General features: G+C 54.9%; 3 protein-coding genes across 5 annotated transcripts; all 3 read left to right on the forward strand.

Annotated features, from left to right (window-relative positions):
- The first annotated feature begins 19,103 nt into the window (after positions 1 to 19,103).
- On the forward strand, positions 19,104 to 21,882 carry C1QA (complement C1q A chain). Of its 2 annotated transcripts, none has more exons than XM_058552045.1 (3): positions 19,104 to 19,150; positions 20,062 to 20,231; positions 21,289 to 21,882. In XM_058552045.1, the coding sequence occupies exons 2-3, from the start codon at positions 20,069 to 20,071 to the stop codon at positions 21,861 to 21,863; spliced, it is 738 nt and encodes a 245-aa protein (XP_058408028.1). In that variant the 5' UTR covers positions 19,104 to 19,150; positions 20,062 to 20,068; the 3' UTR covers positions 21,864 to 21,882. The 2 variants fall into 2 exon arrangements, with proteins under 2 accessions (XP_058408028.1, XP_058408029.1); XM_058552046.1 differs by lacking the exon at positions 19,104 to 19,150 and adding an exon at positions 19,222 to 19,308.
- A 3,594-nt stretch (positions 21,883 to 25,476) lies between these two features.
- C1QC (complement C1q C chain) lies at positions 25,477 to 30,031 on the forward strand. 2 transcript variants are annotated; one of them, XM_058552048.1, is made up of 3 exons: positions 25,477 to 25,608; positions 25,888 to 26,081; positions 29,182 to 30,031. In XM_058552048.1, the coding sequence occupies exons 2-3, from the start codon at positions 25,901 to 25,903 to the stop codon at positions 29,736 to 29,738; spliced, it is 738 nt and encodes a 245-aa protein (XP_058408031.1). In that variant the 5' UTR covers positions 25,477 to 25,608; positions 25,888 to 25,900; the 3' UTR covers positions 29,739 to 30,031. The 2 variants fall into 2 exon arrangements, with proteins under 2 accessions (XP_058408031.1, XP_058408030.1); XM_058552047.1 differs by having other exon boundaries at positions 25,500 to 25,585.
- A 3,982-nt stretch (positions 30,032 to 34,013) lies between these two features.
- C1QB (complement C1q B chain) lies at positions 34,014 to 40,520 on the forward strand. The gene is made up of 3 exons (XM_058552050.1): positions 34,014 to 34,129; positions 38,423 to 38,632; positions 39,807 to 40,520. The coding sequence occupies exons 2-3, from the start codon at positions 38,446 to 38,448 to the stop codon at positions 40,379 to 40,381; spliced, it is 762 nt and encodes a 253-aa protein (XP_058408033.1). The 5' UTR covers positions 34,014 to 34,129; positions 38,423 to 38,445; the 3' UTR covers positions 40,382 to 40,520.
- The last annotated feature ends 11,405 nt before the right edge of the window (positions 40,521 to 51,925 follow it).

The following is a 51,925-nucleotide window of genomic DNA, read 5'->3' on the forward strand; positions in this document are numbered from 1 at the left end:
GGGAAGCCTGCGGCCCAGGGGAGCACCCCGCACGCCAGTCTCCCTCACGCGAGGGGCTTGACACGCGATGTGAAGGCATCCACCGGGCCTCCTCCTCCCGCTCCCTCCCCTCCAGCACATCTAGGGAGGGTCGCAACCCCGGCCTCTGCCCCAGCTCTGCCTTCTCTCCCTGCTGCCCATCAGTCCATCCATCCATCTGTCCTCTCAATGGGCAGACTGGCTGCCTGCCTCTCCCTCGACCTGCTTCCTGGACTGTCACTGTGCCCGTGTGTCCGCCTGTGATTCTGTCAGTCTGCCTGTTGGTTGTCAGGCTTCTTGTGGCTCAGACTGGCTGTCCATCTGCCTGTGAGTCTGTCTATCTGTTGGTCTTCCTCTCTGTTTTCCCATTAAGTCTGTCTCTCCTCCCAATGGTCAGACTGGCCTCCTGTCTCTCAGTCCACCCGTAGTCCGTCATCATGACTGTCTGTCTGTCTGTCTGTCTGTTAACTATCCTCTTATTGGCCAGCCAGCCCAGGAGGCCCCTCCAACCCCCCAGGCCAGTTTGACCTCCAGCCTCCACAGCAGAGCCTCTCCCTGCCCTCAGCCCCCACCCTCCTCTCTCCAGCCCTGGAGCGTTATAGAAAGATTTAGTGAAAGGGGGAAACTAGGTTCAAATTAATGGTGAAAATAAGGTTTTACGATTCCATTTTAGTTTTATTCCTCGACTGATTTTCTCCATTACCGCAGAGCACCAGTTGAGCACGGCTCTTCCCTCAGTATTTATGGTAATGCAGGTTAATGTCTGAGTTCGAGGAGCTCAATTAGCAAATTCACGGACAAGGGGGTCTGTGCGTGCTTCTCTTGTGAGGCCCAGTGATTCATTAGCCACAGGGAGACACTGGGTTTCACGCCCGCATACAAAACACTGGCCGCTGTTCTCCCGGGCATGCTGGGCCCGGCTCAGAGATGGTGCTGAGGGAGCCCGGGGGTCTTTGTTCCCTGTACCCATCAGAGTGCTTGGCACAGAGTAGGGCCTTAATATTTGTTTGGCACTCAGCACAGGGCACATGGCAGGTGATTCTAAACATTGAATAAATCAATTTATCACTTTATCCCCAGTGCCAGGCACAGAGCCCAGAACAGCAGAGGTGCTTAATATTTGCTAAACAAACTGACGCACCCCTGATCATGGGGTTGCCGCATAGTAAATGCTGGATGAATGTTTGTTGACTGACCAGCTGATTGATAATGAATGAATGAACGTCAGCGGACTTCTCCAGCAGCAAGGCTGCCTAGATCCCCAGAATCCCACCCCGGGGTTGACTAGAAGAAACAGGATTTTAAGGAGGGAGTCCTAGTCTGGAGGGTTTAGGGCTGGAGGAGGCGTGAAGAGCCCTTGCCCCCACCTTAGGGACAGACTTCAAAAGGTAGAGGAACCGTTTGTAGGTTTGTAGCTTCGGGCCTCCAGGCTGAGAAAAGTGCTGCAGGGGGCACCCGCCTGTCCTCTGCTGGCTGCTTGGCCCGGGTTCTCAGGGCAGGGAAGCTGTGCAGGGAGAGGAGCCTCACTCTCCTAGTGCCCTCCCAAGTCTGCCCTCATTGGAGACTCATCTCTTGCTAATGCAAGGCTGGGTAATTACTCCCGTTTTGCAAATGTAGAAACTAAAGCCCTGAGAGGGGAAGTGCTCTGTCCAAGGTCACACAGCAAGTTAGTGGCTGGTCAGGATTTGCACACAGGTCTTCTGTGTTCTTTTGTCTACTTCCTACTGCTGCCCAGCCCCACCCATCCTTTGTCCTCTCTGGGCATCTGATTTCCCACACCCTCTCCTACTAGAATATCAACTCCGCGAAGGCAGGGATCTTTTCTGTGTTCACAATATCTCCCCAGTGCCTGGAACTGGGCTAGCAAATTATAGCAGGTGTGTGATAAAGCCTTATTGAATAACGAATGAATGAATGAATGAACGAATCCCATGCCTGCCCATGAGGGCAAGAGCAGGACAATATTCACCGCATCCCCCACTTACCGTGTTCCCACTCTGTGTGCCGGGCACTGGCATTGTCCCAGTCTTCCCAGCAGCCCTGTGGGGGAGAGCACTAACCCTGGCCCCGTTTTCAGCTGAAGAACCTGAGTAGAGAGGCAGCTTGACGTGCCCCAGATCGCACAGCTGGTGAGTGGTGGAGTCAGGGTCAGGATCCCAACCCGGTTCGTTCCAAGCCCAGGGCCCATGCCCCCCGGGCACCTGCCCTCTGTACCCCTTGCTTGAAGCTGAGCCCACCCAGAGGCCCACCCACCAGCTGCATTTAAGGCCGGCCCCCAGACTGACGGCTCCCCAGCCCCAGGCAACCTTCGGGGTCACCTCCCGGGGCTGGAGGTAGAGCTGTGACAGGGAGACCAAGGAAGGCCGGGCCCCGGGGGAGCGAGGCCAGGCCCTGGGCTGCTGCCCGCCCCCTCCGCCCGGCAGGGGTCTTGTCAGTGTCAGCAGAGGCCTCTCGCGAGATGAGGTTGACGTTTCCTGCACAGCTGGCCGGGGGCGGTCTGTCTTGCGCAGGAAGGGGCTCTGGGGGTGGGGGGGTTGTGAAAGGCAGATGTGACAGCCAGGCCCCGGAGACGGGCCCTGCGTGTCCTCCTTCTCCAAGGGCTTGATGCAGAAAACAGACACAGCTCCAGCCCCGCTAAAGGCTCCCGGGAGTGGCGGCTAGCCTTCAGGGAGGGCCCACATGCCACGCAGCGCACTGGTCACTTCCGTGCATCCTATCCTCGGCCCTCACAGCTACGCGTGAAGGGGGCATGAGGAATAGCCCCATTTCACAGTTAGGGAAACTGAGGCTCAGAGACAGGAAATCGGCTGCCCAAGGTCACCCGAACAGTGTGGCGGCTGCAGGATCAAATTCTGTTTGACCCCAGAGCCTTCAACTCCACTCTCAAGAGCTCAGTTGAAAAGTGTAAGTCACATCAATATGGCCCCTGATCTCGGAGACCTTTCTCCTGCAGCTTAATGAGGCAGGAGCAACAACCAGGCTGGGGAGCTGTAAGACACAGATTCAATCCGGCTTCTAGTGGACGCCCTCGCTGTGTGACCTTGGACAAGTCACTTAACCCCTCTGATCTGTAGCTGTCACATCCTCAAAACGGAGATTTGGTGCACCCATGTCTGAGAGGGATCATCCTGCTTACTGATCCCTGAGGCCCCTGCACCTCTCTCTCTGATCTCCTGGGCTGGGGAAGCCTTTCACAGGGAGAAGGAGAGGTGGCCTGTGGCAGTGAGTCTCGGGGGAAACAAACCACACAGTCTGTGAGAAGGTCCCAGAATATAGAACGGGGCAGAACTGGTCAAACCCTTATCAGAGATCTGAGGAACAGAGAGAAGCGACTTGCCCAAGGTCACACGGCGCATTAGCATCCACGAAAGGATTCCCGGTCCAGCACCTTCCCCCACGCAGCTGCCACAGCAGTAAAAACGATCAAAGAAATTTAAAAGGTTTACCTTTGGCCCTTGTTTTATTTTTTTTTTCCCTTAAATCTTTATTCCTTTTTCTTTGAAAAGAATAGCACATTGGGGTTCTTGGAAACTCTTTTTTTTTTGGTCCTTTTAAACAAAAAATAAGCAAACTCAGTTTAGAAGACCCTGAAGACAGAAGTGGCATCTTGACTGCCTCGCGCTACCCCCCCGGAGACGGCTGGCACCGTCGTGGAGAGCCCCGGCGGGGGGACTCGCTGGACCAGCTGCTGCATAAACAGCGAGCGACTTCAGACAGACTGGAAAATCAGGCGCCATTTCAAAGGCTCCACGACAGGCGGCAGCGGCAGTGGGAGCATGGAGGTGGCCTCCCCTGACGACCAGCCGTGAGTGGAAGGCCGGACTGGCTGCTGTGTTCTCAGCAGAAACAGCTGACAGAAGGACGGGCACACCTCTCCCTGCCAGCAAGGATGCTCTTACAATATTTGTCAACCTCTGAGCTTTGGGGGAGCGGGGAAGCCCGCGGTGGGTGGGGGAGAAAGAGGCATTGGCCCAGGGGGCCAGGACATGGGGGCCTGACCTCCCGAGGCCACTCTCGCCTGCAGAGCCGAGTGTCTCGGGCAGAGGGCTGGGTGGCTGAGGGCCCCGCCTGCCCCCGCCCGGCTGAGGTGGAGGAGGAGGAAGGGCCCAGCCCACTCCCGAGTCCCCTCTGTGCCGGGCAGTGCGCAGGCCACAGCAACGTTGGGGCCACACGGTTACTCTGCCCCTTTACAGACGAGAAGAAGCTGGACTCGCTGGCCCCAGAGAGGCAGCAGGAAGCCCCGCTAGAAAGGCTGAAGGGAAGCAAAAGCATTGGTGTGCGTGCACGTGTGTGCGTGCACATGTGTATGCAGGTATGTGTGTGCGTACGCGTGAGTGCAGGTGTATGCATGCCTGTGTGCATGCACGTGTGTGTGCATATGAGTACGTGCCTGTGTGTGTGCACATGTGTGGGTGCATATGTGTGCGTGCACCCACGTGTGTGTCTTAACACCACCACTTCCGTACTCACAGCTTGCGAGGGGCATTCCCTGATTGGATCCTCCACCTCAGGCCCCTGCCCCCTCCGTTTTCTCGGTCCTCCCTCCCCTCCTCCCCGTCTCCCCCTCAGAGAGACTTCGGAATGAGACAACCCAGGTTCCAGACCCAGCCCATCACTCCCAGGCCATGTGACCTCAGACATGGGACGCCGCCTCTCGGAGCCTCAGTTTCCCTGTCCATAAATGGGGTGGTGGCTCTGCCTTCATGGAGGGATGTGAAGCACGGAGCTCATGCCTGGTGCTCACAAGCCCCGGATGTGCACAGGTCCTTCCCCTCTCCCACCTTCCTCCTCTCTCCTCTCCTCTCCTCAGTTCCTTCCCAACCCCTCTCTGTGCCTCTGTTTCCCCACCTGTGAAACGGGGACATGCTACCTGTCTCCAGGGCTGGTGGAGAAGATTAGGAAAGATGTGTTCAAGCAGAGCCTGCGGTTTCATCCCTCACTGGCCGTGTTCCTGGTCACCCTGATATCTCAATGTCTGGCACATAAACGTGAGTTGTTATGCTGGATGAGGGAGGGGCACTGGTCTGTGTGTGTGTGTGACTGTTTGCACTAATCTTAAGTTACAGCAAGATGGGTTATTCTATAGGTATTCACTCATGAAACCACTACCCGAATAAAAATGTAGAGCCTTCCCAGCATCCCAGCACGTTCTCACTCCCAGTCGATACCTCCCCCCACCACCAGAGGTCACCACTACTCTGGATACAGCCAAAGTTTTAGCCTAGAAAGCTCTGGGGTTAGACCACAGGGAGAAGAAGGGATGGGGCAGGGCGGGGGGATGAGAGCAGGAGTATCTGGGCAGAGATATAGCAGAGATTGCATTGGGGTGGGGTGGCAGGAAGATGCTGGCTGTCAGAGAAGGCCCCTGAGCCTGGGGTCTCAGGGGACCCCTTCTCTAGGAGCTTCCCGCTGCCCGAGGGAGAGGCAGGAAGCGCGCACGGTGGCTCGCGGTCACGTGCATCTGGGGGCTCTGGGCTGGGCCGACCCCGCAGAGCCAGGAACGTGGGCAGCTGCCGCCCCGTGTCCTTTGATGTGCCAGAGATGGAGGCACACACACGCCCAACAATTAATTAATTGTGACTTTCATCGTGCAGCGGCTGCTTCCTATTGATCTCCGCCCCTCTGGAGTGAGAGAGACAATTAGGAGGGAGCGCAGCGGCGGCAGCTAATTACCCACAGAATGCAAAGCCTGCCTTTCAATTTATTAAACTTTTATCACAAAAATAACCTGGCCACCCCCTCCTGCTGAGACGCAAAGGGGGTGCTCTGGAGTGGCACCCCCAGTTAGCCCTTCACAGATGCGGAAAGCCCTAGGAAGGCACGACCACCGCATTGCCAAGAAAGACCCCGCACACACCCGGCTCTGGGAAATAAAGCTGGGAGAGGAGCAGCTGATCATCAAAACAGCCCCGGCCCGAGGCTGGGTCTGGGTAAAATCAGGCAGCGGACCAAAAGAACTCAGGCAGAGGCCTTCCAGGAATCCAGAGGCTCAGAGGAAGACTTGGGAATGTCCAAGCCCGCGGCAAAGGCTCTTGGAGACCATCCGGTCCCACCCCTGGGTGACGGAGGCAGCCTGTGTGCAAGCAGGGCCAAGGGATCCTGCAGCTCTGCCCGGTTCAAACCTCCGCCAGGCCTCTAGGATTTTCACTGCCTGCCGTTAGTTAGCACCTGCATAGGAGAGGCTGCCACCCCATTTTACAGACGTGGAAACGAAGCTCAGAGAGGCAAAGGCGCTCACTTGAGGCCACACAGCTGTACATGCGAAAGCTCCGCCTGAAGGCCCGCTCTCTTAGGCTCTCAGTGCATGGCCTGGGGCAGGTGACATCACCTCTCAGAGCCCCAGTGTCTCATCTGTAAACTGGGGATGATATACCTACCAGGCAGGGAAGTTGTGAACATTTACAGATAATTAAAAAATAGAAACCTGCCCGCCCTGCAGCGCGGCTAACTGCCATTGCCAATTGCCATCTCGATGGGAAACCGAGGCTGCAAGATGGTGTCAGCGACCCGAGGCCAGCACGCGGGCTGCGGGGGAGCAGAGGAGGCCCAGCCAGCCCTCTTTCCGCTCGTAAACGTCTCTGAGTTCAGACCCTGTTCTGCCTCTTGCTGCCTGTCTGCGGGCTCCTGAGCGGGTCTCCCACTAGCGGGACGTTGGTGGCCTTAGATCTGCCCGGCTTTGGGGACGCTCCTTCATGAACAGCGTCCCGTGGAGTCTGCCCACAGCCCCACGAGGCAGGCGGGACAGTGCATGTTAGAGATGAGGACACCGACGCCCTGACATGGAAAGGAGGGGCAGAGGCAGCACAGACGGAGCCGGGCCGAGCCCCCGGGCTCCAGGCCCCCACGCCGGGGCCCTCTCCGGGCCCCTGGGCAGAGCTAGTGCCCCGGCCTGGCTCTAACAGCAGCTCGGGACGCTCACCCCAGGCTGGCCCCCAAGGCCAACCATGAGCTTTTGCTTCCTCCCCTCCCCGCCAGGGCAAGCCGGCCTCCGGAAAGCCCCCTGCAGCCTTGGTTCCTGCAGGAGACAGTGGGAACGAAGGGAGGGATGCTCGTCCCGCCAGCCCCTACCCCAGTATGTGCTGGCTCCCACCAGGGCCTCCCAGCCACTGCCTGTCTGCCTGGAGCCAAGAGGCTGGAGAAATCGAGTGGCCCCAGAGAGGGCTGCTAGGAAGTTCCTTTCCCAGGGGAGGAAATCGCTGAGCCAGGGGCCGTTGGCCCTGTTTCCCCCTGTGCCTTCACCCTGAGCCCCCCATCAAGGCCCACGACAGCCTTGCAGCGTAGGCAGCGGGCATCTTGTTACTCATGTCGTAGAGGAGACCAGGAGACTCCCGGAGGCTGAGCAGCCCTCTCCAGGCAACCCCGGACACCTGCTGACCTGAACCCAAGCTCCTTCTTCAGGCTCATCCTTCCCATTAACTTAGCCAAGGTTCCCTCAGCAAGCACTATATATTTCTTGAATAAATAACATCTGGTATTTTGTAAGCACTTGCTATACACTTGGCGTGGTTCTAAAGACACTACCGTGTTGACTCCATTCATCTTCCCACAGTCATGTGAGGTGGCTTCCATTACTCTCCCCATTTTACAGATGGACACACAGAGGTGCAGAGGAGCGAGAAATGAAGTAACTGGCCTGGTATCAGGGAGGGGCAGGGTCGAGATTTGAACCCACGTCGTCTAGGATGCTTCTCGGGCAAGCGAGTGGGGGTTGGGAGGGTGAGAGGGAGGAAATGGTAGAGGAGGTGACATTTCCGTGCCAGGCACTGTGTCAAGCTGGGAAAAGGTGACTCTGACCTGTCCCTGCCCTCCAGGACTCACAGTCTGCTGGGGCTTCAATGTGGCTAGAGGAATTCAATGTCCATGGTGACCCTGCTTGACCTGCCTTGGGGTCCAGTCACAGGGACCCTCCACTCCAGCCCTCGCAGAAAGGACAAGAGGCCGCTTACCTGGGGATCGGAGGCCACACGGGGGAAAGGGAGTCCGTGGCCCCCGCCCCTCAGCCTGCCCTCCCCCGTTTTCCCTCTCGGGGAGGACATAGCTAGCAGGCCTCCTGGGTGGGGGCGCTTGCTGCGCCTGGGCCCGGCTTTCAACTTTGTGTTCTCATGCAGAAGCTCCTGGGGTCCAGCCAGACCTCGAATCCCCATCCAATAAAGCGAGATGAGGCCACAGGCGCTCAGCCCTCTTGCAACGATCTCTCTCACCTACCTTTTCCTCCCACCCACCTCCCTTCATTCTGGCCTTCGAGCTGGGCCAGCTCCCCGTTCGGCCAGTCACGAAAGAACAAATATTATATGATTCCACTTATATGAGATGCCTAGAGTAGACAGACTCATAGAGACAGAAAATAAAATAGCAGTTGCCAAGGAGGGGAGTCAGGGGAACAGAGAGCTAGTGTTTAATGGGTACAGAGTTTCGGTTTGGGAAGATGAAAACAGTTCTGGAGATGGATGGTGGTGATGGTTGCCCAACAATGTAAATGTACTTAATGCCACTGAACTGTACACTTAAAAATTGTTAAAATGGTAAAATTTTTATGTGTATTTTGCCACCATAAAAAAATAGTGGGATCTCAAAGGTCGGGCATGGGCAGAGTGGGAGGTGTGGTCAGGCCAGAGGAGGCAGGGAGGCTCAAAGTCCGAGGACACAAATCCTAACCCCAAACAGGCTCTGGTGACAGGCGGGCCCAGCTTCCAGTCCAAGCTCAGCCGCTTGTTAGCTGTGTGTGTTTAGGCAAGTCACTTGCCCTATCTGTGTCTCCGTTTTCTCATCTGTAAGCATAGATAGTACTAGTAATTTCTGTTCTCTTGCAAGGTTGCTGCAGAGCCAAATGAGGTCACGATAACATCTGTTTATTGAGCGATTACTACACGCCAGGCACTGAGTAAAGGACTTCACACAGATTAACTTGTTGAATCTCACAACAACCCTATGAAGATGTACTTTTATTATCTCCATTTTACAGATGAGAAAACCAAGGCTTTAGGAGAGAAATCGCCTGCTCTGCGTTATACGGTGGGAAGTAGAGGAGCTGGGACTCAGACCTGAGTCTTGAGGCGAGCCTATAAACACCAAGAAGGGGAGTCACCTACGCCACCTCCTTTTTCTCCTCCTCCTCCTTCGCCTCCTCCTCCAAGAAGTGTCCCAAGATTCCTGCACTGGGATGACTTTCCTCTTAGCCATTGGCAGCTCCCACCTCTGGTTTCTAGGTGTCTCTGGCACCCCTTGACCTGCTCACTTTGGAAGTTATTTCCGTGTCTGCCTTCCCCAATAGACTGTAAACTCTCCAAAGGTGGGTCTGGGTATTTTTCATTTTGGAATCCCGGGTGCCCGGCCCGGATGGCACAGAACTGATGACCGTCTGGGCACTGGTGGAGAACTCAGGCCTGGACACGACCCTGGAGAGCGCAGCGGGGATCAGCGGGGGATGGTGCCGCCTGTAGGGTTTCATGAGGGTGTTGTTAGTGACAATGACAGCCCTGAAACTGAAGAGGAGGAGGAGGGTGATTAAGACTATGAGGTCAGCAACAGTGTCCACGTCACACCACTCTACGTGGGGCACATCCTGTGTGGTATCAGTCACGATAAATAAGTTATTTATTAACCTATAGACCCTGACACCACCAGGGTCTACTCGTCACTCTGCAAAGCCTGGTGCTCCAGGTGACTCTCCAGGACAGGGGTCCTCCACGCGGACACTCGGCGAGCCAGGCCACTTGGCTCCTTGGCTCCACCACCGCCACATGAGGACTTCGCAACAGCAGCAGCAGGGCAAGAGCCTGCTGGAGGGTTTGCACCACCAATGTCACTTCTGCTCGCGCATCATTGCACAGAACTGGCCCCAGACCCCACCTCACTGCTAGGATGGGGGGGGAGTACAATTCTCATGTGTCTCCAGATGTGCAGGAGCTCTTAATATCTCTACCACACGGGACAAACATTACACACATCACACCTCATTAACCCTCGTGACAATTCCTGAGCACACACAATCCTGGGAGAGCCAGCAGAGTAGAGGCCAAGGCCTCGGACTCGGGAGTCAGATCTGGGTTCAAACCACAGTTCCACTGCCAAACAAGTGATGGCCCGGCTCCATAGGTAGTGAGCTCCCCATCACAGGAGGTATACAAGCATAAATTGGATGACCACTTTGGTCATCATCGTCATTGTACATTAATGCGTGATCTCTCCCAGATGATGCCTATGTTTTATTGTATTTTTAAGTTATGTTTTATGGAGGTAAAATGTACATACAGTGAAATGCACATAACTTAAGTGTACCGTTGGATGCGTTTTGACAAATTACACCTGTGTAACTGACACTCCAGCCAACATATAAAATATTTCCACCACCCAGAAAATTGCTTTGTGCCCCTCTTCCTGCCCCACATCCCTGCATTTAAAGGACAACACTTAACCCGAGAGATGACTCCACAAAAGTGGAGCTTCAGCAGGGCCTGGACAAGGGGAGGTGAGTGGGGTGCCCAGGCTGTGCAAAATTTTAAGGAGGTGCTCACTCTTGGGGTGGATTCTGCACTTGCACAGTCCCCAGAGTGAGTGCCGCCTTAAATTTGGCTCCCTGGGAGCCTCACTCTCCTTACCCTAGTCTGGGTCCAGATTTCAGCCAAGGCGGGAGAGAGAATGCGCCTGGGAACAGGAGGGCCAGTCCTGAAGGCTTTCAAGTCATATATCACGAGGCCACTGCAGCCCTGAAAGGCAGACCGGGTGAGGATTGGTGTCCCAGGGGCTGGGCCTCAACTAGGCAGCGCGGGGCCCACATGGGATGCTCTTTACTGAACAGCTCAGTGCCAGACCAGCTTGGACACTTTATGTACATCCAGCTCTCAGTACAGAGCTTGAAAGCATGTACCACTATCCCCATCTTCCAATGAGAAAACTGAGGCTCAGGAAGGTGGAAGTGACTTATCCAGGATCATGTGGGTAAGCACCTGTGGTGTTCAGAGTCAAAGCCAGTCTTCTCTGAGCCCCGAGCCTGTTTCTCCCTCTGCTCCCCCAGTGCTCCAGACGCAAGGACTGCAGCTGTCCTGGGGAACCCAGAGGCTGAGCCCCCACTCCTCCTCTGACCCCTCCAGCCCCCCTAAACCTGAGGAACCAGGCCCCCTGCAGCCGGGCCGCCAGTTCCAAGGCCTGTCCCTCTTCAGCAGCCAGCGCTCACGGCTCTGACAGGCTTCCCCAGGAGCCCAGAGGGGCTGCTTTGCATACAGGGGTTATTTGCATATTACTTAGGAAAAGCCTCTGCTTTTCCCACCTGCAGCAAACTCCAGGCTGATTAGTTCTTTCCACATTGGAGTGTTAATTACTCTCCCTCGCAGAGGGGGTATTTATTTGTAATCAGCAGAGGACCGAGGAGAGGGGGAGGAGACAGGGCAGGAACAGCTGTCCATAGCCCAAATTCCCAAGCAGCTTCTCGGGTGGAAAATGAGAGTGAGCTGGACCATCACAGACCGGCGCCCAAATCCTGGCTCTGCCCTGGCCTGGCCTCTGTGTGACCCTGGGCGTGCCCCAGCTCAGGGAAAAGGGAAGGGGTAATGGACCTGACATCAGGGGGGTGTGGGACCAGTGAGCTGCTGGCAAGACAGAGTGGGAGGCTGAGAACATTACAATGAAAAGAGCAGGGCAGGGAACCCAGGAGCCCGGGGAAGAGACAGGGCTGGTTCAGGACACTGTCTATTCTGACACCTTCCAGGGCCACCCCGGGGCGGGGCTGGTGGGCAGAGTCCTGGCCACAGAGACAGAGGCTAGACCAGCTCTGCTGTGCAACACCGGGAACTGAGTGCCCTCTCTGAGCCTCGGTCTTCCCCTCAGTTCACAGGGGATGTCTCACCAGTTCACAGCAGGAGTCTCACCAGTCCCCTGGCAGGGAATCACGGCAAAAACATAAATCTCCACTCAGATGTAAGAAGTGTTTCTGAACTCCCAGGTTGGGAATGGTCTCAGCCCCAGGGGAGATTTAGTGACCTGCCCTCCCTCCTACTCCCACCCAACAAACCTGGACTCGCCCCCTTCTCCTCCATCAAGGCATTTCTAGACCCTTCGGCACCTGCTGCCCACCTGTCAGATGCAAGGAGGTCGAGGGGGAGGGCCAGCCAACGTGTCAAGGTTGGAAAGACCCTCGCTGCTGTCAGAGCTCCAGAAGGGTGCTAGGCTACCCCCTCTGATCACCCGAGGCACCTGTGAAAAACGCAGGAGCCTCGCCCCAGACAGGAGGTAGGGGTGCAGCTCAGGCAATGTACTCTCAACCTGCCCCCCCCACGTGACTCTGACCCGAGGGACGTGCTGCTTTGGCTCAACTCCTCCTCTCTTTTTTACAGGTGGGGAGACTGAAGCCCAGAGGAGAGACTCGTCCAAGGACACCTAGGAGAGCTGGGAATAGAACCCAAGTCTCCTCCCTGCAGCCCATGGTGGCCTCTCCTGATGAAAGTCCGGGGCAGGGAAAGATATTCCAGAGGGCAGCCTGCTGTGGCGATGACGTGGGGGTCACGGTGGAGGAACCTGGCTGGGGTTGTCGGCTAGCCCACAGGAGCAGTGACGGTGGCCCCAGGTGGGGACTGAGGCTCATATCCCCCAGGGAGGCGGAGAGGAGCATCTCCTTCAGCCCACCCCACCCTGTCAGGATAGGCTTTCCAGTGAGCCGGGGGTGGGGGGTAGGGAACAGCCACTTACAGGCTGTGTGACCTCTGTGGGTTGCCAGATAAAATATAGGACAGTAATTTTCTTAGTATAAGTATATCCCATGCATACTGTTGCCTATCTGAAATTCAGATTGAACTGGGCATCCTGTATTTTTATTTGTTAAATCTGGCAACCCTGGACCCGTGAGCAAGTCACTTCACCTCTCTGAGCCTCAGTTTCTTCATCTTTGAAATGGGCCAGAATACTACCCCGTAAGCACACGATGTAAATGAAGTGAGATGGTGTACGTAAAACGCCTGGCATGGGGGAGGTAAATCTGTGAAGCTGGCTCATCTTGCCTTCAGAGTTCCCGTAACTGATCCTTTCATCTCCTCCATTCTCCTCTCCCTTTCAGAGTTCCTGTTTTAGATCCGCGATCTGTAGGATACCAATGGAACATCTTCAGAAAGGTACCTGATGTGGTGGAAATAACTCTACCACTTACTGGCTGTGTGACCTTGTGCGAGTCGCTTACCCTCTCTGAGCCTCCATTGCCTCATCTGTAAAAGGGGCTCGTCAGCGTCCTGCCTCCCTGGGGTTGTGATGATGAAAGGAAACCGTGTGTTAAGCACTGGTACTAAGCCTAGCAGTAGGGCTCACTGCGTAGTGCCCATTAACATCTTGCAAATGCACCAAGACGCATCTTCAATTTAAGACATCCCAGAGAGGGCAACGCTCACTGCACAGAAAGAACAGCGAAGGTGGAATTTCAGCCAGTGAGGGGCAGGTGAGGGTGATCATTTCTGCACGGAGGCTTTGCCCTGGCCACGCTCCTGCGACCTTTGCATCTGTGTGAGCTCCTTGGAAGCTGGCATTATCCCGCCCTTCTGGGTGCCACGTTCCCTGGCTGTGGGGTCCCCATAGCCCTGAGGACCGAAGGCCTGGCCCCCCAAATGGCAGAGGCAACGCCTCCTTGTCAGATCCCTCAGTCTGATCGGTTTGTTTTCCCAACTCTCTCCTAATCCTCTTAATCTTTTTACATCTCACCTGCCTGCACCCCTGGTGCTTCCGTTAGCGCCTTTCCAGCTAGACCGGCGTGTGGGGAGCGTCCCCGGAGCGGCTCCACCTGGTCCCTCGCAGGCTTGGCTGCCGACCTCCACTCCAGGCCGCCGGGATGCTGGGCTCCAGCTGGGGCCGGTGACTAGAGGAGGCTTATTTCCTTCTTATTTTTCTTCCCCCTCCCCACAAAAATCACTTTTGCTTGTTTGGTCTTCCTTTTACATTTTCTTTCCCAAACGTCTCAACTGGTCCGCCGAGGGCAGGCGGAGGAAGCAGGAGGAGATGAGACTTCTGCTCGGTGCCTGCCAGGTGCCAGGGACAAGCCACGGTCCTGTCTGAAGCCTGGCCACGGTCTAAGGGGTCGATTGTCATCCCCAGACCCGGGACGTCACTGGGGCGGGAGCACACAGCAAAAGGGGAGGCACACACCGAATCTGAACCCGTGCCGCTCCCTCTGCATGCCAAATTGTTTGTTGTTTACAATCCCCTCCGTTTTTCATAAAAAATCCCCAAAAGCGCTTTTATCTGCCGAGAGAGGCAAAGAATAAAGAACGTGCACTGAAGACACGTGACAGGCTCTGACAGCTCCCTCCCCAATTCCCAATCCCCTCCCAGCAATACCCTGATCTTATTGGGTGGTAGGATGGAGAACACAAAAAGAGACCCAAAGGCCCAGGAGGAGGGGAAGGATTTAGCTAGAAAGACGGGATGAAGACAGTCTCCATAATAAAGAGCAAGGAGAGGGATAAAATTGGTTCAGGCGAGGGTCCAGGAGGTTTGCTCTTTTGATGGAGAGGGAGTTGGAGAGGTGTGGGGCTGTGGGTGGTAGAGGACGGGGTATCCGTGCAAATTCTAATGCCCCCTTCGTGGCGATCAAACAGTACAGCAGAGGACCAGCATGTATGTTCACAGGGCGGCACAGGGCGGAACACGTGAACAAGAATGTTCGTAATGGCTTTATTTATGGTGAAGAAAAATACTTGCCACCGAGAGAAAGGCTAAACAAAGTGTGGTATATGCACACAATGGAATACCACTCAGCGGTAGAAATGGAACCGACACCCACAACAACCCAGATGAATCTCACCAGCACGTGAAGAGAAAGAAACCAGACACGAAAGAGCACAGATTGAATGATTCTATTTCCATGAAGTTCAAGGACAGGCAGAAGTAGCCCGTGGTGATAGAAGTCAGAACACTGGTCGCTTTGGGGGAACTGGGGATTCTACAAGGGGCGGGAGGCAACTTCCTACGTGATGGAAATGTTGTACATGTATTTTGATCAGGGGGGTGGTAAAGGGTGTATTCATGCACATGGAAAGCCACTGAACGGTGCACTTAAGATTCTTGCATTTTATGGGATGTAAATAACACCTCAATTTTTTTTTCTTTTTTGGTGAGGAAGATTAGCCCTTAGCTAACATCTGTTGCCAATCCTCCTCTTTTTCCCAAGGAACATTGGCCCTGAGCTAACGTTTATGCCCCTCCTCCTCTATTTTATATGTAGGACGCCTGCCACAGCACAGCTGGATAAGCAGTGTGTAGGTCTGCGCCCGCGATCCAAAGCTATGAATCCCGGGCCACTGAAGCAGAGCACTCAAACTTAACCACTATGCTGCTAGGCCGGCCCATCAACTTTTTTTTTTTTTTTTTTTTTTTTTGAGGAGATCAGCCCTGTGCTAACATCCGCCAATCCTCCTCTTTTTTTGCTGAGGAAGACGGCCCTGGGCTAACATCTGTGCCCATCTTCCTCCACTTTATATGGGACGCCGCCACAGCATGGCTTGCCAAGCAGTGCGTTGGTGCGCGCCCGGGATCCGAACCAGCGAACCCCGGGCCGCCGCAGCGGAGCGCGCGCACTTAACCGCTTGCGCCACCGGGCCGGCCCCCATCAACTTTTTTTAATGAAAAAAAAGAAATACAAGAACTTCAGAGTCACATTATATAACATTTGACTATCCGCATTTTGCCTAATAAGATTCAGGGAGAGAAAGAGCTAAAAATACCGATTTGAATGAGGTAGGGGTGCCATTGACCCTGAAGGAGCCGGTTTCTGGAGTGAGTGTGGATGGGGAGGCTTGAATGGACCTGCTGTCCCCAAGTCTGCTCAGGTCCCATGAGCCTCTCATGCCCTGAACACCTCCCCACTGTATGACTCCAGGCTTCACAGGCTTGATGCCTTTTTTGGGGGGAGGGGGCTATACATTAGCCAACTGGTACTCAACCAAAGAGAAATCTGTTCTAATGTCAAAGCACAGGACTATTGTGAAACGGTAACGTGGTCTCCAACATGGCACTTCCCTAAGACTTTTTCTAACAGTAGTATTGACCATTTACGATTTTTGCCCTAATATGCTGATTTTGGAACCCAACTCTTGGGTGAGATGTGACTCTACCATGAAGAATTTGAGTCATTTAAAAATTATTTCTTAGTTATTCCTCAGACCCCTGACTACACTCTGAGACTGGGCCTCGTGGATCACGACCTTATAAGCATGACAAGGGTTTCCTCTCATCCCCACATCTCCTGCCTCTCCTCCAGGAGTCTGAGCTTTGGACAAAAGGAAGAACGCCATCACCCATGCCCTCTGATTGAAGATGTCCCTGGTGTGACATTCACAGGGCTGTCCCTAACCCGTTACTTCTCACGCTAATGACATGTTCATTACTATTGATGGCTTTTATTTCTTGGGAAGTGTTTGTAGTCTTGCAACAGCCTGATAAGTGAAATCATCCAACTCTTGGAAATAAGGCGGATAGATAACTGGTGTCCTTTCAAAGTCAAATTAGAACACTGTCTAACAAGCCCTCCCAAGGGTCATCTGACACTCTAGGGGAATGTCACTTTGCTTGACTTATTGTTGACTATTGATTAGGGCCCAGGCTCTGTAAAGATAGCTGTTAGCCGGTAGAAAACTGATAAGTAGCAAATTATTTTTGTCTGGTAGAAATGCAAATGATTTCTTTCCAATAAAGAAGATAACCCCGTTATGATTATTGCCCTATAGAACATTAACCAGTTTTGTATCTAACTTAGCATTCTCATGAATATTCCAGAATTCTTTTTTTGTTGTTGTTATTGTTTTTGTGTTTACTGAATCTCTCTCTCCATATCGCATGTCCTTCATTGAACTAGCTTTGTCATCCTGCTGGTTCCTTCACGAATAAGCTACAAAAATACATTGATGTGTGCTCACTATATATTTCTAGAAGAATTGTGTTTTTAATATTTTGAAAACTATACTTTGAGAAGCCTTTCACAGTGTTTGGCTTTTCCTCATGCCATCTCTGCCATTTTCTGTGTGACCTTGGGCAAGTCTTTCTGTCTCTGATCTTTAGTTTCTTCATCTGTAAAACGGGAACAATCAGGCTGTTCTGGCTTGACGTGATATTTTAACTCCTCTTACAGGGAAGCAACGCTGACACAAGGCAAAGAAGATGGATGCTGGAAGGGATGTTACAGACCATTTGTGGCAAGCTTGCTGCCTCCCACCACTCCCTCATCTTGACAGACAGAGAAAATGAGTCTCAGAGAGGTTAAGTAACTTGCCCAAGGTCACACAGATATTATTCATAATAGTGACTTATTTTAATGTGGTGTTTGACAGTATAAACTTCCTCAGAAATTCATATAATCCCTCAGCAGCCCAGTGAGGAGGCTGTATCATCCCCAATTTACAGATGAAGAAACTGAGGTCCAGAGAAATGATGTGGCTTGCCCAAGGTCACACAGAGATTCCAGCTCTCCTAACTTCCTGAATCCTGGGGAGCAGGATGGGGGGGTGCTGGCGGGAGGAGTTCCGGGTCCCACCCTTACACCAGAGCATCCTCGTTTGTGTCTGTTGGATGTGTGTATTGGATGCCACGCAAGATTGCAACCAAAAAAGAAGTCCCAAAGGCTTGAGAACCCTAGCCCTAGCCCATCCTCATCCGCCCATGTACAACAGCCCTCCTTTTTCTCCTCCTCCTCTTCCTCTCCTCCTCCCTCTGGCAAAATTCTCAGGAAAAAAACATGGTCATGGGAAGACGCAGAAAGACATGGTCAGCCCAGGCCTGAACACGTTGGTCTCCAGCCTGGGAGAGAGTCACTCAATCTAAAGAAAAGCATTCGGTGCCGGCCCGGTGTGTAGCAGTTAAGTTGGTGCGCTCTGCTTCGGTGGCCCTGGGGTTCGCAGGTTCGGATCCCGGCCGTGGACCAACGCACAGCTTGGCAAGCCATGCTGTGGCAGCGTCCCATATAACATGGAGGAAGATGGCACGGATGTTAGCCAGGGCCAGTCTTCCTCAGCAAAAAGAGGAGGCTTGGCAACAGAAGTTAGCTCAGGGCTGATCTTCCTCGCAAAAAAAAAAAAAAAAAATGAAATCATGGGGCCAGCCAGGTGGCATAGCGGTTAAGTGCACGCTCCGCTGCGGCAGCCCAGGGTTTGCAGGTTCGGATCCCGGGCGCGCACAGACGCACTGCTTGTCAAGCCATGCTATGGCGGCGTCCCATGTAAAGCGGAGGAAGATGGGCATGGATGGTAGCCCAGGGCCAGTCTTCGTCAGCAAAAAGAGGAGGATTGGCAACGGATGTTAGCTCAGGACTAATCTTCCTCACCAAAAAAAAAATAGAGAGAGAAACGTGTTCTCAGGGCCCAAGTTGGCAATGAGGAGGGATCTGTGGGGTAAGGTAGTGAGCGCCCCGTCAGTGAGAGTGAGTAAGGCTAGATGATCCATAGAGACGTTAACAGCAGTTATCTAGATGGTAGAATTCATGGGCTTTTGTCTCTCTTTTTTTTATGTTGATAAAAGCTAATTATTAAGCATTCATCATGTGCCAAGGGTTTCGTATTGTGTATCATGTCATTAAAACTTTATAATAATCGAATGAAGTGAATCTATTGTTCCCAATTTATGAATAAGGAAACGGAAGCCCCAGGAGGTTAAGTGTCTTTCTAAGGACTGCAACTCGGAAGTGGCAGGTCTGGAAAGCTGATTACTGACCTTCTCGTTACCACCACACTTCTCTTTCTTGGTGCTTTCCCGTATTTTCCAAGGTTTTGACAATGAATACATGTTGCTCTCACAATCATAAAAAAGTCTTACAAGCTACTCATTTTAAAAAGGGTTCCTTCCGCCCTGAGGTTCTAAGCTTCCCTGGTTCTCACAGCCTCCCCCCCAGCACCCCGTCCGCCACCCCCATCCTTGCCGACTCCCGCCTTGCTGTCCCCGCCCCACACCAGCTGGGGCTGGGGCAGGATGTCCCAGTCTTGCTGACGTCTGCTCAAAATGCCCCTGGCGGGCTCTGGCCCCTGGGGCGATGGCGGGGCGGCCCGGAGAAGGAGAAGGGGAAGTGCGAGGGGATGTGAAACTTGGCCACAGCCCAGCACCGCCCCTGCTGGGTGTCGCACAGGGGTCCCTGGGTGGAGGGCCGGAGCACCCAGTCGAGTTGACAACCCGGCAGGTGAGTCCAGCGTCTGAGAGGGAGGGGGCTGTGAAGGTCAGGGAACCTGAACTGGCCTAGGAGGCTGGACGATGGAGGCAGAGAGGGAGAGAGAGTACGCTAGCTGGTTCTCTGCCGGGACGGGGTTTGGTGGGGCACCGAGCCGGGACCCAGAATGAGTGAGTGGGGGGACCTGGACTCCTTGGGCTTGGGGGAGGGTGGGAGGTGTTTCCACAGACCCATCAACTCTAACCAGAGTTCCTGGGTCCTGGCCCCCCAAACACAAGAAGCTGGGAAAAGGCTGGGAGTGTCGGAGCCCGGCAGCGGAGTTCCAGAGAGGGGACAGTGGGTGACCGTCAGCCGTCTGTCCTCCGCTGGGTGCTGAAAGGGGCCGAGTGTGCAGAGCAATGAGCAGATGTGTTGTGTCAGTGTTTGTGAACTGCTGCGTGTATGCACAGCTCTGCCATCTGGGTGAGAGAGTGTTAATTAAATAAGGAGCAGGCTCTCAATAAATGTTTGTTCAGTGGAATTGATCCTCTGTGGGAGTATATGCGTGTGTGTGTCCAGCTGCAGCACTGATGGAGTCTACTTGGGTGTCAGTTTGCGTGTCCAGGAGTGTGGAGTGGATTTTTGAGTTCACTTACTGTGTTGTGTAGGTGTGTGGCTGAGAGGCCGTGTTTGTGTGTCTGTGTGTGTAACTGTATGGGTGTGTTCAGTTGCATGTAGGCATCTGTGTGAGTTTGTGGTTTCATGTATCCGTGTGGGGTCCCTGGAGCCGGATGGAGGGTGGACATCAAAGGTCCTCGAGGGGGTGTGTGTGCGTTGGAGGTGGGAGGATGTCTATGTATCATCGTGTGGGGGGATTCAAGTGTGTAAGTTGGGTGTGCGTGAGCGTGTGATGCCCAGCCCGGACCTGCCCCGTGTCTCCACAGTGGCATCATGGCAGCCCCCTGGAACTGGATGATGGTCGGCGTGCTGGCCGTATCCCTGGCCTCTACGGTGACCCAGGAAGTCTGCCGAGCACCGAACGGGAAGGACGGGGTCCCAGGAATACCTGGCCGACCCGGGTGGCCAGGCCTCAAGGGGGAGCAAGGAGAGCCGGGTAAGCGCCTCCCCCTGGACCCCAGCCCCTCATCCCTTGGCCCGGCCTGGCCTCCAGGGTGGAGACTTGGGGCTGGCGCCTAGAAGCAGGAGTCCACCTGGACCCCACGTGAAGCCCCTCCAGTCTGCGCTTGGCCCCAGGAGCGGGGGGCACCTAGCCCTCCCCTGGGTCGTGTCCCGGCCCCCAGGCTTCTCCGTACCCTCCTACTGCCTGGGTCCTCCTCTAGCTTCGGCCTCCTCTTCCTCCTCTGGAGAATGGATCGTGGCAAGCTGTAAATATGAAAGGTCCCAGAGCAGAGCCTAGGCCTCGGTCGTGTTCAGTTACCAGAACGATTAATGCCCCAGGCTTTACACTCAGGAGCCGTTGAATTGCTGTGTGACCTCGAGCAAGTTACTGACCCTCTCTGAGACTCAGTTTCCTCATCTGTGAAATGAAGAAATAACCCTACCTGGTGCAAAGACAGGGGTCAATTAATGGCACCTATCCTTTTTGCTTCCTTCCAGCCCCCGCCCCCGACCATGTCCCTGCTTCCCCCTTCACCTTCAGGTTTCAGAAACTCTCATATTCTAGAAAAAAATGCTGGGGATGAAGGAAAAGGGAGGAGGACATGGCCAGATGAGAAAGGAAAGTCTCACGTAATCTCCCCGAATCTCCAGTCCATAGCAGACCAAACAGATCTGCAGAGACATTTGCAACAATTTGCATCTGGGTGTCCCACATGGACTCCCTGGACCCGAAGGAGTCAGGGTCAGTGGCCTGGCGGGTGTGGAACACACGGCCGTGGGCAGGATCACAGTGGAGGAGCCAGTGTCCTGCTTTTCCCAGAACCTGACACGGTCCCAAGTGCCTGTTCACAATTCTTTCCATTTTATAAAGAAGCTGAGGCTCAGAGAGGTTGAGACATTTGCCCAAGGTCACACAGCCAGTCAGAATCAATGTCTTGAAAGCCTGGGCACACCCCTATCCTCTATCCCACAGCAGTTCGGGGCCCCAGGTGTCTCCCTGAGGACTGGCAGACCTCAGACTGTTACTCTGCATCTGGCCTTTCTCTCTACAGGGGCCCCCGGCATCCGGACAGGTGTCCAAGGCCTTAAAGGAGACCAAGGGGAGCCTGGGCCCCCTGGAAGCCCTGGCAACATGGGCTACCCGGGGCCCGGCGGCCCCCTGGGGACCCCCGGCGTCCCAGGACTGAAGGGCATCAAGGGCAACCCAGGGAACTTGAAGGACCAGTCACGGCCGGCCTTCTCGGCCGTGAGGCGGAACCCGCCGCTGGGCGGCAACGTGGTCATCTTTGACACGGTCATCACCAACCAGGAGAACCGCTACCAGAGCAACTCGGGCCGCTTCGTCTGCTCCGTGCCCGGCTACTACTACTTCACCTTCCAGGTGGTGTCCAAGTGGGACATCTGCCTGTCCATCGTGGCCTCCGGGAAAGACCAGGTCCAGCGCTCCTTGGGCTTCTGCGACACCAACAGCAGGGGCATCTTCCAGGTGGCGTCCGGGGGCACCGTGCTCCAGCTGCAGCAAGGAGACCAGGTCTGGATCGAAAAAGACCCCAATAAGGGCCGCATTTACCAGGGTTCCGAGGCGGACAGCATCTTCAGCGGTTTCCTCATCTTCCCGTCCACCTGAGCAGGGGACGGACCCCTCCCCCCCCCCCCCCCCCCCCGGCCTCATCTGCTTCCTGCCGTGTGACCCCGGCCCACTCACGCCACCTCTCTGGCGTCTACGCTCTGCTCTGTAAAGTGGGGGCGCTGCTGCTTCAGCTGCCTGAAGGGAGATCCGTTTCTTAGACCCCTTCCTGGAATAAACACCTGAGCCCATGTCTGCTGATCCTGAGCTTCACTGGCTTCCCCGGGCAGTGGGAGGGGGCATTAGAGTGACAGCAAGTATTGAGTGCTCACAAGGCAGGCCCGTATTTAGTATTTTACAGTATGCATTTAGCAGGTCCCGGGAGCCTCGTCTGCCTGGGTTCAGATCCTGGGGCCACTATTTACCAGCTGGCGGATCTGCGCATGTTACGTAACTCCAGTGAATCTGTTTCCTTATCTGTAAAGTGGGAATGGTGACGGCACCGGCCTCAATGGGTTGTTGGGAGGATTAAATGCCTTAATATATGAAAATTGCAGAGCAGTGCCTGGTTCATAGTCAGGGCTTATAAGTTTTGGCTATTGTTACATTTTGTTTAATCTTTACCATCGAGCTCTGAGGTGGCTGTTACGACCCTATTGTACAGATAATGAAACTGAGGCTGAGGGTTCAGGGCAGACATAAAGCCCGAGGTCAGCGCTTAAGGAGAGGAGCTGGGATTTGACGCCAAGTCTTACTGATGCCCAAGCCTGTGTGTTTAACTGCTGCCCTCCCAGCCGCCACAGCACATGCCTGACAGATGACATGCGTGCTTCCCAACCCTGAACCAGAAAGGCAGGGGCAGGGCTGGGAGAGGGGGAGCCATCCGCCCAAGGGCACCCAGCCATCCTCCCCGAAGCCAGGTCTTTGACTCCAGCCCTGGGCTTCCACCCAGGCAGGCAGGGAGGCTGGGGCTGCTGCCTGCTGGGCATCCCGCCTGCGCAGGGGCCTGGGAGGGTCTGGAATGTTCGTGGTGCGTTCTCAGGTCCCATTTAGCCCGTCCGGGTGCTGCTCAGAAGCAAGAAGCTCCACTGCATCCTTTGTAGGTGAGGAAAATGAGGAGGCTGGAAGTTTAGCCCTGAAAGTGTCCAACGCCCTGTGCGTGTTCCCAGAGAAGCCGGTTTTATCTCTGTGCTGCACACACGCACACGTGAACACACGCACAATCTACACATGTACACCACACACGCACACACACCTCCCTCGAGATGCACGTGAACCCACATTCCTGGACGGAGACTTGTCCACTCTCCGCTGAGACAGGGGCACAGTGGTGCCCTCCCTCAGCGCACACCCACTGCCTTAGACACGCCTATGCACAGCCCTGGACACACACTAGGTACGCCTTCAAACCCACAGACACACTTGGGGATGCCTCAGGCACCCGAGTGCCCCCATCAGCCATCAGTACTCTCACACACACACACCGGGGGACATGTGTCCCAGACACAGCCCCGACACGCAGGTGTGCACCACCTCCCCTCCCTCCAACACGCACCTGCCTTAGAAACGTTCTCTCACACGTTGGCCTCCAGACACACTCGCACTCCCTCAGGGCCAACTTCCGAGACACAGGGACCGTCTCTCTCGTCTACTAACCAACACATGAGCAGCCTCGAGTCCTTACGCACACACCCCACCTCTGACACACTCAGGACCCTCTCCTGGGGCTGCCCTGCCCAGCCCGTCAGCAGCCTTTGGGGTCAGGAAGAAGAGAGTGAGCCCTCTGCAGCCCCAGGGCAGGGCTGGACCCCTCGCGGCCCCTCAGCCCCCTCTGGGTCTCCGCTCTGCCCAGAACACACCCCACAGACTGTGAAAAGAAACAGGTCTTGGGGCACCCCCTGTGTGCTGGATGTTCATGGCCATGGATGCATTTAATTCCAGCAAAATCGGTGAGGACACTGAGGCTCAGGGAAAGGAGACATCTACCCTCCCAGAAAGTGGCAGGGCCTAGACTCAAACCACGTCTGTCTGACCCCAAAGAGGAGGGCTCCTTTCCTTGCAATTGGACTCAACGAAAATGTCAGGGGGAGAGGCCCTGTAAGTGGCAGGAGAGGCCAGGCTATAGAAACGGGGGGTGAGGGAGTGCAGCACTGCTCCTTCCCCCAAATTCCACCCACCCCGACCCCTGTGCCAAGGCAAGTCTCTGGCCCCTCCGGGAGGAGGCAAAGGAGCCTGAGAGGAGCTGGGCCCGGCGGGCGGGGCAGGGGAGGGCTGAGCGCGGGCCAAGGCTGCCACCTGCTGGACACGCCAGGCCCAAGAGCGAACACCACAAGGACAGAAGATGGGAGCCCGGGGCGCCATGGGGCCGGTCACCCACCACCGCACTATGCTGTGCCCTGATTCTGCTCTTCCCAGCCCTCCACCTGCTGGGGGCTCCCAGGGCCACAGGCATTCACATCCTTGCTCTCGTCCCACGCTCTGCAGCCCTGTGCCACAGGGTGGAGGCACAGATGGGGAGACTGAGGCCCTGAGGGTCACTCAGCGAGGCAGGGGCAGGGCTCTGAACTCCTGCTCACGCCCAGCATGGGGCTAGCATTGCGTCTGCTGAGCCCTCACCACCGCCATGCATGGGAGCTGCTGGAACCCCCACTTACAGAGGACATCAAATCACTCACCCCAAGTGACATAGGGGCCAGGAGTGGGGTTGGGATTGGAACCCTCTGCTGCTCACCCCTTTTCTCCCCGGAATCTTGTATGAGGACAAGAGGAAGAGAAGAGGGGCCTCTCTCAGCTCTGCCAGCCTGGCCCCAACTGGCAACCCCTCACGAGCCATAATCGCCTCCAAGACCAGAGGCAGGGGCCTGGGGGTGGAGGTGAGGGAGGAGGCGCTGGCAGGGAAGATGGGATCATCAAGGGAAACCAGGGGCCCCAGCAAAGGAAGAGGTGCCAACATGCAAAGCTTGCCCACCCTATACATATGGGAAGACTGAGGCCTAGAGAGGCCAGGGGATTGCTGAAGGCCTCAGGACAGGGGAGCGGCAGGGCTGGAAGCAGACCCCGAGGCTGCTGACTCGGTAACCAGAGCAGCTTGTGCACCACAGCACTGCCTGCTGTCAAAGCTTGCCCATCCCCAGTGTCCACCCCCAAGTGCTGCAAATGGGATGTGGCATATGGAAGTTTCTAGAATAAAGCCTGCCACTTGACAAGTGCGTGTGAGGCTTGTTTCTGGGGGCAGCTAAGCAGAGGGGTGAGAAGAAGGCTTTGGACCCCAAGAACCACTCACTGTGTGACTTTGGATTTCCCCCCCTTAGCCTCAGTTTCCTTATCTGTCATGAGGGGATGTTAACTCCCTTCTAGGGGTGTTGTGAAACAACTGAGTCTCGGGGACAGTGGGTGCTAACAAACACAGATAGACACTAGATGGGCTGAACTTGACCCCAGGGGAACTCTGCCCAGAAGGCTTGTGTACACACATACCCCCTTCCCCAGATCCGGAGCAGCAGCCATTTCCTCATTTCAGACACTCATGACCCGGGGTGGGGGGACACAGGGGTGTCACTGTGGTCAGCCTGGCTCAACACCCAAAGAAAGTGTCAAGTCAGGAAAAATTATGGGAAAGGGGATGTGGGACTGGGGGGAGGGCGAAGGAGAGGAGGGGGCCGCCCAGCCTGCTCTGGGCCGTCCCTGCTGGGGCCACTCCGGCACGGTGTCCTCCTGCCTGGGAGAGGGGAAGCAGACCTGAGGACATCTCTGTGACCAGACCAGAAACCTCCCACCCCCAGGTGAGGCCAAGACCCCTTCCCAGGTGAGATCAAATGGCAATTTTCCCCCTGCTGCCTTCCTGAGACGTGGTCCCAGGACAGCTTGATTTGTGAGAGGAAGGAGGGCAACTCTCCCCACTGAGCCGGGGGCCTGGGCTCGAAGGGGACGCCCGATTCTCCATCCATCGTGTGGTCCCAAGGGGTGTGGGGCCTGAGGAAGGGAGGCAGGATCCCGAGGGCTGAGGAGGACCGGCCCTGGGGAGTGAGAGGGTGAGGAGGATGGGCGAGGGGCTGGGTGGCAACTCAGCTCTCTCTCCACCCAGCTCCTTCCCCAGGATGGATGTGGGGTCCAGCTCCCGGAGCCCCCTCGGACTAAAAATCCTGCTGCTTCTGCTGGCGCTGCTGGTGGGGGGGCAGGCCAGCACAGACTGCAACGGGATCCCGGGGATGCCGGGCATGCCCGGGGCGCCAGGGAAGGATGGGCACGATGGACTGCCGGGGCCCAAGGGTGAGCCAGGTGAGTCTGCCGGCCTGGTGGGGAGGGGGCCCCGAGGGCCTGGGGGGCAGGGGTCGGAGTGTCCATCTGGGGCTGACCTGGGGGATGAGGGCCTGCAACTTGATGGCAAGAAGTGCGATCCCTCCCGCCACACCTGCTCCCAGGGCAGAGTCCAACTCACAGCAAGTCCAGTCCCTCCGTCCCCAGGGCCCAGGCCTCCCCAGCTCACCTCTCCGCTCCTCAGTTTCCTCATCTGATAACAGGGAGGGAATAAGGTGGCAGGAAGGGTCGCGGGAGATGACCCACATGAAGACTTTGATAAACTCTCACATGCTAGGTGACTATTTATTACAACCCTCCGCTACTAGCCCTGTAACATGGACCCTGGCGGAAGGTGGCCCCCGCCGTGAATATACACAATGCCAGACGCCCAGGGTCCAAGTCCCAGCCCTACCACCTCCCACCGTGCGAACTTGCGCAAGTGACTTAACCTTGCAGGGCCTCAGTTTCCTCATCTATAAAACGGGGAGATGGTATCCCTCCTGCACAGGGGTGCCATGATGATTAAATGCATTTAAATATAAAGTAGTTCTGAGCACGTGGTAGGTACCGGATAAGTGCAGGCTGTGTGGTTGCTATTGCTATTGTTGTTGTTTTTATCGGAGATCTGTGCTCACCTTCCTGCCAAGGATTCTGGGTGGTCGGAGGGGTGGGGAGTGAGAAGTCGGGATCACAGCCACAGACCCTTCAGCAGGAGAGTCCTGGGCAAGCCATGGTGTGAGCGAAGGGGGCTGAGGACGTGAATGGGGGCTGTGCTGGGTGAGAGCTGGAATCTGGGGGTCCCTTGGCTGAGCAGGTGTGGATCTGGGGGGCGGAGCATGTCTGGAGCGGGCGTGGGTAAGGCTGGGTGGATTGGGCAGAGGTGATGGGGTGCAGAGACAGTGGGCGGGGGAGGCCAGGTGAGAGGAGTGTCCTTAGGAATTTCCCCACTGTCACCTCCCCTCCCAGCAATAGAGTCGAATTTTGCCAACATTCCAGAAGGAATTCTCTGACTCAGGGTGAGCCGAATGAGGCCCCCAGGTCTGCTTTTCTCGGGACCCTGTCCTTCACAGCTGCGTCTGGCCATCACACTGCCCCGGGGGCTGATGGGCATCAGTTTTCGAGCTCCTGCTTTGTGCCAGGCACAGTTCCAAATGCTCTGCACATATTGATCTCATGGGGTAGATAAAATTAACTCTGTTTTACAAATGAGAAAACTGAGGCCAAAGTCCTTTGAAGAAGTAACTTACTCCCATTTTACAAATGTCAAAGCTGAGGTTCAGAGAGACTGAGCAACTTGCCCGAAGCCACACAGTGGAATCCTGTCCAACTCCAAAGGCCATGCCCTTAATCACTTCCCCCTACTGCCTCTCAGGCCCCATCCCCACTGCTGTGTCCTGCTGCTCCCAACTGGTGGCAGAAGGACATCCCGGAGGACAAGACAGCCCTGCTCAGCATGACAGGCATCACAGGGACCCGCCACTCTGAGCACCTCCTATGAGGCATCTGGCACGTGCCTTCTCCCACCCCACTCTTCCCGTGGCTCTGTGGGATCCCTTGTCTCAACTGGGAAAACAGGCTCAGAGAGGGGAGGTCGCCTGCCCGGGGTCACACAGCCGAAGCCTAGGCCTGCTGGGTCCTGAACCCCCACTCCTAACCCTGGAACCTAAAAGGCTCACAAGCCATAGAGGGGCTGTCACAAATAGGTCTGCACAGACACCCACCCCTAAGAAAGTGAGAGGAGGAAGCAGCCACAAGGGCCAGCAGGGGTGGTCAGAGAGGGCTTCCTGGAAGAGGAGACTAGAGCCAGGCCCTAAAAGATGAGTATGGTTTGGACAAGGGGAGAAGAACCTCATAGAGACTCAGATAATTAGGGTAGTAACAAGAATCAGACACTCCGACAGGGACTCAGCCAGACATCACTTCGAGTCCTAACTCCACCTCCTACTGGCTGCCTGGCCTTGGGCAGGTCTGGCCTCAGTTTCCCCATCTGTAACATGAGGGAAATTGAACCAGGCCAGCCTTTCATAAGGCGCCAAAGTGAGCTGAGCAGGGCTGGGGGAGCTGGAAGGAGCAGCCCTCTTAAGAGGGTGGCTTCTCTTTGGCTTCATCCGGTGGCTCCCAGGTGCTAAGCTGGCCTAGGATGCTTCCATCTCAGGAACGGACATAGGTTTTGTGGGGCTCTGAAGCTTATCGAATGTTGACGGTCCCCTTTAAGAAAAATAATACAGACTCATGGATACATGGATTGCGGGGGGGTGGTTATACAAATCTACACACGTGACAAAATTGTGCTCGAGCATGTCAGCTAGACCTCTGTGTGTTGTTACATGAAAGTCAGTTTCCTGGGTTGGATGTTGTTCTCAGTTATGCAAGACGTGCCGTCGGGAAAACTAGGTGGAGGGTACAAGACCTCCTTGTTCTCTTTTTTTTTTTTTTTTGCAACTTCCTAGGAATCTAGAATTATTTCAACATAAAAAGTTGAAAACAATTGGAAATATACAATTAGGCAAAGAGCCTTGAAGGGGCCAGTGCAAGTTAATGGGGCCTGTAGCTTAAGTTTCATGAGCTTCCCAGGAAATCTGCCTCTGACCAATCTTTCGATTTTTGTCAAGAAAAACTAAGACGCTAGGCTTTTAGGTGAGGTCTGAATTTGTTAATGTTGGGCCCTAAAAAGAAAGTTTAAAAACATCGTGCAGGCCAAACAGAAGGAATCTGAGGCCACGTGCTGTCTGTGGGCTGATAGACGTGGCCTCTGGCATGCTTTCTAAGATCCCGCCCAGCTCTGACCCCTCCTCAGCTGGCTAGTCCTACCCTCTCCATCACGAATGTGGAAACTGAGGCCAAGAGACAGGGGAGGGGCTTAGCCAGGGTCAGAGGGCAAGTCCGCAGGGAGGCAGGACCTGAACCAGGATCTCCCTCCCCTCTTGGTCCCTGCACACTGCTCCCAGGTGAGTAGGCCATCTGGGGAAGAAGGTGCTGGAAACCAAACTCCCGTAGTGTGTCCCCCGGAGGACAGCCCCAGGCTGCTTCTCTCCTGTCCCCTGCCCTGTCACTTCCTTTCCGCCTGCTCTCTCCCCAGGAATCCCAGCTATCCCCGGGACTCGAGGACCCAAGGGTCAGAAGGGAGAACCCGGCGCACCCGGCCATCCAGGGAAAAATGGCCCCATGGGAGCCGCTGGGATGGCGGGCGTCCCCGGCCTCATGGGCCCCCCCGGGGAGCCGGGCGAGGAGGGCAGGTACAAGCAGAAGTACCAGTCGGTGTTCACGGTCACGCGGCAGACGTCCCAGTACCCCGCGGCCAACAGCCTGGTCAAGTTCAACACGGTGGTCACCAACCCGCAGGGGCACTACGACACGAGCACGGGCAAGTTCACCTGCAAGGTCCCCGGCCTCTATTACTTTGTCCACCACACGTCGCAGACGGCCAACCTGTGCGTGCAGCTGTTCCGCAGCGGCGTCAAGGTGACCACCTTCTGCGACCACATGTCCAACAGCAAGCAGGTCAGCTCGGGCGGGGTGCTGCTGCGGCTGCAGGTGGGCGAGGAGGTGTGGCTGGCCGTCAACGACTACAACGGCATGGTGGGCACCGAGGGCTCCGACAGCGTCTTCTCCGGCTTCCTGCTCTTCCCCGACTAGGCGGGCTCCAGCCCCCGGCCGCCCCGCCTCCCTCAGGTTCCCTGCACGAACCCACCCTGCCGGCCATGCCAGCCAGTCTCTGTATTCTCACTCAGCCCATTCTCCCCACCTGACGGACTCCTCCTCCAGGAAGCCTGCCCTGATCACCCTGCCCCATGAGTCCTCTCCCTCCTCTGAGCTCCTTCCGGAGTCACTGCGTTGACACTTAACCGACACCTCTGGTACTGTCCTTAGCGTTTTCCAAGGCTTGGAAGAGGCAGGGAGATATATAAATAAAGAGTTAAATCAATTAATATGCATGCCTCAGATTCCTCGCTGCCAACTCCTGGAAGAAGCAGGTGTCTTCATCAACATCACACCTGCCGCGGCCGTCTGTGGGCTCTCAGACAGGGCGTCTAGTTGGGGCTCAGGAAAGGTGGGTGCCATGTTGAGCCACTCGGCACCATTGGGCCCCCAGGGGCCGTCCGCCGTCACCTGTTTGGTGAGAGGCACTGCTGCCGTTAAAGGTATCCGTGCTCACAGGCGAACGGGAGTGTGTTTGAATTCCCAGACCTGTGTGGAGCGATGCTGAAGTTCAGGACCACCTGTCACAGGAGGGGTCTGGGCCCAGGGAAGCCCAACGTAGACACAGGCCACATGTGCAATGAATTTGTGCCAAATTAATGAGTGAACTGGGGTGAACAAATGAATGAATAAGTGAGTAAATGAGTGAATAAAAGCAGAATAAATGAGTGAATTTAAAAAATCACAATAGCTACCATTTATTGAGCACTTACTATGCACCAGGCATTACGCTAACCCATGTCTTGCGTCATTGAATATTTATAGCCCCGCTCAGAGATGGGCAGGAATGGATGAGAGAGTCTGTCTCCTGGAGGTCTGATTCGCCCCGAGTAACTGACAGGCTCGGGGAGCCCCCAGGAGGTCGTCTGACACCACTGCTGCCCACCCGCTGTCAGGGTTTCACCATGAGGGTCCAGACAGTTGGGCCCCGCTGCCCCAATCCTTGCTGGGGGACCAGGAGGCTGGCTATGAGCTGCAGCACTTTCCCTGTGGCAGCCACGAGAAGGGGTTGACAGTCCAGGTTCGAAAAGATAAAAAGTGTAGGTTTCCTGTGCAGACAGTGGGGCCAGGCCCAGAGCCCAGGGAGACCCGAGGCTCACTCAGGCCTGAGAGAACCTGGCCCGGCCTGGCTGGGATCTCAGTTTGGTTCCACGAGGCCCGCGGAGCTCATGGAGGCACGGGCCAACAGAGGTGGGCTGTCAGAGCAGTGGCTCGAGCCCAGCTCTCCACCCACCTCCATCCACTTCTGCTCCCTTGTTCCTGAGAGGAGCTGTTTCACACCTCCGTGCCTCTGCCCATGATGTCCCTTCATCCTGTGGGGTCCCCACTCCACTCTCACAAATCCTCCATCCACCCAGATAATACACACTCAACTGTCAGGCGCCAACACAAAAGTCACCTCCTCCATGAAGCCTTCCCTGATTCTCACCCTCCCACAGTTCCTTCCACAGTCTTGGACCACAAACTCTGGACTCTTTAGAGCTCAAGTTCTCATATCTGGTAGTACAACAAAATTCTCTGCAGATTTATTTACAAAACAGATTTCTGGACCCAAGTCTGTCTTATAAAGTTTTGGGGAGGACGGGGCGGGGGGTGAGTAGGCAGTTGGCCCGGTGAAGCAAATGCCCGTGGTCCACCAACTGGCTTTCCCGCACTTGTTTCCTTACAGATCTGCCTTCCTCACTGGCCTCTGAGCATCCTTGAGGCCAGGCCGCTTTGATGCATGCCTGGCACACAGTAGGGGCGTGGGAGATGTGTCGGGGGGAAGGAAGAAGAGATAGACACACACGTCCACACACACACTCACACTCACACACAATCACTGAGAGCAAGAACAGAGGCAAGGGCCGAGGAACCCAGCCTGGCTCACGGGTGCCTCTGGCAGGGACAGGGCCGGGGTCACAGGGCCGCTCCATCCACCATTCGGCGGTCCGCACAGCGATGCCCCAAGTGACATGTCCTTCTTCTCATTTCTCTTTTGTTTAAAAATCAATACCCCGTTCATGTAGGCCACAGTGTCAGATCAGAAACCTGTGCTTTGGAAATGACAATTTTTATGCCATTTTTATTTTCCGTAATTGTTTTCTTGTTCTCTCTTCGTCAGGAGAGACGGGCCTTTGAAAATACCAGCTTGTCTCTGGGCTGAGGGGAGCCGGGCGAGGGTTTTTAAGGGGGGCAGGCGAGGAGGGGTGGAGGGCAACAGGAACTAGAATGGGACACCCCAAGCTGCAAGGAATCTCTCCGACCATGGGACGTTGAGGGGTTTTGGGTTTCTTTTCCACCTTTTGTAGGGATCGTCCTCTCTCTATCAGGGATGCCAGTCAGCAATTTTGTGGGTACACAGACCAGCTGGCTCCCACTCAGGGGCCAAGGCCCAGAGACCCCTAGCCCCTGCTCCCTAATCCAGGCCTCCCCCTAGTCCAAATGTGGCTCCCGTGCGCCCAGGCTCCAAGAAATCTGTCTTCTCTTCATGGAAATCATACTGTTCCCAGGTTCGCATTAGGTGTCCACCGAGGGCTGGCACTTAGCTAGGCCCTCCCCGGACATGCACGGTTCCCTCACTGGCCCCCATAACAACCCCAGGAGGGGGTGCCCTAGCCCCCAATTCATATAGGGGACACAGAGGTCAATAAATGTACCTGAGGCCACACAGCTCGAACGAGGTAGAGCTGGGCTTCAGACTCAGCGTGGGGCTGATGCCAAAGCCCGTGCCCTCTCCTCCTTCCTGCTGCTTCCTGTTCCTAGGCTCGCGCTGCTTCCACCCAAGTTCAAGCCCATTTTCTCCCATTCCCGTGGCCACTGAAGAATTAGAGGCCCAGGGCCACACGGCCTCAGGAGCCCTCAGACGGACCCCTGGACCTGCTCAGAGCCCACTGCCTTCTCCTCCCCCCAGGCCTGGGCCCCTTGGGTCTATAGTCGGCTGAGCCCAGAGACCCTTCGGTTTGATCAAACTGGTCTCCTCTTTCCCTTCAGCACTGCAGGCAACACTTCATTTCCATCAGGCGGCGTCCACAAGCCCAGCGATTTTCCATCTCCAAGCACAGCTGTCAGAGGGCCCTGCTGACCCACGGCAGCTCCCGGTGCTGGGCGACAACTCTCCCTGAGAGGGCCACGGAGCCTTAGCCGCAGCCTCGCTAAGGGGCTGACGTCCGGCTCCGAATCCTGCATCTGCCTCTTGCACGAGGTGTGGGTTCCAGCAGTCATTCCTTTATTGTGACATGTATCACAGGAGCAGTGAAACCGTTGTGTCATTAACACAAGTCTCCTCCAGTGGAAGAGATGCTCCACGGGGCAGGAACCACAGCTGATCTGCTTGTGGCTGTCTCTCCAGGGCCTAGCACACAGAGATATTTATTCACCATAAATATCTGTTGCATGACGACTCTCTGCCCCCTGGGCCTCAGTTTCCTCATACGTGAAATGAGCGGGATGGGCCTGGTGACCTGCAAGCCCTGACTGAGCGTGACTCCAGGATCAACAAGCAACAGGCCCCTGCCCGTGCCTGTTACTGTCATCAGCTTCAAGCCTTGCTGGAAGTAGAGGAAGGGACATAAATAAATAATGCCCACGTTTTAAATTCATTTTTCATGATTAGATTATGTTCTGAGAACAGGGAAAGAGCAGGAGTGCCATACGAGAAGAAAGCAGAAGAGACGAGCCCAGAAAGGGGAAGCCTGGGACGTGGCATGATGTTAACAATTAGCATGTACCCTGCACTTCACAGTTTACCCTCCTCTTTCTCCTCCACCGTCCCATCTGAGCCCCCAGCGCCCTGTACGATCTGCAGAGCAGGTGCAATTACGGTCCCATCGTAAAGCAGGGAAAATTGGGGCTCCCTTGAGCTCCCTTGGCTGCTAAGTGGCGGAGCCAGAACGCGAATCAAGGCTTCTACTCCAAATCCAGCGCTCAGGCGCCAGGCCGGCCACGTTTTCATTTCATTGAGGAACACCCCGCTCCCCGTAGAAGACCGTGAGAGCAGGGCCCTTGGCAGTGAGCCACCAGCTGGGGACATCTCCCAGGACAGCCTTTCTCCCCACAGCTGCTGAGCCGGCGAAACCAAACTCACCACCCACCCACCCTATTTACAGTAAACCCCTCCAGACTGCAGAAACGGGACCTGAAACTGCCTGAGGGCAGCAGGACAGGGTACAAGTGGGGTGACGGGGAGGGGGGCCAGCCTGCGGGGCCCCTGGGTGGGAACTGCCAGGGGAAGGCCCTTCCTGTCTCCGGGGAATGGAACTTCCGCTTTGGACTGAGAGCAGCAGGCTCTTGGCTCCTAGTCCCACTGCTGCCCAGCCCAGAAGCATCACAGGAGGCCGAGTTCCCAGGTGAGGATGGGGTCGGCGCCTGGGGGGACTTGCCAGCAGGGCCAATACGGTGGAGGGTGATGATTCCCAAAGTGTAGGCCTTGCATCCCCCGCCTCAGAGCCACCTGGGGTGTTGAACAGTGAGGGTTCCTGGGCCCAATCCCAGACCTTGGGAATCAAACTCTCTGGGGGTGAGCTTGGGGGTCTGCTGGTACCTGGGGCCCCAGGTGATAGGGAGACAGCCTAAAATGGGAGCCACCAGCATGAGGGCTTTGGGGTCACCGAGACTGGAGCTGAGTCCTGCTTCTGCCTCTTAGGTGCTGGTGATTTGGGCCAAGTCACATATCCTCTCTGAGCCTGGACCCTCTCTGGGGATAATAGAACCTTTCAGGGGTGCTGTGAGCCCCAAAAGAGATCAAACTTAGCCAGTGCTCAGCACACTATCTGGTTCAAAATATGTCAGAGGCAGAGGTGAAATGAGAACGCAGGTCCCCCTCCACCCAGCCCAGCATTTCTCCAACACCTGCCTTCTCTTAGTTCCTCGCAGTCTGCTAAGAAGGCTCAGCTTGACTTTCAAGGAAGTAACTTGACTTGCAGGCAGAATTGTGACTAGCTATTAGTCCTAAGAGAACTCAAAAACGTTCGTCAAGGAGGAGTGGGATCAGGCACTGTGCTGGGGACCTCCTTCCTTTTAGGTTCCATCTCATTTAACCCTCTGGCAGCCCTGTCAGGTAGAAATGAACTTTGCCAAAGAGGCTCAGAGAGGTTAAGGCACTTGCCTGAGGTCATGCAGCAACGTAGCAGCATAGGCGAGGGGGATTCGAGGTCAAGTTGGCCTGACTCCAAGCGAGGGGAAAAGGGACTGTTGCGGCTGGAAGGAGATGGAAGGGTCGGTGATGTGGGGAAAGACGTGAGGAGTAAGGCTGCTGGGGGTGACGGAGGGAGAAGGCAGGGGCGGTCAGACCTGACGAGTTTTAAGTCCTTGCCCAAGTCTAAGACTCGGCAGCCCCTGAAATGGGCCAGAACCCAGATCTTCCCACTCCCCCCACCTCACCTCCTGCTTCCCAAAGAAATCTAAGTCTCATCATCGGTCAGGATGCTCCCCCCAACCCCCGGCAGCCGGTCAGAGCTCTCCACTCCTGGGCTGCCTCTGCCTGAGACCCCCTCTTTCTGAGCCCAATCTCCCAAAGGACCAGATCCTTTTTTACTTTTCCAACCATCTTCCATCATGTCCCGAAACTTGGGGATTCTTGGAGGATGGTGATAACTAAAAAAATAGCTAATATTCATTAAGCATTTCCAACATGCCGGACTCTGTCGTAAGCCCTAACTCGTCTGTCCTCCCAACAACCCTACCAGGTAGAGATTAGCATTATCTCCATTTTATAGAAGGGGACCAGAGAGGAGAGTCCAGAGAGGAGAGGTGACCAGCCCAAGTCCTTAGCTAGGAAGTGGCAGAGGTTTGGACCCTGGCAGCACCGCTTTCCTTATGACGCTCTGGGCCTCTCACCACCGGGGAATGTCTGCTGCCTAACGATAGCAGCAGTAACAGTAATGATAAAAGCTTTGCCAGGCCCCGCACCCTGCCCTGCTCCAAGTGTAGCCCGTGCTTGAGCTCCTCTGCCAGGCTGTCGGGCTCCAAAGCCGTGTTTTACCCACCAGGTGGAACGACCTCGATGTAGCCCCCCGTGAGTTTCCAGGTTGAGTGGGAGTGGGTTTGAATTCCAGCCGCGCGGGGGCTGTGTGACCTTGATCGACCTTCTCTCCCTCTCTGATCCCCAGTTTCCTTTCTGTAAAACGAGAAAGCAGGGGTGCTCTCTCCGGGAGTTGTCATAAGGACCAAATTAAATGAGATAATGGCACGCAAAGCATTTGGGACAGAGCCTGGCACCTGCTAAGTGCCCAACGCATGGGTTATTCAACTTGTCAAACTGTCATCTTGTGAAACCTCCAGCAAGAGTGGGAACTGATGCTTACTCAAAGTTAATCGGGAGCAGCCCCTGAGCCACCACTCTTGGGAGCACGACAGAGCCTACGCCGGTCACCTGTGGCCCTGCCCACACCCGTCTCTGTAGCCCTGCTGTCCTTGGTGCCCACCACAGGTTCTGGCATAACTCGGGGGTCTGGGCAGTAAGTGGGTTAGGGCTAGACTGAGAGGCTGAGGCCGATTTTCTGAGCTCAGGAGCCAAAAATCAGCCGGCTGTTCTGGTCTCAGGAAGGCCTCCACATGCCAGATTCCGGGCTGGCACAGCCCGCATGAGGCAGAGAGGGCAGGGGTTTGGCCACAGTTCTGCCGTTCACCAACTTGCCAGGTAACTTGGGGCAGGTTGCTTTCTAATGTTGGAGCCTCAGTTTCCCCGTCTGCAAGATGGGGAAATAATCACAACCCGCTTCCCCACAGCGCTGTGAGGATCAGACAGCAGCAGCAACGAGGCTGAACAAGAGCTTGGAATTCCATGACTCTTTCCCAGCCGTGGCCCCTCCTGGATCCTCAGCTGTCCTGGGAGGTGGGCAGGGACCACTCTGCTCTCCTATTTTAAGAGCAGAAAACATCTCAGCCTCTGTGGGCTGAAGGGGTATGAGGGAAGGCTTCCTGGAGGAGAAAGCCTTTGACCTGAGCCTTGAAGGATGGGGAGAATTTGGATCTGGGCAAAGCTGGAGCAGCTGCCTTGGCAGGTAATGAGATGCCCATCACTGACAAGGTGCAAGCCATGGATGGAAAAGTCCTTGGCAGAGATGTTATTGAGGAGACTTAACAGTAGACTGAGGGTTCCTCAAAAAGTTAAACATAGAATGACCAAAAATAGGTATTCAAACAAATCCTTGTACGTGAATGTTCATAGCAGCATTATTCACAATAGCCAAAAGGTGAAACTTCCCAAATGCCCACTAATAATGAATGGATAAACAAATCATAATATGTCCATACAATGGAATATTATTCAGCCATAAAAAGGAATGAAGTACTGATACGTGTTACAACGTAGATGAACCTCAAAAACATGAAGGTAAATGAAATAAGCCAGGCACAAAAGGTCACATATTGTGTGATTCCATTTATACAAAATATCTAGAATAGGTAAATCCACAGAGTCAGAAAGCAGATTAGCGGTTGTCAGGGGCTGAAGGGGGAAGTGGGATTGAGTACTGCTTCATGAGTACAGGGTGTAAGTCTGGGATGATGAAAATGTTTGGGAACCAGAGAGAGGCGGTGGTTGCACAATATCGCAAATGCTAAGTGCCACTGAAATGTTTGCTTTAAAATGGTTAATTTATGTTATATGAATGTTGCCTCAATTGAAAAAAAAGAACAGGCTAAGGGTTGGACTAGATGAATTTTCAGGTCCCTTCTGTCCTGAGAATTGATGCCACGGGGCACTGGCCCTGCTGACCAGCTCAAGACAGCCGAGGGCTTCTTCCTTGTTCTCGGGGATTAAGACGGGGCCAGCACCGCCCTCTCACCAGGCCCACAGCCTTTGGAGGGACCTGAGAATATTCCGCCAGAAGGGATGGCCTGGCATGCTTGGCAGGGACACTGGCTTCAGTGCCACACAGGCCTGGGTTCAAGTCCCAGCTGCAGTCCTTCCTGTGTGACCCTGAGCAAGTGACTGGGCCTCTCTGAGCCTCAGTCTCCTCTTCGGTGTAGAAATAACAGCTTCGCCCATGCAGGGCTGCTCTGAGGATATAAAATGGCCCACTTGGAAGCAGCCGGGGCGTCCTGAATTCAGAAGCTCTAATGAATGAGAACACTTGCAATAAAATCCAAAACCCGCACACCACAGCCATCAAGGCCCCGACCTCCGGTCACTTGGCCCCCTCACTCCCCTCTGGCCACACTTGCCTCCCTGCTGGTCCTCAACACTCCAGGCTGTGTCCCACCTCCAGGCCTTGGCCTCCGCTGTCCTTTCCTCCTGGAACATCCTTGCCCCAGCCTTTTCTGAATCTTAGCTCTCAGCCTACACATCACTTCTCAGCGACCCCTCCCCTGTCTAGCAAACTTTCCCGGTGGGAGGACTTCCCCCACAAAACCAGCCACCTCCCACCCCAGCCAGTTACTCTGCCTCGGGTACACTTTCATTTCTATAAGACAGCACGCAGCACGGTCTCTAACTCCTCGTTTGTCTTCTCCTAGGCTGTCGGCTTCACGAAGGCAGAGGACATGTCTGTCTTGCTCATCACTGTGTCCCCCGCACTCAGAGCAGGGTCGGTGGCTAGCACACCCTCGGTGAACACGTGAACAAATGAAGGAATGAATGAACAAGCGCGAGGAGTCTCCCCGGTAGTAACCTGGCCCATCTTCTTGTCCCCCCGCAGGAAGCAGCTGAGACAGTGCAGAGATGAAGACCCTGATAGGCAGCATCGTGGCGATGCTGCTGCTGCTGCTGCTGCTCCTGGGTCTACTGGACGTCTCCCAGGCCCAGGGCAGCTGCCCTGGGTACCGGGGCATTCCTGGCATCCCAGGCATCCCGGGGGCGCCTGGCTCTGACGGCAAACCTGGGATCCCGGGGATAAAGGGAGAGAAAGGTACTGCGGGCTTTGGGGACACACTCATGTCACTCAACAAGGCCCCATCTCCTGCCTCCCAGGTCACAGTTGCCCCCCCTTAGAGATTGCAAAAGCACTTGCAAATCCACCAGCTTGCTGAGCCCTCGCAATAAGTTTGCAAAGAGGGAATTCTGATCCCCATTTTACAGACGGGAAAACTGATGTCCAGAAGGACTACTGACTTGCCCAAGGGAGCCCAGTAAACGTTGAGGCCAAGAACAGACCACAGCTCTCTTACCACTAAATCCAGGTATAGAGGGGACTCCACTGCGGCCATGCGGTCCTGGGTTACCTCTAGGACAAGCGGCTGCACCTCTCTGAATTGCTACTTTCTCACGTGTAAGATGGAGACGATGATACTTTTGCGGGGTTGTCGCAGGGTTCAAATGACACTTCTCACTGTGAAAACCCTCCTGCAAAATGCAGTTCATTTATTCATTTCGCCATAGCCAACACTCTCCTCATTTAATCCTCACGATCCCACAAAATACCATCATCCTCATTTCACAGATGAGGAAGCTGAGCCTTGGAGAATGTGACTCAGTCAAGGTGACACAACTAATGATGGTAGATGTGGCGTGAGAAGCACATCTGTCTGTCCCCTGAGCCCATGTTCTCAGCCACTATACTCTGCCACTCTACTGGAAAAGAGAGTTCTCTTGTGTTGTGCCAAACCAGGAGGTTGTGGCTGCTCTGAGTGGTGGAGTGAGAAGGATCCTAAGGCCCACTTCCAGGGTCAGCAAGAAAGAATGCCGCGATTGATTAAGGATGTCTGCCATGGGAGAGCGAGTGGAGAGAGGCAGCACGTGGGCCAAGAATGTATAATCCCTGCTCCAGGCTTACACCCAAACAAGGGTGCCTGTATGAGCTGGGGTGAGCTCATACATTCCTTAGGGAGACACTGCTCCCCACCCCCTGGGCGTCTGTCCCCACTGCCGTCAAGCACATCAGACTCGGAAAGCTGGGCTGGAAGGAGACTCAGAGGCCCTCTCTGACCCCCCTCCTCTTCTTCACAGATGGTAAGCTGAGGCCCAGAGAGGAGGGGACCTGCCCGAGGCCACACAGCCAGGCTCCCTGCTTCCAGCCCAGGGCTTCCTCCTTGGGTTCTCAGTGATCGCTGGTCGCCTCATCTCTCTTGTCTCTGCTTTCCCAGGGCTGCCAGGGCTAGCAGGAGACCATGGCGAGTTCGGACAGAAGGGGGAACCAGGGACACCTGGGACGCCAGGAAAAGTCGGCCCCAAGGGCCCCGTTGGCCCCAAAGGTTCCCCAGGGCCCCCTGGAGCCCGTGGGCCCAAGGGCGAATCGGGAGACTACAAGGCCACACAAAAAATCGCCTTCTCTGCCACGCGGACCATCAACAGCCCCCTGCGGAAGGACCAGGCCATCCGCTTCGACCACGTGATCACCAACGAGAACCAGAACTACGAGCCTCGCAGCGGCAAGTTCACCTGCAGGGTTCCCGGCCTCTACTACTTCACCTACCACGCCAGCTCGCGGGGAAACCTGTGCGTGAACCTCGTCCGCGGCCGCGAGCGCATGCAGAAGGTGGCCACCTTCTGCGACTTTGTCCACAGCACCTTCCAGGTCACCACGGGCAGCATAGTCCTCAAGCTGGAAGTCGGGGAGAGCGTCTTCCTGCAGGCCACCGACAGGAACTCCCTGCTGGGCATCGAAGGCGCCAACAGCATCTTCTCTGGGTTCCTGCTCTTCCCGGACACGGAGGCCTGACCTGTGGGGCTGCCTCACCCCCTCCCCACCCGCTCCGCCGCCAGCACTGCTCACTCTACCCCAGCACCGCCCCCACCCAGCCACAGCGCACAGCAGGGCTCCATGGGCGTTGCTGAACGAATGCGTCAATAAACTCCTCAAGGCCAAGGGACACTGGTCTGATTCAACTCTGTGTCCAGCACCTAGCACACAGCAGGCGCTCAGCAATGCTGCTTGAATGCTGGCTGAATGACTAAACAATGAATGAATGAATGAATGAATGAATGACTTCTGAAAATAGAAACTCTCCCTAATCGGAGGTGATCAGAGGGTCAGACTCTATGTCCAGCCCTCTGACAGCCACACAGTGGGAGACAGGGTGAGAACACCATCTACTGAGCACCTACTGTGCTCCAAGCCCTGGGCTGGACCCTTTCCTTGTTCTCTCATTAGTCCTCACACTCATCCTTGGCGATAGGTTGCATCGTGCCCAGTTTACAGGGGAGAAGACTGAGGATCAGAGGGATAAAGGGATTGTCCTTGATCCCACAGCAGAGCTGGGATTCAAAGGCAGGTCTGCCCACTGACGACCTGAGACCTCTTTCAAGGCAACATGTCTAGGCCAGCCCCCAAATGAGCTTTCTGCTTGTAACTTCATAAACGCCCACCCAAGGGATAGAGGGGTCCGCCTTGGTTGACCTTGGATCCGAGACCCTTCCCCTTTTGATTCTCCCCATATGCTCTCCTTCCAATATCTTCCCAGCCTGGCACAAGCTCGGCCATCCAGTTAGAACAAATGTCACTCCCCTGCTCAGTAACCTTCCGTGGCTCCCCACTGTCCACTGGATATAGTCCCAGCCCACGAGCCTGGCCTTCAAGGCTCTCTATGGGTTGACCTCCCAGCCCCTCTCCTTCCTCTCCTGGAGGGAGAATATCTCTACCCAGACCAGCTGGGCCCTTTCTGTCCTCCAGGCAAGCGCACGCTTTCCTGCCTCGTGCCCTTACTCTCGCGCTCTCCCTCCCCTCTGCCTATCTAAGTCCTTGAAAACCTCATTCAAGCCGCACCTCCTCCCTGAAGCCGGGCCATCCCAGCCTCACAGCTCTCACCCCTCTGACCTCCTCCAACCCCATTTCTCACTTGTTCAGGGCTGAGCACGCACAACCTGCATCTGGCTTTTCACCCGTGCCCACACCATCCACCCACCAGGCCGTGAGCTCCTTCCCCTGCCCATCTCTGAACCCCGCAGAGCCCAAGATGCACAGCGGCCTCTCAATAAAGACTCGTTGCCTGAGGGGCCAAGACAGGCACAGGACCCGTCCAGAGTCCCAGCCCCGCACCTGCTCTCTGCAGCCCCTCCTACTAGCCTACGCCACCAAGACCGTCGACCAATCCTGGCCCGAGGTAGGAGGGGTTTAAGGCACTCCGGCCAATCACATAGCGTCATGGCGCCAGTCCAGCCTCCTGTTTGGCTGCCCTGTTTCTCAGGACTCCGTTCATTGGGCGCAGCTCCTGCCGCATCTTCTGGGCCTCAGGCCTGGCCTTGATGACCTGCCGTAACTTCAGGCTCTCCAACAGGGACCTGGAGCCTTTTCTCCAGGTAGGCTAGGCCTTCTTTTGCTGTTCAACCCTTTTAGTACAAACTGTCTGCTGGGCCTTTGAGTCTAGTAATAACAGTTATCATCATCAAAACCACACCACAGTTGAGTTACACTGCACAGTTGAGTTGAGTGCACCTAGTGCTTTGTGTACATTAGCTCACTCCATTCCCACCACAGACCCTAGGAGTTACATAGTATTATCCCCATCTTACAAATAAGAATCTGAGGCTCAGAGAGGGCAAGCGATTTGCCCAGGGTCACACAGCTGACAGGTGCACAGCCGGGATTGGAGCCTGCTTCTCTTTGTCTCAAAGCTCTTGCTAAACCTGTAGACATACCACTTCTTAGCCCCCTACACCTGCTGGAATCCCCTTCTGCAGCCCCCTCCATGGTCCCCCAGCCTCTCGCCTGAACCCATTGGACCCCAGGAGTCCACATTCTCGAGCCTCGGCTGTTGGGTCTGTCCATACAGGGCTACACTCCACTCCAAGAGCAGATCTGGCTGCTGGTGTCGAGCACATGCAGGGCACCCCGTCTCGCTGCCAGGACCCAGGCAAAGCCGGCCATACCCCCTTTGAGACCTCCCCACCCGGCTTCCGGATCTGCCAGAAATCCAGGGCTCTCTCAGCGTGTTCAGCCCATCACAGTCAAACATTCCTTGCTCTACACAAACATGAGTTTATCTAAACCCTTCACCTTTATTATTGGTGAATATCGCTCTACTCCACCCGGTGGGGAGGGTTCACCACCACAGCTCTCTGGGGTGACGGCTGAGGTGTCATCACAGGAACCAGGACCAAGAATAACGGGGAGTCCAGAGCTGACCTCAGATGGGTCTCGGGATTATTCCATCACTGCCCAGCCGCCTCCTTTTCCCCTTTGTCCCTCCTCATAGGGATGGGGATGGGGTTGAAACTCGGATCTCCTGGCTGGGCTAGCAGCTGGGCAGGGGAAGGAGGGGAAGTGGGTCCCCTCAGGCCTGTGACCCTTGACCTTCGTACACCCACCTTGACCCTGACTCCCAGCCCTCAACATGCCAGACCCCTTTTAATTGCAAGTGACAGAAACCTCCTCAAACCAACTTAGGAGAAAAGGAGGGACTTATCAGGAGGCCCAGAGGTGTCCTCCAGGACCCAGGAGGAGGTGGGACAGCCTGTCTCAGTGGACATGGGTGCCCCCCGACCAGGGCAACCGTGTCTCTCTCTGGGACCTCCTCCTCTGAGCCTCTCTCTGCAGATCGGCCTTCTCGACTGTTAAAGCAAATAGAGAAAAATGGATGCCCCCAAACGGCAGCGTTGACCACCAAGTTAGCCCCTACGCCTCACGGAAGGGACACAGAGACTGACATCTCCAATTCCCAGGTCCCAGGAGAGGGGCTGTGGTTGGCTCAGCTTGGAGCCAGGATACGGCTGGCCCCATCAGCCGAGGCCAAGAAGGAGCAGGCGTGTAACAATAACAGCAGCTCACGATTATGGAGCTAGGTGCCCAGCGTGTATTCTCTCGTGAACAGTCACAACAAGCCTATGGAGGAGATATGCGAATCCCATGTTTTCCAACTTCATGGGCATCACCAGAGGGCTTGTTAGGATTTGTATTTCCTAAGGGCTCCCAGGTGATGCTGCTGCTGCCTGGGACCACACTTCGAGAACCGCTGCTCTCATCTTACTGCTCCCATTCTATGGATAAGAACACTGAGGCTCAGAGAGGGGCTGCTACTTGCCCACATCCACAGAAGATCTAGGATTTAGGTCTAGGCCTATTTAGCCGAGGGATCCATGCGTTAAGCTCTGTGCCCTATTACCCAGACTATAGGGGCCCAGCCCTTGGGTGGCCCTGCTGTCTGCTGCCTCCTGGCCACAGTGCCCCATCCCGGCTCCTCTACTGGCCCCAGTGGATCCAGACCAGCCTGCCTCTCCTGGTGACCCACAGTGCTTTGAGCCAGTTAAGAAGACGAAAGGAGGGGGAAGGGCAAAGGAGGAAGGTGGGGGCGTCATAAGTGATAATAATAGCAGCTCACACAGTGAGTGCTGCTAACCTCTCATGTTAACTCATGTTCCCTTTTCCAGATGGGAACACTGAGATATAGAGCAGTTAAGGGACTTGCCCGACGTTGCACAAGCAGTAATAGAACAGAGATTCAACACAAGGCAGTTCAGCTCTGGAGTCAGTGCTCTCATCGCTGCTCTGTGATGGCAGGTGGGAGGACCCTGAGGGGCTGTGTGGTGCAGCAGAGTCGAGGGCACCCGCTCTCAAGTCAGACAGACCCAAGTTCAGATCCTTCCTGGGCTCCTCACCAGCTGTGTGACCGTGTCAAGTGACTGCCCGGGTCTCCTGTTTTGCCCTCTTACAAACAGTGCGGCTATGAGCATCCTGGCACGCATCCTCGATTCTTTTCTTGGATTAAACTCCTAGAAGCGGACTCCCTAGGGGAAAGGACGCGCAAACTTGGAAAGCTTTGAAATGTGTTTCCAAGTGGAGGGATGGGCTATTAAGGCTGAACGTGCCAGGCCAGCTCCAAGCTTGCTGCCACCAGGGGGGAGCAGATACCAGCACAAGGACAGCCTGGAAGAGGGGCTGGTGCACCGGTGGATGAGATGGGACCAGACCGTGGAAGCTTCTCCCTCCTCTCTCTCTTCTCCAGCCCCTCCCGCCTCGTGGGTGGGCTATGAGCTTCTGGGGTAGGGCTGAGGGCCCGCTTTGAAGACCCAAGTTCCTCTAAACCAGGATCCTCCAGGTGTGGGTCTAGCATCAGCACCACCTGGGAGCTTGTCAGAAATGCAGGTTCTCAGGCCCCACCCCAGACTGGCTGAAGCAGAAACTCTGGGGCGGGGCCCAGCAATCTGTTTTCACAAGCCCTCCAGGTGATTCTGCTGCAGCTAACATTTGAGAATCTCTGCTGTGGGCCAGGAGTTACCAAACTTTTTCTGAAAAGCACCAGATAGGAACTATTTCAGGCTTTGTGGGCCTACAGTCTCTGTTGCCATTACTCAGCCTGCTTCTGTAGCAGGAAAACAGCCGTAGACAATATAGAAATCAGTGAGCGTGGCTATATTCCAATAAATCTAAGGGACACGAATTTGAATTTTACATAATTTTCACATCACAAAATAGTCTTTTGGTTTTTTTTCAACCACTTAGAAAATGTAAAAAACATTCTTAGCTAGAAAGCTGCATACAGCCTGTGATCTGGATCTGCCAACCTGATCTAGATCCAGGTCTGGCTTCAGGCTTGGAAGGAGAGGAGCAGGAATGTGAACCCAGAAGTGCCTGACTCCCAAGCCAGTGCGCCTTCCGTTAGGCTAGTCTGCCAGGTTCCAACCTTGGGACGGCGACTGGAAAACTCTCTGGGCCTCAGTGCCCTTGACTATAAAATGGGCATTGCAGTCCCTGCCCTGCGTGATCTCAGGCACCGGGTCTCCAGTTTCAATGGGCACTGAAGTCCCCTGAAAACTTGCTGGTGTCCAGCCTGCATCCCAGAGGTTCTGATCCTTAGGACCTAGAAGGGCCACTTTTCTCAAAGACCCCAGGTGACTCCCATGCAGGTGGCCCTCTGCCCCCAGTGGGAGGGCTGAGCTGATGGACACAGAAGCTGTGACTAGGGGTAGCCCAGCCTCTGCCCTCAGAAGTCCCCTGGCTCTACGGGGTCGAGGGAAGAAGGGGAAACAGACTTGGCCTTTGAAACCCAGAGAAGATGAGAAAAGCAGCGAGGGAAGAAAGGCTGGGGTCTCAGGAGCTATAAGGCCAGTGGTGTGGGAAAGGCTGTATTCAGATCCCACCTCTGCCACTTACAGGCTGTGTGTTCTCGGGCTAATTATTTAACCTCACTGGGTTACAGTTTTCTCATCTGTAACATGGGAGTGATGATCATACCCACTCCAGAAAGCTGATGAGGGCAAATGGGATTCTATGTGCAAAGCCCCCAGCACACAGAACGTTCTCCACAAATATTAGCTGCAGTTATCGATGGTGGGCTGTTATTGGAATTGGGGTGCTGTGATGGTACAGGGATCCTCAAATTTAATGTGCAAAAAACCCACCTGGGGTCTTGCTGGGGGTGTGGGTGCTGCTGAGCTGGGGACCACACTTCAAGTGGCCGGGGTTAGGGGCGCTGGTTCAGCAGGTTGACGTGTGTGAGCTGGAATTCTCTGGTCCATGGGCAGTGGTTAGCACAGGGCACTCACTCGGTGATGAACCTCTTACTATTATTTCTGCCGTTGTTGTTGTTATGATTATGTTCCGACAGTGATGGCTAGGGAGTTGATGGGCAGACAAAGGAGGAGGAAGGGTGGATAGTCTATTTCCCCGACGCCAAGCACTCATAGCTCTGAGCACTGTGGGTCTCTCTCCCGTTTCTCCTGCACGTCCTCATCTTTCTGGTCTCCTGCTGACAACGGGGCACCAGGTGCCCTGCCTTAACCCCCGTACCCAACACACACAAACACACGCCCTCCTCTCAGAGCAAGCTGTGAGCTGCGTTTATTTTTGCACGTAGCCAGGAGGCATGCTCATCAACAACCCTGTTGGCCAGATGCAGGAGAAAAGGGAATGTTTGTTCGAGAAATCCAGCAGGGCCCACCCAGGGAGGAACACCCACAGCGAGGGGACCTGGCAGAGCAGGAGGCACCCTGGATGGCAAGTCAAGAGCTCCCAGTTCTAGGCTGGCTTTGGAAACTATTTACTGTGTGACCTCAGAGAAGTTGCTACCCTTCTCTGAGCCTCAGAGTTCCCCACAGAAGGAGGGGGTTGAACTAGATCAGCTGCATTAGACTCACTTGTGACAGAAACAGAATCTCAGGCCCACCCCAAGCCTACCAATTAGGAACCTAGGGGAGCTTGTGACCCCCATAGGAAAAGAGAGAAGAATTATTACAGGGTCATGACCAGGGAGGATGCAGTGGCCAAGTCCTCCATCACACTCACTTATCCAGCATCCTCACTTATCCAGAACACAGCCAGGACCCAGAAGGGAACAAAGGGGGCCAGAAACTGACAAGTCACAGCCCAAAGAGCCCAGGAGGTTCATGTTTATGAAACGAATGAATGAACTCATGGGTGTGTTAATTAATTAATTGATGGATCTTTCTTACTCCAGAGAGTACAGGGCCTAGAGAAAGATATACATAATATATGCTCAGTAAATAGTTGTTGACTGGAAGGAAGACAGACAAGATAGGAGGGATGTCAAAATTATGTCCTGCCTAGGGTGATTAGGCACATGTGTATGTGATAGGTGGTAATTAGTCTTTGGATGGTGAACATGATGTAATCTACACAGAAATCGAAATATAATGATGTACACCTGAAATCTATATAATGTTATAAACAAATGTGACCTCAATAAAAAAAAAAAAGAATTAAGAAGGAAAAAAAGAGGCCGGCCCCGTGGCGTAGTGGTTAAGTGCGCACGCTCCGCTGCTGGCAGCCCGGGTTCGGATCCCGGGCGCACACTGACGCACTGCTTGTCAGGCCACGTTGTGGCGGCGTCCTATATAAAGTGAAGGAAGATCAGCACGGATGTTAGCTCAGGGCCAGTCTTCCTCAGCAAAAAGAGGAGGATTGGCGTGGGTGTCAGCTCAGGGCTGATCTTCCTCACAAAAAAAAAGGGAGGAAAAAAAACTTATGTCCTGCCTAGAAAGAGAGGGAATGTATAATGTTTCATAGGGCCTTGGGACATCATTGATGGGCCTTCCCATCAATGATGGGAAGACATCATTTCCAGGGGAAACAATGGCAGGCAGGGAGAAACTTAATTGAGATCATGAATGTGTGGGTCGTACAGACATTTATCCATTTAATCCTCATGACAACCCCCCAATGTGGGCATTGTCCCCCCATTCAGAGGCAAGGAGACGAGGCTTATTCCCCAAGGACACAATGGAAAACGGAGGCCCCAGAATCTCCAGAGACACACCAGCAGCGAGTGTGCAGGTCTGCACGGAACATATTTCCTCGGAAGCCTCCTTCCTCACTTCTGTACTAGATCTTTCTGCCTCCCCCTCCTCATGTTCCTGTTGTCTTCACAGGTTCTTCTCATCTACGCCATCTCCTCACGTATTTGTCCCTATAAACTCTTACAGCATCCGGGGAGCAGGGAGAATGCAAACAAGCCGACAGCAGAAAGAAGACGTAAGAGGCCAAGTACGCTATGCCGAGAACCTACCCCGTCAGGTGCGTGCCCGATGCTTGGTGCGTGTTCCCTCGCTGGCTCCTCACGAGAGCCCCACCAGGTTCAGAGCCAGCTTTGCCACGTTCTAGCTGGATGACCTGGGGCAAGGGCGTCACCTCAACACTGAGCTTTTGTTTCATCAGCTGTACGGTGGAGCTGACGTTGGTATGTGGGGTAAACGAGCTGGCGGACGTAAAGCGCACACAGTCAAGAGTGGTTATTACAAAGAACCACACACCACGCCTGACACATAGCAGGTCCTCAACAAATGTTAGCATCCTCATCTGCAAAATGAGACTCTTGGTTGTCGTGAGGTTCAGATGAGCTACAAGAGGCAAAAACTCTGCCAACTGAAGAGTCCTGTGCCCGCCTGGGGACAAACTTCCCTTTCTCCCTCCAGGCTGGGGTGCCCGGCTGCGGCTCTGGTCCCTGAGTTGGCACCTCTCAGCAGCCCTCCCTGCGGGCGCGGGCATCCCTGAGAGAGACAGTTGGGCCCTTGTTAGAGAGCCGTCTGCAGACCTTGTTCGGGCCGCGTCAGCTAACGTGTAAAGACAGTAGATACATGTCTGCCTCGCTGGGACCCGCCCCAGCTGGTTTCCGGGGAAGGAGACCTGAAAACACGTCTTCGTTCCTTCTGTTCTACGGCTTAGCCATTGCCGGCTTGTACCGGGGAGTCCACAGTGCTGGAAGCCTGAGCAGGGCCTGTGAGGAGGGGCGAGCGTTTCCCTGAGCCTCAGTTTCCCTGTCTGTAAAATGAGGAGGCTAGACCAGATGGTCTCTGGGTCACCTCAACTCAGGCACATTGAACTTCTTCCAGGACGGGAAACGATGGTTGGGACCAGGCTGTCCAAAAAGGGTGATTTAATGAGTAACAAAGGAGCAGAACCCCACGGCAGAAAGTGGAGTCCCCCAGCCAAGTCAGAAGATAAACGCAGAGCAGGGAATGGGCTCACCATGCCACAGCCCCAAGCCCCAGCGAAAGGTGGCATGGGGGACCTGCCTTCCAGACCCGGGAATGGTGGGATGAGGGCTGGGGAGGAAGTTAAGATTCTTCGCAAAATGCTTCGTAACCTCAGAAGAAGAAAGTAAGAGCAGCTAATGCTGACTGAGCTCCTTCTCTGTTCCAGGCGCTGCTCCCTCACTGTATAAGTCTTAGCTTGTCTGATCCTCACAAGGCAGGTACTATTATGCCCATTTCACAGATATGGAAACTGAGGTACAGGGAGGTAATGTAACTTGGCCAAGGCCTCACAGCTGGTCCACGGCAGAGCTGGGACACGGACTAAGAAGTGTGGCACCCATCTCTATCGATGATGAAGAATCATTTAATGAGCACCTACTGTGTACCAGGCTCTGTGCTAGCTTCTTTACAGCATGATCTTCGTTAATTGTAACAGCATCCTGTGAGGAAGGTATTAATCATATTTTGCAGATGAGAAAATGAAGGCCCAGAGAGATGAAGTGCTTGCCCCAGTCACACAGCTAGAATGTGGCTGAGTTGGGATTCTGACCCAGGTCTGTCTGAGTCCGGGGCGCATGCCCCTTCCATGCCACCAGGCTGGACAGGACCCCTCCCCAGAAAACTTGAGGGGGTGCTAAAGCAGGTGTCAGGAGGGGACACACCATGGCTTATACAGAATGTGACAAAAGCCCTCCAGGCCCCCCTCCAGGGCCGGAGAGGAGGGTCCAGGACATCAGCTAGGTGGTGGGGAGACACTCGCGAAGCTTTGGGAGCTTTGAAGAGCTGTTATCAGAGGCATGAGGGCAGGTCCCTTTACTGAACACCTGCTGTGTCCTGGGCACCACATTAAATTCTTTGTATTTATTGTCACTGGCTTCTTATTTGTGATGTAGGTACCATTATTATCATCCCCATTTTACAGATAAGGAAACTGAGGCTCAGGCGAAATCACTAGTCTAGGGTCACACACTTAGCAGGAACCAAATTCAGGTCCATGTGTCTCAAAGCCAGTGCCTTTTCACAGGGCCACACTTTCCCTCCCAAGTTCAAGTGTCGAGCCATCTAACGTGCACGGCAGGGCATCTGGGGCATAGCGGATACACCATAAGGGAAGCCTGCTCTTCCCCTCCTAGCTCCATCCCAGGGCCCTTAAAGGGTTAACTTCCCTGCGGGCCCCCAGTCGTCCCTGTCAGTCCCCCATCATCTCCCCTGCATTATGAGGACCAGACCAGCTCCTTGCTCCGGGCAGCTGACGGGTTCTCTGCTCAGTGGTTCGCGCTCCAGATATTAAATTACTCATAAAATATTTGGCTTATCCCCAGAGCGGCTGCTGCCTCCTCCCTGTGCCCGCCGCTCACCGCCCACTACAAGGTCAAGTTTTTCAGCGGAGGGGGGAGCTCAGAATATGAACCAAACTTCATCTGGAATTAGCCTACATTGGGAGATTGGGGAGCCCAGGAAGGAGGCGGCTCTGGCAGGGCTGAGATGTTCCAGGGGAGGGGACCCTGTCTGTGACCCCCATTCTTGGTTCCCCAGGCCTGGCCTGAGCTGAAGACTGCTCCCCCAAATCCTGATACTGCAGGGTACGAAGAGCCCAGAACCCCTGACCGCCCCAAGTCCCTCAGGACAAGGCCAAAGGTGACCTGGAATAGTTTCCCATTGTCTGAGGGGCAAGTGGTCTCTCCTCTCCTCCTCCCTCCCCCACTCGGTTGTCATGGCAACCACAGTGGGGGGGTGGGAGGCTAGACGCTCAGCTCCTGGCCAGGCTACCCAGCATGCTCTGCTTTCACCCAGTTTCTCCCCCCGCTGCCCTTTGGCAGGCAAGTGGGTGGGGCCGATCCTGCCCTGTCACCAGCCTGCCAAAGGTTCACATCCAGAGGTCACCACCTCCAGTCCCCTGCCTTCAGGCAGAAGGTTTTCCTGCAGAGCCCTCAGGAATGGGACTTCTATGAATGTGGTTTGACAGAGAATGATTTGGGGGGTCTCTCTCAAGCCCCCTGCAGTTAATGAAGTCAGTTAAGCCCTGGGATTAGAAGGTCAGGGTCATGGGTACAGACCCATGTTTGCAGAGTAACACCCCACCCCACCCCCAGCTCCCACCAGCTGTTTCAGAAATGCCTAATGCTGGTCGTCTAGGGAACTGGTGAAGGAGTGTGGACGGGGCCTTGGCAACCCTGTCCTGAGTACCCACAATCACAGCCCCTCTGAGCACCCACCCTGCAGCCTGGGTCTTGGGAGCCTCGACTCCGTTTCCTCTCCAACAGAGGACATGTTTTCATAATAGTAGTGCTTGTATTGGCAAGCCCTTATCACCCTGGCCTGGGGTTTCGTAAATTCGACACCCAAAGAAACTGGGCTTGGCCTTTGTCACGGGTACACTGCCACCAGGTGGCGGTAGTCACTGCCAAGGTGCAGGGTTTCCCTGAGATTCCAGGTGAGTTTCCGGTTTACATCCCTCCACCACAACCTGTAAAATGTAATGCTGTTGCTTTTTCACTTCTATATTAAGGTTATAGGACTTTATAATAGCTGAGGTTAAGCAGGCTTAAACAAACTCTACATTTTGGCAGTATAACAGCAGATAGCACAGCCTGTGGAACCAGACGGCCTGAGTTCAAATCCTGGCTCAGCTGTTTGCTAGCTGGGTGCCCTTGGACATGTTACCTACTCTCTCTGTGCCTCAGTTTCTTTCTCTGCAAAGTGGAGATGATAAAAAGTATCTCCCTTATAAGGTTGTTGTGAGGACTTAGTGAGTTAATGTGCATGAAGTTAATGCACTTAGAACACTGCCTGGCACAGAATTAAACTCTTAAAAAAATGTTGGTTATTAATATTTAAA

The sequence above is a fragment of the Diceros bicornis genome, chromosome 13, assembly GCF_020826845.1.
Source record: "Diceros bicornis minor isolate mBicDic1 chromosome 13, mDicBic1.mat.cur, whole genome shotgun sequence".
Classification (NCBI taxonomy): domain Eukaryota; kingdom Metazoa; phylum Chordata; class Mammalia; order Perissodactyla; family Rhinocerotidae; genus Diceros; species Diceros bicornis.

Excerpts from the sequence above, each read along its gene's own strand:
- C1QA (XM_058552045.1), top strand. The coding sequence starts at position 20,069 with ATGGCAGCCCCCTGGAACTGGATGATGGTCGGCGTGCTGGCCGTATCC. Across the intron at positions 20,232-21,288 it reads GGGGGAGCAAGGAGAGCCGG|GGGCCCCCGGCATCCGGACA; the intron begins GTAAGCGCCTCC and ends TTCTCTCTACAG.
- C1QC (XM_058552048.1), top strand. The coding sequence starts at position 25,901 with ATGGATGTGGGGTCCAGCTCCCGGAGCCCCCTCGGACTAAAAATCCTG. Across the intron at positions 26,082-29,181 it reads GGGGCCCAAGGGTGAGCCAG|GAATCCCAGCTATCCCCGGG; the intron begins GTGAGTCTGCCG and ends CTCTCTCCCCAG.
- C1QB (XM_058552050.1), top strand. The coding sequence starts at position 38,446 with ATGAAGACCCTGATAGGCAGCATCGTGGCGATGCTGCTGCTGCTGCTG. Across the intron at positions 38,633-39,806 it reads GGGGATAAAGGGAGAGAAAG|GGCTGCCAGGGCTAGCAGGA; the intron begins GTACTGCGGGCT and ends CTGCTTTCCCAG.